The following is a 60,948-nucleotide window of genomic DNA, read 5'->3' as shown; positions in this document are numbered from 1 at the left end:
AATATCTGCAGATTACTTTACTTTTTTTTTCCCCAAGGTTGGATTTTTTTTTCAATTTTTGCAAGGTTGTTTCCACCAATCTCTCCCATCGGGAAACAATGTACAATCTGAGTTATGTCAACACTTCAGTTTTTTACTTGGAACCAGAGGTGACTCCAGGGCACCAATAAGCTGCAACCTTAGAAGGAAGACAGACTTTTCAATGACTGTCCAATAATACGGAAAATCTGATGGTTCAGAACCTGTCCGGTCCCTTTTAGGCTGTATTCATTTATATCTTCAGTTTTAAAGCTGAAGTCTTAAACAGGTAAAGTTTTACTATTATTCTACTTCCACATATGTAGCACATATTTTATATGTACCTGCCTGAAATTGGCTGGGCAAGGAGCTCGGCAAGCTTGAAAGCCCCCAAGGCAAATATTAGGATTTGTTTCAGCTTTGTGGTAGTATGCTTTGGGGTAGTGTGGTGCCACCTGTAGGTCTTTTTTCCTTACTGCAGATTTATGAAAATTAATGTTTAAAGTGTATTTTGTGATAACATCGTGGATGTGTGGTTTGTTTGGCTATTTTCTTGCTGAAGGGTGCAAGTTTACCTTTCAAATGGTGTCTCATTTGTGTGCGTGGGCGCAGTATGAAAGGAGATACAAAGTAATCACTGAAAAAGAGTGTTTTGAAATAATATAGAAGAATTGACATCACTGATTGGGAAATGTAATGAGAATGACTGCTGGAAGAACCAAGTACCCCTTCTTCAACTAGACCCAGGTAAACTACTGTTAATTTTCAATTTCTTTCTCTACTAGGTAATGAGGTCAGCTCACTTAGCGTAGCAGGACAACAGGTTTTGCATGTTCCTATGCTACCTTGAAGTTCAGTAACCAGAGTTCACAATCAAATGTTCTCATGGGAATGTTTGCAATTTGCAATTTTGCAATCATTATATGGATGTGACTATTAGTGTAAGGTACAGAATACAAATAAAATCTCAGTGTTTCTGCCTTTCCATTGTTTGTGCAAGGCCACAACCCACACTGCCTACATATTTATAACAGGCTGGCACTGTACAAATCATTACAACTGCCATCCCCATCACAAAGATGACGATGAATAGATTTCAACTCTCCGTCCTGGGGCTCTTGCTCAGTTTTGTTGCTCTAAGAATATCATCAGCAGGTAAGTTATAAAGAGTACCATAAATGCTAGATCTAGTAGATACCATTTAAAATATAAGTAGTTTGTACACATTAGTACCAACTTTTAAATTGAGTTGAAATACATAACTTGCACTATTTATGCTTCTTTCGAAACCCCAAATCATGCTTTTTCTCACATAAGTGCTACAAAATGTGCCTAAGGATGCAGTATTTCACAAACCATTAGCAAGTCAGAAATTACTGAAAAGGTTAGGGATCAATGGCTTTCCTTCACTGTACTGTCTATGAATGCCAACAGTTAGTTTCATAGTTTTACAACTGAAAGAAGACAAAAGTTAATCAAGTTCAACCTAAAACCTACTATATTGATTCATGGAAAGACAAAAAACCCTATGAGGCAGATGCTATTTGCCCCATATTAGGGGAAAAATTAGTTCCCAACTCCACGTATAGCAATCAGACTAGTTCTCTTGATCAAAATCCAAACACAGAACGTAGTACTCATAACCTGTTCTATTAAGTTTCATAGCAAGGATGCCCCCTTGTTATTGTTTCGGGCCTAGGTATAAAAAGTATATATATATAAAAAAAATTGTAATAACAGCGCCTCTAAGCTACCATTTTTCCAAACTGAAAAGCCATAAGTTTGAGAACTTTTTTTGATATTGCTGTTCACTCATTCCCCTATTAAATTTGGTCGCTCTTCTCTGCATCCACTCTAGTTCGCCTATATCCTTCTGGAGACCTCAATGGAGACTAAAATTGTACAGACTATTCTAAATGTGGTCGATATAGTGACTTATATAGAGGGAAAACTATGTTCTACTGATCTACCAGTAGATTTGTCTTCTGACTAAGCTTGTTCTGTATGAAAATGATATTGAACTTTAACCCTTTTCTGCCATCGTACGGAATAGTACCAGAGGTCTCCTGAAGACTCCTATGGTTGTTGATGCCAGATAGCTGTAAGTGCCACCCTGTGGTCGGCGCTCATGGCAATGCAGTGATTCTACTACATAGGAGTGATCTGAGCTTTGCTCCTGTGTAGCACAGGCGATCAGGCTATGCCAGCTTCTAGCCTCCCATGGAGGCTAATGAAGCATGGCAAAAGTAAAAAAAAATGTTTTAAAAAAATATGAAAAGATTAAAAAAAATGTAACCACCACCCTTTCGCCCCATTCAAAATAAAACAATAAAAAAAACTACACCTATTTGGTATCGCCGAGTTTAGAATTGCCCGATCTAGCAATAAAAAAAAGGATCAACCTGATCGCTAAACGGCATAGCGAGAAAAAAATTAAAAACGCCAGAATTACGCTTTTTGTTGCCACGACATTGCATTAAAATGCAATAAGAATGTATTTGCACCAAAATAGTATCATTAAAAAAGTCAGCTTGGCATGCAAAAAATAAGCCCTCACCCAACTCGAGATCACCAAAAATGGAGAAGCTACGGGTCTCAGAAAATTGCGCAATTTTTTTAAGCAAATTTTGGAATGTTTTTTCTCCACTTAGATAAAAAATAACCTAGACATGTTTGGTGTCTATGAACTCGTAATGACCTGGAGAACCATAATGGCAGATCAGTTTTAGAATTATTGAACCTAGCAAAAAAGCCAAACAAAAAACAAGTGTGGGATTGCACTTTTTTTGCAATTTCACCGCCCTTGGAATTTTTTTTCCTGTTTTCTAATGCACGACATGGTAAAACCAATGGTATCGTTCAAAAGTGCAACTTGTCCCGCAAGAAATAAGCACTCACATGGCCATATTGACAGAAAAATAAAAAAGTTATGGCTCTGGGAAGAAGGGGAGCGAAAAACGCAAAACTGAAAAAAGCTCCGGTGATTAAGTGGTTAAAAAGTAAGTTAAATGTTTCATTTTGCATTTTTATTATGAAGCTCAGTAGTATGTAGATGTTCGTTAATAGAAATTGAATTTAATTTTTTAAATAGACAAACAAATATATTGAGATAGATGGAATTTAGATGGTAATACAATTCAGCTGGTTCTTACCTCCCAATCCCAGAGGTGTTTCTAGGTTTTCTGACACCCGGGGCAAGAATTCAGTTTGACACCCTCTTCCTTCATGCAGTTTGAGGCCGGTTTCACACGTCAGTGGCTCCGGTACGTGTGGTGACAGTTTTCTCACATACCGGAGACCCTGACTCACGTAGACACATTAAAATCAATGTGTCTCTGCGCATGTCAGCGTGTTTTCACGGACCGTGTGTCCGTTTGAAAAACACAGAGACATGTCAGTGTTCGTGGGAGCGCACGGATCACACGGACCCATTAAAGTCAATGGGTCCGTGTAAAACACGTACCGCACACGGATGCTGTCCGTTTGCCATCCGTGTGCCCTGCAGGAGACAGCGCAACAGTAAGCGCTGTCCCCCCAGCTTGTGGTGCTGAAGCCGCCATTCATTTCTTCTCTCCAGCAGCGTTCGCTGGAGAGAAGGAATGAAAAATCATTGTTTTTTTATTTTTTTTGTGGTTAAAATAAAGATCCTTGTCACCACCCCCCTCCCACCCCCTGTGCGCCCGCCCGCTGGAAATAAAATACTCACCCAGCTCCCTCGATGCTTCCTCTCAGCGCCGCAGCTTGTCCTGTATGAGCAGTCACGTGGTGCCGCTCATTACAGTGATGAATATGCGGCTCCGCCCCCTGGATACGCCACTGAGTGGTGCATATGTTTCTGTTAGGCTATGTTCACACGCTGCGGATTTTGCTGTGGATCCGCAGCGTTTCCGCAGCTGCGGGTCCGCAGCAGTTTCCCATGCGTTTACAGTACAATGTAAACCTATGGGAAACGCAATCCGCAGTGCACATGCTGCGGAAAAAAACGCGCGGAAACGCAGCGGTTTACATTCCGCAGCATTGTCAATTCTTTGTGTGGAATCCGCAGCGGTTTTACACCTGCTCCATAATAGAAAACCGCAGGTGTAAAACCGCAGTGGAATCCGCACAAAAATCCGCGGTAAATCCGCAATAAATCCGCAGGAAAAAAGCAGTGCTTTTGCCCTGCGGATTTATCAAATCCGCTGCGGAAAAATCCACAGTGGACCATTCTACGTGTGCACATAGCCTTATACTTTTCCTCTAATTGTTTCACTCCTGGTTTTGGCTTACGAATACTGGTGTAAAATACTGACCAAATACTGCTAGTGTGACGGCAGCCTTAGTGTTCTCTCATGCTGAATTGGCATGAGAAAATAATTACAGATCTGAGCAACCCCATAGTATTACATTGGACTGAGTGCTTTGTGATGTTTTATCACATAGCACTCGGCTGTGTTATATGGTAGTGAGACTACAGCCTAAGGCCGGCGTCACACTCAGCGTAGGGAAATACGGTCCGTATTTTACTTGCATAATACGCAGAAATGTTCCCAAAATAGTGATCCGTATGTCATCCATAGGCAGGGTGTGGCAGCATATTTTGCGCATGTAAACCTCCGTATGTAATCCGTTTGGCATCCGTACAGCGAGATTTTCTCGCCGGCTTGCAAGACAGACATACAATGGATCCATGGGCTCAAATATTCATAAAAACATATATACAGTCTCTCTCTCTCTCTCTCTCTCTCTCTCTCTCTCTCTCTCTCTCTCTCTCTCTCTCTCTCTCTCTCTCTCTATATATATATATATATATATATATATATATATATATATATATTTAATACAGCTCCAGATAGCTTTTCAATTGCTGGCTTTTGCTATCTCCTTCCAAAACCCGACAGGATATGAGACATGGTTTACATACAGTAAACCATTTCATATCCCTTATTTTTTTTACATATTCCTCATTAGTAATGTTACAAGTGTCTGTGTGCAAAATTTTGGGGCTCTAGCTGTTAAAATAAAGGGTTAAATCACGGAAAAAATTGGCGTGTGCTCCCGCGCAATTTTCTCCGCCAGAGTGGGAAAGCCAGTGACTGAGGGCAGATATTAATAGCCTAGGGAGGTACCATGGTTATAGGACCCCCCCTGGCTAAAACTTCTGCCCCCAGCCACCCCAGAAAAGGCACATCTGTAAGATGTGCCTATTTTGGCACTTAGCCTCTATCTTCCCACTCCCGTGTAGCGGTGGGATATGGGGTAATAAAGGGTTAATGTCACCTTGCTATTGTAAGGTGACATTAAGCCAGGTTAATAATGGAGAGGTGTCAATTAAGACACCTATCCATTATTAATCCAATAGTAGTAAAGGGTCAATAAAACACACACACACACACACATTAGGAAAAAAATATTTTAATGAAAGAAAGACACAGGGTGTTGTAATAGTTTATTATACTCTTAATCCAATTGAAGACCCTTGTCACCTGAAGCAGGGCAGATTGTTTTATTTTAACAGCTAGAGTCCCAAAATTTTGCACACAGACACTTGGAACATTTCTAATGAGGAATATGTAAAAAAAAATAAGGGATATGAAATGGTTTACTGTATGTAAACCATGTCTCATATCCTGTCGGGTTTTTGGAAGGAGATAGCAACCGGATTTTCTGCTATCTAGCGCTGTATGAAATATATATATACTGTATATATATATATATATATATATATATATATATATATGTGTGTGTCTCACTGACATACAGTATATATATATATACACCCCTATACTATGTGTAGGCATTTATTTTAGCTATTCTATTTTAACCTGTCAGTGTGATTTTACTGTACACTGCGCTGAATTACCAGCTTTTCTATAGAACACCAGTGCGTATTTCTCGCAAGTCACACTGTTGGTCCGTGTGTAATCCGTATTTTTCTCGCCCCCATTGACTTTCATTGGTGGATTTTTTGCGCAATACACTAACAAACGCAGCATGCTGCGATTTTCTATGGCCGTACAAGACTGTAAAATACAGATGCGTAAAATATGCCAGATAGGAGCTGGGCCATAGAGAATCATTGTACCGTGTGCAATCCGTATTTTCTGCGCCTCTCATACATCCGTAAAACTCGCTAGTGTGACGCCGGCCTAAGGCTGCCATAACACTAGCAGTATTTGGTCAGTATTTTACATCAGCATTTGTAAGCCAAAACCAGGAGTGGAACAATTAGAGGAAAAGTATAATAGAAACACGTCACCACTTCTGTATTTATCACCCACTCCTGGTTTTGGCTGACAAATACTGAGGTAAAAAACTGAGCAAATACTGATAGTGTGACGGCAACCTTAGACTCCCTGAATATTTGCACCGAGAAGTAGTACCTTCCAAATGCCCAATATTCATATATAAATTTATTTAGAGATGTCAATTTGGTTGTTTAAATAATGGCTTACCTATGTTTTTTATTCATTTTTTAATCCGATATGGTACTTGAGTACCAAGCTAAAACCTAAAATGAAAAGTCATAATATCAGAGCGTGGCTAGAGCGGAGTAAATTGGGTTATTCGGTTCTCTGGGAAAGGAAAAGATAAAATACCCAAGAAATGTCATTGTAAATAAACTTCTAAATCTTTTAATTAGCAAATTAGAATAGATTTTTTTCTAGGAAGGAAATCAATATAGAATTAAAATGTCTGCTGTCTTGTTACACTGACAGAAGCCTGTCCTTCAATGTTAGAAAAGCTATCTGTGAGCATATGCAGTAGGTAACTCCACTGCAATGGTATAGAGATACCAATAGCATCTATTGTTATTCAAATTGAAGTGGTGTACAACAATGTTTGCAGCCTCTTCTTACCTACACACCTTTGGTATATCCAGAATGACTTCAGAAAGACAGCGAGGACAGCAATGTGAGCGGCCTCTTCTTAAGGTACCGTCACATTAAGCGACGCTGCAGCGATATAGACAACGATGCCGATAGCTGCAGCGTCGCTGTTTCGTCGTTGTGTGGTCGCTGGAGTGCTGTCACACAGACAGCTCTCCAGCGACCAACGATGCCGAAGTCCCCGGGTAACCAGGGTAAACATCGGGTTACTAAGCGCAGGGCCGCGCTTAGTAACTAGCAACCAATGGGACAGTTCTATACAAATAAAAAAAATACACCACGATACAACATATACATATACAGTTAAAAACAACTCCACTGTATGTTGTATCGTGGTGTATTTTTTTTATTTGTATAGAACTGTCCCATTGGTTGCTAGTTAATTAATGGGTTGGGACTAAGGGTATATAAAGGTGGTTGGATTGTCTTCTCACTATGCTTGATAAAGGTCTTCGGACCGAAACGTTGCAGAAGGTGGAATAAATACGAGAGCTGTTTTTTCACAATTGCTGTGGTGCTGTCCCCTTCTTTATTTGGATTTGGACTGACACACTGGGATGGATCCCCTGGTATGGACGGGCACCCTGCTGTCCATAGAGACGTTGTTCCTTTAGGGTGCAGCTTTACTACTATTTTTCGATAACGCCAAGTGTATGGCCGCCGTCACACATGCGAGTTTTACGGACGTAAGAGCGCAGAAACTACGTCCGTAAAACTCGCATAACATACGGCACAATTATTCTCAATGGGGCTGCTCCTATCAGCCGTATATTACGGATCCGTAATATACGGCTTTCTACGGCCGTACAAAATCGCAGCATGCTGCGTTTGTCAGCGTATTGCGCAAAAAAATCGAAAATCGCCAATGAAAGTCTATGGGGGCGAGAAAAATACGGATTCCACACGGACCTGCAGTGTGACTTGCGAGAAATACGCAGCGGTGTTAGTGAAAAGTCGGTAATTCAATTGCCGGCTTTTCATTTCTCCTGCACAAACCCGACAGGATATGAGACATGGTTTACATATAGTAAACCATCTCATATCCCCATTTTTTTTGCATATTCCACACTACTAATGTTAGTAGTGTGTATGTGCAAAATTTCAGCGCTGTAGCTGCTAAAATAAAGGGTTAAATGGCGGAAAAAATTGGCGTGGGCTCCCGCGCAATTTTCTCCGCCAGAATGGTAAAGCCAGTGACTGAGGGCAGATATTAATAGCCAGGAGAGGGTCCATGGTTATTGGCCCCCCCGTGGCTAAAAACATCTGCCCCCAGCCACCCCAGAAAAGGCACATCTGGAAGATGCGCCTATTCTGGCACTTGGCCACTCTCTTCCCACTCCCTGTAGCGGTGGGATATGGGGTAATGAAGGGTTAATGCCACCTTGCTATTGTAAGGTGACATTAAGCCAGATTAATAATGGAGAGGCGTCAATTATGACACCTATCCATTATTAATCCAATTGTTTGAAAGGGTTAAAAAACACACACACACGATTTAAAAGTATTTTAATGAAATAAACACAGCGGTTGTTTTAATAATTTATTGCTCTCTCAATCCATTTGCAGGCCCTCGCTTGGCAAAATAATAAACGCACAAGATACATACCCTCAGCTGAACTGTCACGTCCCACGAGGTAATCCATCTGAAGGGGTTAATTATTTTACAGGCAGGAGCCCTGCTAATGCAGCTGTGTGCTCGTGCTTGTAATTCCCCGGCGAATGAAGGAAATGTAGGTCATTGACCTACATTTCCTTCAGTCTCGGTGATGCGCCCCCTGGTGGATGTCCTCATATGACCTGGAGCGTGGGAAAAAGTTCCCAGGCTGCAGTTCATGAGAACATCCAGCAGGGGCGCATCACCGCGACTCAATGTAAGTACAGATCCAGCTTTCCTTTCAGCACCCAGGGGATTACAGGCACGAGCGAGTGGTTTATCGCAGCTCATGCCTGTAATATTAGTTAACCCCTTCAGATGGATTACCTCGTGGGACGTGACAGTTCAGCTGAGGGTATGTATCTTGTGCGTTTATTATTTTGCCAAGCGAGGGCCTGCAAATGGATTGAGAGAGCAATAAATTATTAAAACAACCGCTGTGTTTATTTCATTAAAATACTTTTAAATCGTGTGTGTGTGTGTTTTTTAACCCTTTCAAACAATTGGATTAATAATGGATAGGTGTCATAATTGACGCCTCTCCATTATTAATCTGGCTTAATGTCACCTTACAATAGCAAGGTGGCATTAACCCTTCATTACCCCATATCCCACCGCTACAGGGAGTGGGAAGAGAGTGGCCAAGTGCCAGAATAGGCGCATCTTCCAGATGTGCCTTTTCTGGGGTGGCTGGGGGCAGATGTTTTTAGCCACGGGGGGGCCAATAACCATGGACCCTCTCTAGGCTATTAATATCTGCCCTCAGTCACTGGCTTTACCATTCTGGCGGAGAAAATTGCGCGGGAGCCCACGCCAATTTTTTCCGCCATTTAACCCTTTATTTTAGCAGCTACAGCGCTGAAATTTTGCACATACACACTACTAACATTAGTAGTGTGGAATATGCAAAAAAAATGGGGATATGAGATGGTTTACTATATGTAAACCATGTCTCATATCCTGTCGGGTTTGTGCAGGAGAAATGAAAAGCCGGCAATTGAATTACCGGCTGTTCACAGATATCGCGCTGAATGAAATCTAAATACAGAATATATATATATGTGTCTCAATGACATATATATATATATATATATATACTGTATATATGTTTTCCCGAACATTTGAGCACATAAATCCATTAGATGTCGGTTTTGCAAGCCTGCGCGAAAATCTCGCAGTACGGATGCCATACGGATTACATACGGAGGATGCCATGCGCAAAATACGCTGACACACCCTGACTACGGATCAATATTTTGGGAACATTTCTCCGTATTACGGCCGTAGTACGGACGTATAATACGTGGCGTATTGTCTTACGCCAAGTGTGACGCCGGCCTATATCTGCCCGTACACACAATGGCCAAAAACAAAAGAACATGCGATTCTGACATCAATAGACACATAGCATGGATAAAACACTGGATGCACTCATTATTTAAAAACAACTGGATGTACACTTTGAGCCAAACTGGAGTAAATATAATACTGGATATATGTATATACACTAGTGCGCTTACAAAGTATCAAATCATGCATATATAACTAAATACATAATCTCACTGTAGATCTGCAGTTTGCAAGAAAAGAGTTAAGAGACACCAGATAAGAAAAGGTGAGGGGGCATATATGTCTATATCATGGTATACAGTATATAATGGGATGTCAGTGTGGCAAATGCCACAATTGTTTTAAACAGGTAAAGAAGTCTGCAACTCGCACATATATAATGGCACCAGGTACAAAAATAACAATAAAGTGCATGTGTTGTAAACTTAGTATGACCACAATGGGTCACAAGAATTAGGAAGATAAAGAGGTTGTCTCCATCTTTCCAATGGGTGACCTGAGCACTGTGCAGATAATAAGCATAAAGAAGTGCAAGACAAAGACCAAATCACTGATGTCTGATGCAACTAAATATTGCCATAAGCAGTAGTTACCTGTGTGGTCATAGCAGTATAGGCAGACACACGCCCCAAGAAAGACAGGGTGAATAGCAGTGTGAGCATTGATTTCTTACCTCAGCACTCCTGGTATCTTCAGTATTAGATCAGATAGACAGCAGTGTGAGCAGCCTCTTCTTACCTCTGCCTCCATAGTATCTCCAGTATTAGATTATATAGATAGGGTAGACAGAATTGTGAACAGCCTCGGTTTACCTCAGCAACCTAGGTATCTTCAATACTATATCAGAATAGGGTGATGGGTGAAAAGGTATATTTTACCTCATTACTCCTGATATCTCCAGTATTAAATCAGACAGGGCTGACATCAATATGAATGGTCTCTTCTTACTCCAGCAACCCTCATAGCTCCAGTATTAGATCAAAATAGCAGAGTGGACAGCAGGGTGAGTGGCCTCTTCTTACTTCAGCACCTCTGGTATCTCCAGTATTAGATCAGATAGTCATGGTGGACAGCAGTGTGAGCAGCCTCTTCTTACTTCAGCACCTCTGGCATCTCCAGTATTTGATCTGAAAGACAGGTAGGACATCAGTATGATCAACCACTTCTTACCTCAGCACACACGAGTTCTACAGTAGTAGATCAACAGGATGATCAGCAGTGGGAACAGTCTTTTTTTACCTCAACACTCCTGGTATTTCCAATTTTAGATCAGAAAGACAGGGTGAACAGCAGTGTGAGTGGCCTCTTCTTACCTTAAAACCATTGGTATCTCTAGTGTTTGTCCGGAACAACAGGATGAACAGCAGTGTGTGCAGCCTCTTCTTATCTCAGTACCTTTGTTATCGCCAGTATTAGATCTTAATAACAGGAGAGACAACATGTGAGTGGCCTCTTCTCAGTCCATCAATCCTGTTATTGCCAATATTAGATCAGATGGTCAGGGAGGACATCAGTATGAGCAGCTTCTTCTTACATCAACACCCCTGCTATCTCCAGTGTTAGATCAAAACAAAAGGGTGGACAGCAGTGTGAGCAGCTTCTTCTTTCCTCAGCACCCCTGCAATCTCCAGTAGTTGATCAGATTGACCAGGTGGGCAGCAGTGTGAACAGTGTTTTATTACCTTAGCACTCCTGTCATTTCTAGTTTTAGATCAGATAGACAGGGTGGACAGCAGTGTAAGTGACTTTTTCTTATCTCTGCACACCTGGTGTCTCCAGTACTGCATCCAAATATCCACTAGGAGCACATGTTCTCAAACATGGAGCTGCCTACTGCACATGCTCACAGGTGTCAGTCCTAACATTCTAGGGCAGTTTCTGTCATTTTCATTCTGTTGTGATTATCTCGCCAGACAAAACAATTGTGATTTGCTGATTTAAAATATTTAGGAATGTATTTATAATGACATTTTCTTCTTTTTTTTCCTGCTCCCAGAGAATCTCAAGATTTCTCTGAACATCAAAGTTTGTAGAACAAAAACATTGTGATACTTTGTACCATTTTGCAAGGTCAGAATGAATTATTCTGCTGTTTCATATTATGCAAAGTTAAGGATAGTGATATTTTATAAAGCCAGGGCTAGTATCCCCTCAATATAGCATCGTGTACAGTGCTAATTATATGCATTAAATGCACACTGTTGACATATCACACTGAACACTCACCGCTCACACATTAAATGCATTAAACACACACTACTCACATATTAGACACATGCAGCAATCGTGTATCTCATATAGTGGAAGCGTGCATCACATTCGCTGAATCCTAGCAATAGTCTATGACTTTCAAAACTTGAAACTCGCCTTTGAATATATAAAACAAGTAATCTATTCATTTTGTAACTTTGTTTTCAAGAGCATGAAAAGGATGGAGATTGCCCCCCAGAAAGAAACGTTACATCAAAATATATTCCAAATGAATTCTGTCAAAATGATGATGACTGTCCAGGAAACCAAAAATGCTGTGAAGACAACAGCTACAAAATCTGCAAACCCCCCGCTAGTGGTCAGTATGTGTTCACGATACAACAATGAATAGCTTAGATGTACAACATTAATGAAATTTGAAAATTCAGATGTTTTAAATTACACTACACATTTGTATGCAATATTTATGTGCTGTCTAATCTAGATTTAGGTTTGTGAAGACTAGTGATGATTGAGCACTAAAATGCTCTAGTCCACGGTACTCGAATCGAACAGGTCGGATGCTCGGACAGGCCCCTCTCGAGTAATGAGTATAATGAAAGTCAAGAGGGCTGAGGAGGCAGGAAATTCTCTCTCTCATATCAAGCAGTGGGGAGCACGTTCACTCGTCATCACTAGTGAAGACCCATGATTAAAGAAGTTGTCCACTACTTGGACAACTTCTTATACCACTCGCTTGGCCACCATAAAATAATAATGCTTATACTCACCTCCCGTGCTGGTGCCATTCCCGAGAGGTAAGCACTCGGTCTCCCGGGGCTCCCGTGCTGTTGTTGTGACACATGATGCTGGCACACAATTAGCGCTGGCATCACTGGTCTCGCCTCCTGTCGAATTGAGCAGGAAGAGAATCCAAGATCAGCTGCAGTCCGGACTACCTCTTCATGTTCGATTTGTCCGAAGGTGGGGACAGTGACGTAAGCGCTGATTGGGCGCTTGCATCACGTGTCACAATACCACACCAGAGTCCCGGGGAGAGTGAGTGCTGCCACTGCAGGTATGGCTTCAGCATGGGAGGGGAGTATAGGCTTTATCATTTTATGGGGGTCAAACATTTTGATCAAGAAGGGGTTGTCCTATTAGTGAGCAACCCCTTCAAAGTCTTATAGGGGGCCATATCCCATTAAAAAAAGGAATTTTGCAAAAACCTATGCAATATTATATCCAATTAACCAAGCTATAAAACAGCATGATGTGAATGTTAGATGCCAAGAGGCACTTGAGTCTTAGACCTCATTCATACGTCCACGAATTACGTAGTGTTCTTTGTTTTTCACGAATAGAACACATACATTATAGTCTTTGAGGCTGTTCACGTGTCCATATCTTTTTTGTCCGCAAATAATGATGGAGATGGATCGCCCGTTAGGACCCTGGGGTACTCGGGCCGGGTTCGGTGGTCATTAAAGGGGTAGTCACGGTGGCAGTGACCCGGCCCGTGGCCCTGGGCTTCCAAGTTAAAGGGAAAGTCTTTAAAGGGGTTGTTTTGAATAAAGAATGTTTGTGAAGCCACCTGTGGTATTCGGTCAGGGATGACAGACGCTGCTAAAAGGGGTCCACTGGGATGATGGTACTGCAGCAGGGATGGTATGGCTTCCCACAGGTGAAGCTTGATCCCCAGTGTTCCTGGTGTAGTGGGTAAAGATGACAGACGATGTAGTGCAGGAAAGAATTGGAGGACACAAGGTTGCAGTCTCTTTTCCTTTTAATGGTGGTATACAGCCATAGTCCAGGGTGCGGATCACTGGTGATGGTGAGGTCCGGGCACCCTGGAAGCGATTAAGACTCCCTTTAACCAGGTGGGGTTCGAAGCCTTCCTTAGGCTACGTTCACATTTGCGTTGTTGTGTGTTGCGTCGGCGACGCATCGGTGACGCAACGCACAGCGCATGCAAAACGCATGCAAAACGCATTGTTTTGTGACGCATACGTCCTTTTTTTCTTGATTTTGGACGCACAAAAAATGCAACTTGCTGCGTCCTCTGCGCCCTGACGCGTGCGCCGCAGTGACGCATGCGTCACAAAACGCAAGTGCAACGCATGTCCATGCGCCCCCATGTTAAATATAGGGGTGCATGACGCATGCGTCGCCGCAGCGGCGCCCGACGCTGCGTCGCACAACGCTAATGTGACCGTAGCCTTACTGCGCTGTAATGTGCGTCCCTTGCTGCCTGAGGCTTCTCACAAGGTCCTCTCTCTCTTTTTCCTATTACAGTTCCCGCATGGCAGGCAATGCAAGCCTTTTCACAGCTGTCTCTACTGCAGCGACTCTGGGCTCTATATGTTGCTGTGCCTTCAGGTGTAGTTGTGAACAGGCAACTTTAAATCTCCTGCCCTCTGGTTTCTGCTGTGGGGCATACAGTCCCACACAGCCTCGGACTCCCAGTGTCCGATTCCTGCGCTTCAGCGTGGAGGGAGCTCAGTTGCAGCTCCCCTCCAGCTCCTCACTTCTCCTGTGCTCCTTCTCCCTCACACTTTCCTACAGACTGCACTAACTCCTCCTCCAAGCCAGAACATATATAGGGAAGTTCCCTCTGAAACCGGGTCTAGAGCTCCCCCTTCTGGCCTGGAGTCAGAACATGTTGCATGTATGTGTTACCTGTTAAAGGGATCCTCCTCGCTTCCAGGCATGGCATCACCCTCCCCGAACGGAAGGCAATACCACTGTGGTACCCAGACTCCTGAGATGCCACAGAGACATGTCCATAGTTGATCCAAGTCACCTATAAAAGTTACCCATACAAGTCAATAGGTCAATGAAAATCTGGCACAGCACACAAATGGCATCAGTGTACAATAGTGATGAGCGAATATACTCGTTACTCGAGATTTCTCGAGCAGGCTCGGGGGTCCTCCGAGTATTTTTTTTAGTGCTCGGAGATTTAGTTTTTCTTGTCGCAGCTGAATGATTTACATCTGTTAGCCAGCATAAGTACATGTGGGGACCAGGCAACCCCCACATGTACTTGTGTTTGTGCAAGTAACTAGCATATTCGCTCATCACTAGTGTATAATCCATGTGCTGTCCAAGATTATTTTTTTCATTCATTTGAAAAAAAAATTCTAATTAAACACTGATGGCAAAACTGACATAGTGACCAAACAATGATGAACCTCATATCCAAAACACTGATGAAACTCAAACTGGATTTGGCATATGTGAAAAACTATTTTTTTTCTTAAAATGTATGCTAGCACAAAATGTGATTGTTAACAAGTAAGAACATGGATAAATACAGTGCTCAGCATAAATGAGTACACCCCTTTGAAAAATAAGATTTTAATAAATATCTCACTGAACACAAGAACGATTTTCAAAATTTTGATAAGATTGGGTTTCATAGAAACTATTTTAACCTATAACATGAAAGTAAGGCTAATAAATTAACTTTTACAAAAAAATCTTCAGTTTCACTCAAATTGGTTGATGCAAAAGTGAATATGGAACGCCCGCCAGGGCCGTGGGGTACTCGGGTCTGGTACTTAAAAGGATGTGTCACGCTGGCGGTGACCCGGTCCGTGGCCCTGGGCACCCAAGTAAAAGATACGGTCTTTAAAGGGGTTTGAATAAAGTTTGTAAAATAGGAAATGTTCATTATGCCACCTGTGGTACTCGGTCAGGGTGACCGACGCTGCTTAAAGGAGTCCTCTCGGGGGTGATAGTACTACAGCAAAGATGGTATCGCTTCCCACAGGTGAACCTAGGTCCCCAGGGCTACCGATGTGTTTGGCAAGGATGGTGTGGTGCTGAAAGTAAACAGAGGACACGGGGTTGAAGCCTCTTTACCTAGTTTACTGATCTAGACAGTCACAGCCCATGGTACCATAAACAGGTGTTGGTGTGGTCTGGTCGGCCTGGAGGCAATGATAGATCCCTCTCCCAGGTGAGGTTTGTAAGCCTTCCTTTTCGTGCTATTATGCGAGGTCCTTGCTGCCTGCAGCTCCCTTACAAGGTCCTCTCTCTCCTGTCCTGGAACAGTACCCATATGGTGGGCAATGCAAGGCTTTTTACTGGGTATCTATCACGACCCGGGCTCTGTGTACTGCTGCACCTTCGGATGTGGGTGCAGACAGACTACTTAAAGTCTTCTGCCCTCCGGTACTGCTGTGGGACGTGAAGTACTACACAGCCTCGGGCTCCCGGTGCCCGGTTCCTGCACTTCAGCTCAGAGGGTGCCCAATCACAGTTCCCCTCCGAACTCCTTTGTTCTCCTTTGCTTCTCCCCTCTGACACTTGCTATCAATGCTACCCGTCTGGTTCTCTTCTGTCCCGGAGCTACAGCTCCACACGTGGCTGCATGGCCCCACTCACTGCTCACACTCCTCTCTCCTCCAACGTCTGCTACAATCTGCCTAACTCCTTCTGTAAGACAGAATATATCTATATCTGGGGGAAGTTCCCCCAAAACCGGGTTCAGAGCTCCCCCTTCTGGCCTGGAATCAGAATGTGTTGCATGTAGGTGTACTACCTGTTAAAGGGAATCCTCCTTACCTTCAGGCATGACATCACCCTCCCAAAAGGAAGGCAACATCACTGTAACAACAGGTTACCTGGGGTGTTACACTCCCGAACTGGGAAAAGAAAAACAACAATAACAGGTCAAGAATAATGCAAACATTTTTGGATATTCATATCAACAGGTTAAACAGGTATTAAACTTCTGCTTCCCTTTATGGGAGGTTCTTGGCTTGAACGTTACATAACAAATTTACAAAAAGTGCAAACAAATGAAAAATGCAAACATTTTAACATAGGGTGTCCTTGTGCACCAATAACAGCAATGATGCGGGGGACCCGTCATATACCCCAACATAGGCTATGGGCGGGCTACAAGGCATAACATCCAGACCTGGTCTTCAGCCACGCCAGACAGTTTTTCTTTGGGTCTTTAAACAACTAGGGTTCCACACACGCCACCGGTGCGTTGTAAAACCAATAAGGGGCACCTAAAGAGGTGCCAACTATATACAGGGAAAAGTTTTCAGGTATTCACCGTTCATTACCCTACTGTCCTGTTAACTTCAATAAACATTAATAAACATAATCAACATTTTTAAACCAGGTAACTCTGTATCCCCATTTACTTATTTCTTTTTCCAAGGTAGATCCTGGTGTCCACTGCTTCCTGACTGGGGAAGTTCTTTTGCAAATGTCACAACTAGTAACTCAACTGAAAACAGTCCAGCAACTGGGGTTTGTGTATCCTGGGTATGCACCCTACTCTCAATGGCTACACTGGTATTGGCACGCTCTTCTGTGCACCTTTTTACGTGCAGGGCATATTATCCACTTTCACCATTGTGCCGGGTAAAGGTTATTTTATCTCCTGGGTATATGTCATGGTCAGGGTGTCCCTTTAAGAGGTGTGACTCCACGTCTCTGCGGTTGACAAACAGTTCTGTAGTTTCTCCATGTTCTCTAATAAACCCCCATCCTCTATCCAGGTTAAAGGTGACCACAGTTCCTTTTCTTATTGGCTCTCTATCCACGGGTTTAGTTTTGCGGGACCGGGCTTTAGCCAGTATTTTTACATTCCTCCATTGCTTCCCATTTAGCTCTGCTCTCTTTATCCTCTGCGACAAGTTTTAAGATCTGCTGCCGGCAGTATTCCTCGTTTTCTACCATCTCTACGCGGTTAGCTGCTGCTTGGGCCTCTTCTGGGAACCCCATAAGGTCTGACTTCGGGTGTCTCCAGTATATGGCTTCTTCTTGCCTGCATGCTCTTAGGGGCAAGGGTTCAGGTACCAGCGGGTCTGTAAGTATACTCCCCAGGTCTGTCATGCGGTCCCAGGTTACGGTTGTAACTACCTGATCAGGCGTTACGGTTGGCGGGGATTCTAAGAGTCCCACCAGGGTTTCCTCAGCTACCAAGGCAGTTTGCATACCTGTCTCTCTGGTGCTGGTGTCCTTCTCCGCCTCCGCTGGGGCAGGTGCGCTGGTTGCAGGGCCTATTGCTGCAATGTCGTTGTCTCCTCCAGCAGCGTCTCTCTTTCCGGCTCCGCTGGGGCTAAGGGTGTGGGCTCCAGGTCTTTCATCGGCGCCGCCATCTTCTTCAGCAGTGCCTCTCTTTCCGGCTCTGCTGGGGCTGAGAACTCTGGTGGTAAGGTTTGTTGCTTGACAGTTTTCACTCTTTTGATCAGGGTCTCTTTCCATGCGGTCACCGCTGCCATCTGGGTCCGCAGGAGTTGTCGGGTCAGCTCCTCCTTCTCTGCACGAGAAGCTCAGGATACAAGGTTGTCATCTGGTCCGTCGTTTCTCCTGGCTGACCGAGGACATCCACTCCTTTGTCAGCAGGTTCCTGTGGCTCTCCACTGCTGTCCACCATTGCATCCACTGGGTAGCGTGCAGCCATGCTGTGGCCACGCGTTTCCGTGTCTTCTTCCTTCTCTTCCTTTCGTGGGTGCTCTGCTCCACTTTCCCACTGGCCATCTTCGGGGGGCGGATCCGTCCTCCTGACGGACATGTTTTGTGTGCATCAAAGTCTCTGTAGTGGGTGGGTCCAGATTTCCCTCCCATCCATGGGTTCCACCATGACAGCACATCTTCTCCATCCTTTATCCGCCTAGTGGTGCAACATTGGCGGCCATTAAACATTTCAATACAGTTCATGGCTCACAGGACCCACTTCAATGGGTCGGTCCATCCTGTTCGTGACGCCAAGTTGGAACGCCCGTCAGGGCCGTGGGGCACTCGGTACCGGTGGTAGTTAATGGGATGTGTCACGGTGGCGGTGATCCGGTCTGTGGGCACCCAAGTAAAAGAGACGGTCTTTATAGGGGTTTGAATAAAGTTTGTAAAATAGAAAATGTTTATTACGGCACTGATGCTGCTTAAAGGGGTCCTCTGGGGGGTGATAGTACTGCAGCAAGGATGGTATTGCTTCCCACCGGTGAACCTAGGTCCCCAGGGCTCCCAGTGTGTGTTGCAAGGGTGGTGTGGTGCTGAAAATAAACGGAGGACACGGGATTGCAGTCTCTTTACCTGGTTTACTGATGTAGACAGCCACAGTCCATGGTACCAGCAACAGGTGTTGGTGTGGTCCGGTCGGCCTGGAGGCAATGATGGATCCCTCTCCCAGGTGAGGTTTGTAAGCCTTCCTTCTCGCACTTTTATGCGAGGTCCTTGCTGCCTGCGGATCCCTTACAGGGTCCTCTCACTCCTATCCTGGGACAGTACCCATATGGTGGGCAATGTGAGCCTTTTTACAGTGTCTCTTTCACGACCCAAGCTGTGTGTACTGCTGCACCTTTGGGTGGGGGTGCGGACAGACTACATAAAGTCTTCTGCCCTCCGGTACTGCTGTGGGATGTGAAGTACTACACAGCCTCGGGCTCCCAGTGCCCGGTTCCTGCACTTCGTGTGAAAAAAAGAGAAAAGGAGACATGCATATACGCAGGGATCAACATGTAAAGTCACAAAATTTTATTAATGTCCGTAAACCACACGCTACAACAATTAAAACCATTTAAAACCACAAAAATGTACATATTGCACCCAAAACAATGGAGGGAAGAAAGAAAGCATGGGTTCGGGTCACCACCTGAGACCTCTCAGTCACATATCCCAAATCATTATGTTCGAAGTAGAATGCCGGTAGTCATTACCGAGAACCGTCCATTTACACTGGGAAAAAAGTTTGAAGCCTTTAGTTCCAGACACCAGATACTTGGTACCCAATATAAATATAATCTATGTTCAGTGTACCAAAGGGCAGCCAAAGACTACCCCTGGTATCTTAAATAGACAACAAGTAAACCTTAATGCCTTAGCAATAAAGATATCTGGCAAATAAAGATTAATTAGCAGGCAGATTAACCATTTTCCTCAACATTCATTCAGAATACCCGATGGACATGCTCCCATGGTATAAAAAAGACAAAAGAAAAAGAAAAGAAAAAGATACAGGGAAGGGATGTGGAATCTATAAGCACCCACAAAAACAAGATATTATTAAAACTTAACTCATTTATTATTAACTTCATTTGCATATAATTATCACGAGAGACATATTACGCAATTTGACATTTAGTTATATAATAACGAGGTTGCACGAATTCAAGTTGGCATCATGGACGTCAACTAGGACCACCCTTTTATATTGGGTACCAATCGGCTTGTCAAGACTCAAGTGAGTGTGCACCCACTATTTGTCAAGGCCTATTCTTATTACAGTTCCATATCCACAAAAATATCCAATCCCTCCAAATTAGCAACACATATGAGAGACCGATGTAAAGTATAATAGAAATGCATTGACACTTATTATTATTATTGCCTGATTAAATATTCAGATCCAATAATTGTCAAAATATATCATCTCATACAGACGTTGATTGTCTTATACATTGTTGATAACTTCAAATACCCATTAAATACACTGTTCCAAACAAAGGGGAGGGTATATGTTTCCAAATGGTCAAATGTGACCACTTTTTTATATTGGGTACCAATCAACTTCCCAAATAATCAATCAAGTCAAAACCTAGGCAACCTAACTCAAAACAAATTATTGTTAGTAGTTCAGAGATACATGATCCATACCCCATAAATTAAACAATACCCATGGCCAGGGCCGTATTTGCCACTAGGCACTCGAGGGCACGTGCCTAGGGCGGCGACATTGCGGGGGGCGGCACCTAAGCAAGGGGTTTTTTTTTTGTTTTTTTTTAAAGTCCCAGGTCACAAACGTGATCGACCGCCCCGCCCCCCCACCTCCCGCCTCCCACCCCCCGCCTCCGAGTCCCAGCCGCCCTCCTTGGAGACGATACTCACCCTGCTCCAGCGATGCCTGGTCTCAGCGTCTGTAGCGCGTCCTGAGTGAGCGGTCAGGTGGTACCATCATTAAAGGTCATGAATATGCGCATATTCATGACCTTTAATGAGCGGTACCACCTGACCGCTCACTCAGGAAGATGGCGCTGCGGGCGGCGGGACAGAGCCAGAGGGATCATGTCAGCATATGGGGGGCGAATTATGAGCCATCAGCCATGCATATGGGGGGGGGGGGAATTATGAGCCATCAGCCATGCATATGGGGGGGGAATTATGAGCCATCAGCCATGCATATGGGGGGGGGAATTATGAGCCATCAGCCATGCATATGGGGGGGGAAATTATGAGCCATCAGCCATGCATATGGGGGGGGGAATTATGAGCCGTGCATACGGGGGAATATATGAGCCATCAGCCATGCATACAGGGGGGGGGGAATTATGAGCCATGCATACGGGGAATATGAGCCATCAGCCATGCATACGGGGGGGAATTACGAGCCATGCATGATACGGGGGGAATATATGAGCCATCAGCCATGCATACGGGGGGGGGGAATTATGAGCCATGCATAAGGGGGAATATGAGCCATCGGCCATGCATATGGGGGGGGAATTATGAGCCATGCATACGGGGAATATGAGCCATCAGCCATGCATACGGGGGGGGAATTACGAGCCATGCATGATACGGGGGGAATATACAGGTCCTTCTCAAAAAATTAGCATATAGTGTAAAATTTCATTATTTACCATAATGTAATGATTACAATTAAACTTTCATATATTATAGATTCATTATCCACCAACTGAAATTTGTCAGGTCTTTTATTGTTTTAATACTGATGATTTTGGCATACAACTCCTGATAACCCAAAAAACCTGTCTCAATAAATTAGCATATCAAGAAAAGGTTCTCTAAACGACCTATTACCCTAATCTTCTGAATCAACTAATTAACTCTAAACACATGCTAAAGATACCTGAGGCTTTTAAAAACTCCCTGCCTGGTTCATTACTCAAAACCCCCATCATGGGTAAGACTAGCGACCTGACAGATGTCAAGAAGGCCATCATTGACACCCTCAAGCAAGAGGGTAAGACCCAGAAAGAAATTTCTCAACAAATAGGCTGTTCCCAGAGTGCTGTATCAAGGCACCTCAATGGTAAGTCTGTTAGAAGGAAACAATGTGGCAGAAAACGCTGTACAACGAGAAGAGGTGACCGGACCCTGAGGAAGATTGTGGAGAAGGACCGATTCCAGACCTTGGGGAACCTGAGGAAGCAGTGGACTGAGTCTGGTGTGGAAACATCCAAAGCCACCGTGCACAGGAGCGTGCAGGAAATGGGCTACAGGTGCCGCATTCCCCAGGTAAAGCCACTTTTGAACCATAAACAGCGGCAGAAGCGCCTGACCTGGGCTACAGAGAAGCAGCACTGGACTGTTGCTAAGTGGTCCCAAGTACTTTTTTCTGATGAAAGCAAATTTTGCATGTCATTCGGAAATCAAGGTGCCAGAGTCTGGAGGAAGACTGGGGAGAAGGAAATGCCAAAATGCCTGAAGTCCAGTGTCAAATACCCACAGTCAGTGATGGTGTGGGGTGCCATGTCAGCTGCTGGTGTTGGTCCACTGTGTTTCATCAAGGGCAGGGTCAATGCAGCTAGCTATCAGGAGATTTTGGAGCACTTCATGCTTCCATCGGCTGAAATGCTTTATGGAGATGAAGATTTCATTTTTCAGCACGACCTGGCACCTGCTCACAGTGCCAAAACCACTGGTAAATGGTTTACTGACCATGGTATTACTGTGCTCAATTGGCCTGCCAACTCTCCTGACCTGAACCCCATAGAGAATCTGTGGGATATTGTGAAGAGAAAGTTGAGAGACGCAAGACCCAACACTCTGGATGAGCTTAAGGCCGCTATTGAAGCATCCTGGGCCTCCATAACATCTCAGCAGTGTCACAGGCTGATTGCCTCCATGCCACGCCGCATTGAAGCAGTCATTTCTGCCAAAGGATTCCCGACCAAGTATTGAGTGCATAACTGAACATTATTATTTGATGGTTTTTTTGTTTGTTATTAAAAAACACTTTTATTTGATTGGACGGGTGAAATATGCTAATTTATTGAGACAGGTTTTTTGGGTTATCAGGAGTTGTATGCCAAAATCATCAGTATTAAAACAATAAAAGACCTGACAAATTTCAGTTGGTGGATAATGAATCTATAATATATGAAAGTTTAATTGTAATCATTACATTATGGTAAATAATGAAGTTTTACACTATATGCTAATTTTTTGAGAAGGACCTGTATGAGCCATCAGCCATGCATACGGGGAGGGGAATTATGAGCCATGCATAAGGGGGAATATGAGCCATCGGCCATGCATATGGGGGGGGAATTATGAGCCATGCATATGGGGGAATATGAGCCATCAGCTATGTATATGGGGGGAATATGAGCCATCAGCCATGCATACAGGGGGGGGGGGATTATGAGCCATGCATACAGGGGGGGAATTATGGGCCATGCATACAGGAGGAGGGGGGGATATGAGCCATGCATATGGGATGGGAGGGAGATGAGCTATGCATACAAGATGGGAGGGGGGCATTATACAGTATTGAGCATCATGTGGGGTCATTATACAGTATGGAGCATCATGTGTGGCCATTATACAGTATTGAGCATCATGTGTGGCCCTTATACAGTATGGAGCATCATGTGTGGCCATTATAAAGTATGGAGCATCATGTGTGGCCATTATACAGTATTGATCATCATGTGGGGTCATTATACAGTATTGAGCATCATGTGTGGCCATTATACAGTATTGAGCATCATGTGTGGCCATTATACAGTATGGAGCACTGCGTAGCTATATTTTTTGGGGTTTTAATAGCACTTCTGATCACACTGTTTCATTTACAAATTGTATATGAAACAGTGTGATCAGAAGTGCTAAATGGGTGTGGTTGGGACGTGGATACGGGTGTGATTAGTTGTGAAATGGGTGTGGTCAGAGGCGTGGCCTAAACTTTGCCGCGGCGCACGGCACAACCTTTAGACCTTTTTCCCTTCTTCAAAAGTTGGGAGGTATGGTACCGCATTTCCCAGATCACAGCAAGTACCACAAATCCCATAGGGAATGAATGAAACCAAACGCAGTGTTGCCGTAAGTGATCCGTTACACAGCAGATGCAGAAAAACTGCCCGATCTGCTGCAAAAGGCGACTTTCACATCAGCGATTCTTGCCAAAAGTCTATGCAGATAGTGTCATACTCACCAATGGGGGAGGCAGCACTAAAAGTGCCTAGGGCAGCAGGTACTCTAAATACGGCCCTGCCCATGGCGAGGTTTAAGATGTCCAAAAACCACCAAGTATAGTAGATACTGGTGTCACAATTAAGAATTACAGTGATTTCAAATAAAGTCTCAAATCTAGTCCAGAAACGAAAGGAGGGAGAAGGAGAGAGAAAGGAGGAGGAATAACTTCCAAGGCATCGGTTAAAGTTACTTGTAGTAGCCTGAGAACAGGAGTTCTTCATTCAATCCAACAGGTGCAAGACTTCGTAGCTCATATATCCATTTGGATTCACACCTCAATAATTGGTTTGTGACATTGCCACCCCTGATATTGACTTTAATGCATTCCAGTCCCATGTTTCTCAGACCCCTAGTGCTACTTTTATGCATCTCCAAAAAATGTGCCGCCACTGAAGTTATTGTGTTTCCTTTTGCCCGATCCTGCTTTGCTGTTGAAATGTTGGAAATGTGTTGTTGACTTCTCCTCCTTAACTCTTGAGTTGTTTGGCCCACATATAATTTTGAGCAGTCACAAATAATCGCATAGACAAGATTCCTTGACCTGCAATTAAAATAAAATTTTGATTTTATCGGAAAAGGTACTGTAGCGATAGAAACACAGTCCCATGCGATCATAAACTGATAAACATTACAACCCCCATAGGGGTAAGTACCAAGGATCTTATTGCCAGCCTTCAGTTTCACCTTTGGACGTTGATAATGGCTATGGCACTTCAGCTCAGAGGCTGCCCAATCACAGTTCCCCTCCAAACTCCTTTGTTCTCCTTTGCTTCTCCTTTCTGACACTTGCTATCAATGCAACCCGTCTGGTTCTCTTCTGTCCTGGAGCTACAGCACCACACGTGGCTGCATGGCCCCACTCTCTGCTCACACTTCTCTCTCCTCCAACATCTGCTACAATCTGCCTAACTCCTCCTCCAAGCCAAAATATATCTGGGGGAAGCTCCCCTGAAACCGGGTTCAGAGCTCCCCCTTCTGGCCTGGAATCAGAATGTGTTACATGTAGGTGTACTACCTGTTAAAGGGAATCCTCCTTGCCTCCAGGCATGACATCACCCTCCCGAAAGGAAGGCAACATCACTTTAACAACCGGTTACCTGGGGTGTTACAAATACACCCCACATCAAAACTACTACATCTAATATTTTGTATGACCTCCATGATTTTTAAGAACAACACCAAGTCTTCTAGGCATGTAATGAACAAGTTGGTGACATATTTCAACATCTTTTTCCATTCAGAACGACCACTTTAAGATCCTGGATGCTGGATAGAGATTCATGTTCAACTAATCTCTTCAGAATTCCCCATAGGTATTTCAGTTGGGTTTAGATCAGGAGATATACTTGGATACTGAATTACTTTTAATCTTCCTTGGCTAATGGCAGTGATCTTCCTTGTTGATTTTCTTCAACCCTTATCATCAGGAGGCGCTTCTGTTTAGGTCATTAGCTGTCTGCTGAACACCTGTTTAATGAATATTTTGACTTACCTGCGGTTGAATTCTTGCAAATTTGTTAGACTCACTAAGTGAGGTGGATCCTCCAAGTCCAAGGTCTGGGTGGGTACACGGACCACGGGCGTCAGGGCAGCAGATAGGAGGGGCATACCAGATATGGATAGCCAAGAAACAGAGGAACTACATGCAGCCTGAGGATGTCAGGAATCCACAGGCAGACAGTAATGTCAGGAAAACAAAGGCAAATTGAGGATTTAAGTAAACCACAGGCAGGTGGTGTAAACCGTGGGCCTCTCGAAGTATGTCAGGAAACTGCATACATTTAGAGGATACAAGGAAACCGCAAGTAGGCATAGAATTTCAAGAAACCGTAGTCAGGAGGCGGACATCAGGAAACCGCAGGCAGGCGGAGGACTTCAGGAAACCATAGGCAGTCTTAGATTGTCAAGAAACCGCAGGCATGTGTAGGACCTCAGGAAACCGCAGGCAGAGGCTGTCAGGAAACCGCAGGCAGTCGGAGGCTGTCAGGAAACCGCAGGCAGTCGGAGAACGTCAGGAAACCATAGGCAGGCAGTGAATGTCAAGAAACCGCAGGTAGGCGTAGAAAATCAAGAAACCGCAGGCGGAAGTTGCAGGCTGATGTAGAATGTCAGGAAACTGCAGGCAGGCTGTACAGGTGTGTAGCAAGCCAATGTCCACTAACACAGAAGTCTTATTGCAATTGCAATACCAAGACACAAGGGTGTGTCTCGTCTCAGTAAGCCTTATAGATCTGGGCTGATGCTAACATTGGAGAACGCTGGGCCATCTACAATGCCTGATGTGGAGCACCACAGAGTTTGGCAGATTGGGGTGAGGGGAGCAAAGCACGGATCCGGAACAAGTGCGTAACATAATTAGAATTTTATAGTCTAAAATGTAGCTTGTTACTAAGACTTTCATTGGAGTGTACTCATTTTTGCAACATGGTTTTGAATATTTTTTGGGTGTGTAAAGTAGCAAATCTTGTTTGCATTTAAAGGCCCACTTTTGTGGGAGTATTTTATAATATAATATCCCATACAAAATGGTACTTCTGGTGGAAGCTAAAGGTTTTTTAATAATTTTTGTGTGTGTACTCATTAATGCGGAGCACTGTATATCTAAGGCTGGTTTCACACTTGCGTTTTGATCTGCAGCGTTTTTGCCCAAAAAAACGCATGCATTTTTTTTTTGCCTATGTTTAACATTAAAAACGCATGCGTTTTTTTGTGCATGCAATTTGCCGCGTTTGTCAATGCATGCATTTTTTATCTGCTTGCGTTTGATTGCAGAAATGCAACATGTAGTAATTTCTAGAGGCGTTTTTTTGCCACAAAACAACGCATGCGTTTTTTTGCGGCAAAAAAACGTATTGCTGTCTATGTAAACACATGCGTTTTTAAGCACATGCGTTTGTTTGCGTTAAAAACGCATGCGTTTTTGTAGAAAAAAACAAGAATACACACTGCTAAGCCACCCCCCACCATCAAGGTGATAAAGGGATCCAAACCCTAACCCTACCCCTAACCCTACCCCTAACCCCACCCCTAACCCTAGGGATCCTAACCCTAACCCTACCCCTAACCCTACCCTTAACCCCACCCCTAACCCTAGGGATCCTAACCCTACCCCTAACCCTAACCCCACCCCTAACCCTAGGGATCCAAACCCTACCCCTAACCCTACCCCTAACCCCACCCCTAACCCTAGGGATCCTAACCCTAACCCTAACCCTACCCCTGCAGATCGAAGCGCAAGTGTGAAACCAGCCTAAGAAATACCTGAGATTTTTTAAGAAAAGGAAGTTCACCTTAAGACTCAATTTTACAGTTTATTTTGATAATAAATTGACAAACTCGTATCTTGCAATAATTCTTTGCATGATCCTGAATTAGACTTCAGCGCTGCATTTTAATTCTCCATGCTTCATTAGATCTCCCAGGATTTTATAGGGAACCTGTCACATGGAAAACTGCTATTAACCTGCAGATATGGGGTTAATCTGCAGGTTAGTAACGTTCTGAACATGCCTAGTGCAGCGCCCCAGAGTCCTGGTTGTTGCAGTACTGTGGCTCCGCCGCTAAGGGGGGCTATGGTACGTCTGATGGCACTGAAGGAGTTCATCTGACCAGGTATCACATACACCAATACATTTCACAGTCGGGCCTCCAGGGGGAGCTAAGGGTGCTATTTATTAGGCCACTCCTCACCGTGTGGGTAAACTGGGGGTCAGGCAGGAAGTTAGATCAGAAAGCTGACTGGGTTGGAACCAGGCAACACCTTGTGGCAGAGGGTGTTGTGGGGGAAGATTCGGTAGGGTCCCTGTCAGGTTTGGGACCCTGACAGAGGCCTGGCAACGAGGAAGAACGTCACGGGACCGTGCCTGCTCAGCATAGCGGCGGTGCCCTAAGAAAGGATAAGAAGCGAGATTTATTGTGCTGAGTGAGAAAACGAGATCAAAGCAACAAGGAGAATACCAGTAGGAGTCGTGCTGTAAGACCGAGGCAACATCCTACTGAGGCGCACAACCGGCGGCCGGAACGACGAGGAAGTATTTCTATATATAGCTCCAGGCAATACTTCAAACCAACGGCAGGACAGTCAGTCACAGGCGGGCTGTCTCACCTAAATCACCTACGCAGACATAGGGGGCAACCTGTGGAGAGGGGCGACTCTAGGGTCCCGGAAGAGCTCCGAGCCTACCCGTCATACGGGTGCGTCCCAACCATAACACCTGGGAGGGACGGAAGATTAGCAGAAGATCATCTAATCGAGTTGTTGTGAGGGAACACGAGAAACAGACACAACAGTTGTGGGGACTATCCCGTAAGCTCAGCAGGGCAGGACCACAACACATATCGCTAGCAGGAAGGCACAGATTTCCACCTGCAAAGAGAACTCTGGAGGTGCCATCGGACCGGCCGGACTTGCGCAGCCTGGTGAACCGTATTCCGGACTGAGGACCCAGAGACCTTCAGTAAAGAGGTAAAGAGACTGCAACCTGGTGTCCTCGTTATTTACTGCGACCGGCACTACACCGCACCACTACCACCATCTACATCTATCACTGTACACCCCTCAGCAGGGTCACGGACCGGGTCTAGCCACCATGACAACCCCAGAGCAGAGACTCAGAGGCCCGGTACCGGGTACCCCTCGGCCCTGCGGCGGTGGGGGCGCTACACCTAGCATCGGCACTTAGATCTTTATTCCTCCTGGCAGCATTCTGGCTTCAGTTATTGCTTGCGGAGGTGGCACAGGTTCAGTCTCCACTCAGTGTATAGAGAGCAGCAGCTGTAACCGCGCTTCCAGCACTGACTGACAGCAGCTTAGCATTAGGGCTGGCTGTCAGTCAGTGTCAGCGGTGTGGTTACAGTCGCCGCTCTCTATACACTGAGCGGTGACTGAACCGGTGCCGCCCCGTAACTGAAACCGAAATTATACAGGGAGGAATAAAGTTAATTTCCTCCAGGCAGTGGGGGTCTAAGTGTGCGCACTGGGCAGGTTCAGAACGCTTTTAACCTGGAGATTAACTCTATATCTGCAGGCTAATAGCATTTTTTTTAAGTGACCAGTTCACTCTAATCTGGAAAGTTCAAAACTGTAAATTGAGCTCTGGGCTGCAATACAAGCTAGAACTTTGGATCAGTACAAAGCAATATAAATGAAACAACATATTACATGGAACCAGTGAAAAAAATGAATTACCTGCAGCCATAGTGTTAATCTGCAGGTAAATCCCATTTTAAATATATGTACTGTAGCTTTCTAGTTAGAAGTTCAGCTGCAGGGACAAAATATTGTTATATCCTCACTTCCAAAGAAATGAAGGTGGTTCGCAGCACTCCAATATTGGACAATTACAAACGGCACACAGATTAACCCCATATCTGCCACATGTACCGTCAAACAAGATCCAAATAGTCCACTTAGAAAAAAATTCAATAAAAGGAAGGGACTACGACCAATTCAGGTGAAAAAAAACTTCAAGATTCCATATATTCTGCCATAGAAGCAAAGTTTTGATCAGCCATAGGTCTTTTTCAAGCCTTCATTTAATGCTTGAAAAAGACCTATTTTTGATCGCTTGCAGTATTAGGCTAGATCACATTCTAGCGTTCTACTCTGAGCACTTACGTCAAGGTTTCTGTATAAATCTCACAAAAATGTGATTCAGACTAAACATCCAACAGAACCACCCACCAAGAGGCAGATTAAGACACTTTGATCTCCATTTGGGGTCTGATCTGGTGCTATCCATCTTTTTAGGCGTTCACAGAACTGTGGTCGCCACCACTGGTGCACTAAAAAGACGCCTAAAATGATGGGACACCACAGGAACAATGACCAGATGGAGTCCAAAGTGACTCAATGTGCCTTGTAAGTGAATGGGTTCAGTCAGGGGTTTCATTTTTAGGAATTTACACAAAAACCCTGAGGTAAGCGCTCAACGGAGAGCACAGGATAAATGTGAGACGACTTTATTCTTTGGGTCGGTACAATTACAGCAATACCGATTTATATATTTTGTTTTGTTTTGCTGCTATCACAAAGTAAAAATGCCTTTTTATAAAAATAGTTTTTTCGTCATCATATTCTGAGACTTTTAACTGTTTTATTTTTTGGCAAACAGAGCTGTATGAAGGGTTATTTTTTGCATGATAAGTTAGAGATTTTTTGGTACCATTTTGGGGAACATAATGTTTTATGATCTCTTTTATTCACATTTGTTGGACGCAGAATGAGCAAAACCCTGCAATTCAATAATTTCCTGTACTTATTTTTTATTTTTTTGCACGGTTCACTATGCAGTAAAAGTGATAAGACCAATTTATTCTTCAGGTCAGTACAGTTACAGCAATGCCAGGTTTATATTTTTTAATGCTTTGCCACTTTTAAACTCTAAAAACGATATTTTACAAAAATTGATTTGCTTTTGCATCATCATCACATCTTGAAAGCTGCAACTTTTTTTTTCTTTTTTTTTTGCTGAATGAGCCATATTAGGGCTCCTTTTTGAGGGACGATTTGTTATTTCATTTTTACCAATTTTTTTAAAAAATATGTCCTTTGACCACTTTTTAAAAAATGTTTTGTTTATCAGTATGATGAAAAAGTGACATTTTTGGCATATTATTCTTTACTGTGTTCTCCGCACAGAATAAATAACATACTAGTTTTACAGAACAGGTCATTCTGGATGCAGTGATATCAGTTATGTGCATGTTTTTTATTTATTTTTGCGATTTTTGTACTTTTTTTGGTGTTTTTTTTTACTTTTTTTTTTTACTCATGTAAAAACTTATGTACCGTAGTTTTTTTTACTTTTTCACTTAGTCTGACTGTGGGACATGTATATTTTTTACTTTGCTCGTTGGTCTCATGCACTGTGGTACTCGTATACTGCTGTCATGTACAGCTGTCACCTGTGGGATTTATGCACACGCGGGGTGCTATTCACTTATTTCTGACCGCCGGTTTAAAACTGCGATCCGGAATAAGGTCCCTTAAAAAAGCTAAGGTTTAACATAATTATCCATCTACAGTATATAGAAGTAAAATAGTAAATGGGGATCATACCCCTTTAGGCCGGTTTCACACGTCAGTGGCTCCGGTACGTGAGGTGACAGTTTCCTCACGTACCAGAGACACTGACACACGTAGACCCATAAAAATCAATGCATCTGTGCAGATGTCATTGATTTTTTGCGGACCGTGTCTCCGTGTGCCAAACACGGAGACATGTCAGTGTTCGTGGGAGCGCACGTTTTACACGGACCCAATAGAGTCAATGGGTCCGCGTAAAACACGGACCTCACACGGACATTCTCCGTCTGGGGTCCGTGTGCGTGCAGGAGACAGCGCTACAGTAAGCGCTGTCCCCCCCACATGGTGCTGAAGCCGGTATTCATATCTTCCCTGTAGCAGCGTTTGCTATAGAGAAAATATGAAGAATAGTGTTAAAAATAAAGATTTAGGTGTCCGCCGCCCCCCCACCCCCTGTGCGCCCCCCCGCTGGTCAGAAAATACTTACCCGCTCCCTCGCTCCTTCCTGGTCTGGCCGCGGCTTACTGTATGCGGTCACGTGGGGCCGATCATTTACAATCATGAATAGTCGGCTCCGCCCCTATGGGAGGTGGAGCCACATATTCATGACTGTAAATGATCGGGCCCACGTGACCGCATACACTAGAAGCCGCGGCCAGACCAGGAAGGAGCGACAGCCGACGGGGGACCCGGGTAAGTATTTTCTGACCAGCGGGGGGGCGCACAGGGGGTGGGGGGGCGGCGGACACATAGATCTTTATTTTAAACACTATAATTCATATTTTCTCTGCAGCAAACGCTACTGCAGAGAGGATATGAATCGCGGCTTCAGCATGATGCAGAGTGGGTACCACACGCTCCGTGTGGTACCCACTCGCCATACGGGCGGCACACGTGTGCCGCAGGTATGGCCTCCGTGAGTTCCCAGGCACACGGACACGGATAACTCCGGTACCGATTTATTCCGGTACCGGAATTATCTGGACGTGTGGGACAGCCCTTAACAAGTTGATAAAGTAGGAGTTCTTCTGGATTAATTTTTACTTGACTTTTTTGTACATATGCCCTTTGGGGCAAAAACTGTGCTCTTTTTCTTTATTACTCCATTTTGATCAATTAGTTTAACTACATATGAGGTTTTGTTTGTGTGGTTTTTTTTTGCAAAATGTAATTTAATTAGTATATTTTCACTATTTCTATACAGATAGGTGTGGTCCATGCCCTGCAAGTTCCACCAGTTCTGCCCAACGTAATGATATGTGCACTTCTGACAGTGAGTGTGCTACTGGAGTTAAGTGTTGCTTTAGTAGCTCTGGATTTAACTGTCTGCCCTCGATAGCAGGTAAGTTATTATATCTATATACACCATATTTTAGTTTTCATTTCATATACTGTTATGATTAGACTCGGACTGCCCACAGGGGAATTGGTGAATCTCCCGGTAGGCCGCTGTGCTGGAGTGGGTCCCTTACCCCAATATATGAGCAGTGGATGGCACGATATAATAATTCACTTTGTACAGACAAAGGCAGTATGTCATCACTCATTTAACAAACTACCCAGTGTATTATTATATAGGAGCACAGGTAAATTTATGAATGAGGGTAATGTAATATTTGCATGCAGCTAAACAATGGACCACCAGAGTCACTGTTACCGGTGGGTACTCTTCACCCCAGTCTGACACTGGTCATTATTTTTTCTTTTTGATCATTGCTCACTCAGTAGTGGCTGTTTTATATGGGATATATGTGCCCATGGCTATAAATACAGGGGGGCAATATACGCAGCTGACAAGTGTTGGAGTAAGTTGTTTTTAATGCAAATTGGTAGCATTAGATCCTCGTACTAGAGAAAGTGCCCATACATTTTAAAACACCATCTCAACTGCAACTATTAGTTCATTGTATCATTGCATCATTGCATTATTGTAATTTTTCTTTCTAATGTTGATTCTGATTTTTAGCTGTTTTATTTTTTAAGAGAAAAAAGGTTTCTGTCAAATGGAAAAATTGGCACAGTGTATAGTGGCACAGCGCGATTTTTGTGTTAATGACGCTGGGTGTCCGGAGGCTGAAAAGTGTTGCCCATATGGTTGTGCAAAAAGATGCCAGAAGCCTTCAGACGGTAAATATTGCTAAATTTTCATTATTAAGGCTAATAGGTTTAATGAAAACCTGCTTTTCAACGGCAACTAACATTTTCATAATTTGAAAACATTTGCAACAAGTATAATCTCACAGGGTTTTAATTAGGAAAATGACAATTACCTCTCTCATTTGGTCAGTTGGTAGATGAACCAACCAGGGTAGATAGTTTGCTGGATCTGATCCTGATCTACATGTCCGGGAGCATTTGGGATGCAGCAACCGTAATATGTTAAGTTTCAATGTATTACAAAGGGGAAATGCAAAAACCTGGAACTTTAGGAAAGCTGATTTCATCAAATTAAGGGAAGAGCTTAATCGTTGAGACTGGGACCATGTCATGGTAACTGGTGACACTGAACATAAATGGGGCATGTTTAACCCCTTTATCCCATATGATGTACTATCCCGTTGAGGTGACCTGGGATTTAATTCCCAGTGACGGGATAGTACGTCATAGTCGATCGGCCACACTCACGGGGGGAGCGCGGCAAATCACGACCGGGTGTCAGCTGACTATCGCAGCTGACATCCGGCACTATGTGCCAGGAGCGGTCACGGACCGCTCCAGGCACATTAGCCCCCGGCACACTGCAATCAAAGATGATCGCAGAGTTCCGGCGGCATAGGAAAGCATCGCACAGGGAGGGAGCTCCCTGCGTGCTTCCCTGAGACCCTCGGAGCAACGCGATGTGATCGCGTTGCTCCGAGAGTCTCCTACGTCCTTGGTTTCCAAGCGCCTGCTCAGAGCAGGTGCCGGGAAGCCTCCCTGCAGTGCCTGTGTGATCGCTGATCTGACACAGTGCATTGCAAAGTGTCAGATCAGCGATCTGTCACTATAATGTGATGCCCCCCCCAGGGCAATGTAAAAAAGTTAAAAAAAATAATATTTACATGTGTAAAGAAAATAAAAAATTCCTAAATAAAGAAAAAAATATATATATATTGTTCCAATAAATATATTTCTCTATCTAAATAAAAAAAGACAATAAAAGTACACATATTTAGTATCACAACGTCCGTAACGACCCGACATATAAAACTGTCCCACTAGTTAACCCCTTCAGTGAACACCATAAAAAAAAAATCGAGGCAAAAAATGACGCTTTATTATCATACCGCCGAACAAAAAGTGGAATAACACGCGATCAAAAAGACGGATATAAATAGCCATGGTACCGCTGAAAACGTCATCTTGTCCTGCAAAAAACGAGCTACCATACAGCATCATCAGCGAAAAAATAAAAAGTTATAGTCCTCAGAATAAAGCGATGCAAAAATAATTATTTTTTAATATAAAATAGTTTTTATCGTATTATAGCGCCAAAACATAAAAAATGATTATAAATGAGGTATCAGTGTAATTGTACTGACCCAAAGAATGAAACTGCTTTATCAGTTTTACCAAACGTGGAATGGTATAAGCGCCCCCCCCAAAGAAATTCATGAATAGCTGTTTTTTGTTCATTCTACCTCACAAAAATCGGAATAAAAAGCGATCAAAAAATGTCACGTGCTCGAAAATGGTACCAGTAAAAACGTCAACTCGTCCCACAAAAAACAAGACCACACATGACTCTGTGGACCAAAATATGGAAAAATTATAGCTCTCAAAATGTGGAGACGCAAAAACTATTTTTTGCAATAAAAAGCGTCTTTTAGTGTGTGACACCTGCCAATCATAAAAATCCGCTAAAAAACCCGCTATAAAAGTAAATCAAACCCCTCTTCATCACCCCCTTAGTTAGGGAAAAATAATAAAATTTTTAAAAATGTATTTATTTCCTTTTTCCCATTAGGGTTAGGGTTGGGGCTAAAGTTAGGGTTAGGGACTAAAGTTAGAGTTAGGGCTACAGTTAGGGTTGTGGTTAGGGTTAGGGTTGTGGCTAGGGTTGGGGCTTAAATTAGGGTTAGGTGTTGTGAAATTGGATTTTGGGCTCCCCCGGTGGCCACTGGTGGAATTGAACTGGTGTGCATCATCCCCTCTGTTCACCTGTTTCCATCAGGATGTGGGAGTCGCTATTTAGCCTTGCTCCTCTGTCACTTCCATGCCGGTCAACATTGTAATCAGAAGCCTTTCTGTGCATGTTCCTGCTGCTAGACAACTCCCAGCTAAGTTGGACTTTAGTCCTCGTTTGTTTTTGCATTTTGTTCCAGTTCACAGCTGTAGTTTCGTTTCTGTGTCTGGAAAGCTCTTGTGATCTGAAATTGCCACTCTGATGTTATGAGTTAATATTAGAGTCTTAAAGTAATTTCAGGATGGTGTTTTGATAGGGTTTTCAGCTGACCATGAAAGTGCCCTTTCTGTCTTCTGCTATCTAGTAAGCGGACCTCAATTTTGCTAAACCTATTTTCATACTACGTTTGTCATTTTCATCTAAAATCACCGCCAATATATGTGGGGGCCTCTGTCTGCCTTTCGGGGAAATTTCTCTAGAGGTGAGCCAGGACTATATTTTCCTCTGCCAGGATTAGTTAGTCCTCCGGCCGGCGCTGGGCGTCTAGGGATAAAACGCAGGCAACGCTACCCGGCTACTGTTAGTTGTGCGGCAGGTTTAGTTCATGGTCAGTTTAGTTTCCATCCTTCCAAGAGCTAGTTCTTATGTTTGCTGGGCTATGTTCTCTTGCCATTGAGAACCATAACAGTTTGACCGGCCACAAAAGGGTTAAATTAATTGACAGAGAAAGGAGAGAAAAGAGAAGTCTGCTGAAGATTTTTTTTTTTTTTTTCCCTTCAGTTCTGAGTGTGCTTGTAATTGAATCTCTTGCAAGTCTGCCTATATTGCAGCCTTTCTCTCTCTCTCTCCTTCTAATCCTGGAATGGCTCTGTGTTCACCTGTTTAAAATGGATATTCAGAGTTTAGCTGCAGGTTTGAATAATCTCACCACGAAAGTTCAAAATTTACAAGATTTTGTTGTTCATGTTCCTATATCTGAACCTAGAATTCCTTTGCCTGAATTTTTCTCGGGGAATAGATCTTGCTTTCAAAATTTCAAAAATAATTGCAAGTTGTTTTTGTCCCTGAGATCTCGCTCTGCTGGAGATCCTGCTCAGCAGGTCAGGATTGTGATTTCCTTGCTCCGGGGCGACCCTCAGGATTGGGCTTTTGCATTGGCTCCAGGGGATCCTGCGTTGCTCAATGTGGATGCGTTTTTTCTGGCCTTGGGGTTGCTTTATGAGGAACCTCAGTTAGAGCTTCAGGCGGAAAAGGCCTTGATGTCCCTATCTCAGGGGCAAGACGAAGCTGAAATATACTGCCAGAAATTCCGTAAATGGGCTGTGCTTACTCAGTGGAATGAGTGCGCCCTGGCGGCGAATTTCAGAGAGGGTCTCTCTGATGCCATTAAGGATGTTATGGTGGGGTTCCCTGTGCCTGCGGGTCTGAATGAGTCCATGACAATGGCTATCCAGATCGATAGGCGTCTGCGGGAGCGCAAACCTGTGCACCATTTGGCGGTGTCTACTGAGAAGACGCCAGAGAATATGCAATGTGATAGAATTCTGTCCAGAAGTGAACGGCAGAATTTTAGACGAAAAAATGGGTTGTGCTTCTATTGCGGTGATTCAACTCATGTTATATCAGCATGCTCTAAGCGTACTAAGAAGCTTGATAAGTCTGTTTCAATTGGCACTTTACAGTCTAAGTTTATTCTATCTGTGACCCTGATTTGTTCTTTATCATCTATTACCGCGGATGCCTATGTCGACTCTGGCGCCGCTTTGAGTCTTATGGATTGGTCCTTTGCCAAACGCTGTGGGTATGATTTGGAGCCTCTTGAAACTCCTATACCCCTGAAGGGGATTGACTCCACCCCATTGGCTAGCAATAAACCACAATACTGGACACAAGTAACTATGCGGATTAATCCGGATCATCAGGAGATTATTCGCTTTCTTGTGCTGTATAACCTACATGATGTGTTGGTGCTTGGATTGCCATGGCTGCAATCTCATAACCCAGTCCTTGACTGGAAAGCTATGTCTGTGTTAAGCTGGGGATGTAAGGGGACGCATGGGGACGTACCTGTGGTTTCCATTTCATCATCTATTCCCTCTGAGATTCCTGAATTCTTGACTGAATATCGTGACGTTTTTGAAGAACCTAAGCTTGGTTCATTACCTCCGCACCGGGAGTGCGATTGTGCCATAGATTTGATTCCGGGTAGTAAATACCCTAAGGGTCGTTTATTTAATCTGTCTGTGCCTGAACATGCTGCTGTGCGAGAATATATAAAGGAGTCCTTGGAAAAGGGACATATTCGTCCTTCGTCATCTCCCTTAGGAGCCGGTTTTTTCTTTGTGGCTAAGAAAGATGGCTCTTTGAGGCCGTGTATTGATTATCGGCTTTTGAATAAAATCACGGTTAAATATCAATATCCGTTGCCACTGCTGACTGATTTGTTTGCTCGCATAAAGGGGGCCAAGTGGTTCTCTAAGATAGATCTCCGTGGGGCGTATAATTTGGTGCGAATTAAGCAGGGGGATGAGTGGAAAACCGCATTTAATACGCCCGAGGGCCACTTTGAGTATTTGGTGATGCCTTTTGGTCTTTCAAATGCCCCTTCAGTCTTTCAGTCCTTTATGCATGACATTTTCCGTGATTATTTGGATAAATTTATGATTGTGTATCTGGATGATATTTTGATTTTTTCGGATGACTGGGACTCTCATGTCCAGCAGGTCAGGAGGGTTTTTCAGGTTTTGCGGTCTAATTCCTTGTGTGTGAAGGGTTCTAAGTGCGTTTTTGGGGTTCAAAAGATTTCCTTTTTGGGATATATTTTTTCCCCCTCTTCCATCGAGATGGATCCTGTCAAGGTTCAGGCTATTTGTGATTGGACGCAACCCTCTTCTCTTAAGAGTCTTCAGAAATTTTTGGGCTTTGCTAACTTTTATCGTCGATTTATTGCTGGTTTTTCTGATGTTGTTAAACCATTGACTGATTTGACTAAGAAGGGTGCTGATGTTGCTGATTGGTCCCCTGCTGCTGTGGAGGCCTTTCGGGAGCTTAAGCGCCGCTTTTCTTCCGCCCCTGTGTTGCGTCAGCCTGATGTTGCTCTTCCTTTTCAGGTTGAGGTCGACGCTTCTGAAATCGGAGCTGGGGCGGTTTTGTCGCAGAGAAGTTCCGATTGCTCCGTGATGAGACCTTGTGCTTTTTTCTCGCGTAAATTTTCGCCCGCCGAGCGGAATTATGATGTTGGGAATCGGGAGCTTTTGGCCATGAAATGGGCTTTTGAGGAGTGGCGTCATTGGCTTGAGGGGGCTAGACATCAGGTGGTGGTATTGACTGACCACAAAAATCTAATTTATCTTGAGTCCGCCAGACGCCTGAATCCTAGACAGGCGCGCTGGTCGTTGTTTTTCTCTCGGTTTAATTTTGTGGTGTCCTACCTGCCGGGTTCTAAGAATGTTAAGGCGGATGCCCTTTCTAGGAGTTTTGAGCCTGACTCCCCTGGTAATTCTGAACCTACAGGTATCCTTAAGGATGGAGTGATATTGTCTGCCGTTTCTCCAGACCTGCGGCGGGCCTTGCAGGAGTTTCAGGCGGATAGACCTGATCGTTGCCCACCTGGTAGACTGTTTGTTCCTGATGATTGGACCAGTAAAGTCATTTCTGAGGTTCATTCTTCTGCGTTGGCAGGTCATCCTGGAATCTTTGGTACCAGGGATTTGGTGGCAAGGTCCTTCTGGTGGCCTTCCCTGTCTCGAGATGTGCGAGGCTTCGTGCAGTCTTGTGACGTTTGTGCTCGGGCCAAGCCTTGTTGTTCTCGGGCTAGTGGATTGTTGTTGCCCTTGCCTATCCCGAAGAGGCCCTGGACGCACATCTCGATGGATTTTATTTCGGATCTTCCTGTTTCTCAGAAGATGTCTGTCATCTGGGTGGTGTGTGACCGTTTCTCTAAGATGGTCCATTTGGTTCCCCTGCCTAAGTTGCCTTCTTCTTCCGAGTTGGTTCCTCTGTTTTTTCAAAATGTGGTCCGTTTGCATGGTGTTCCGGAGAATATCGTTTCTGACAGAGGAACCCAATTCGTGTCTAGATTTTGGCGAGCATTCTGTGCTAGGATGGGCATAGATTTGTCTTTCTCGTCTGCTTTCCATCCTCAGACTAATGGCCAGACCGAGCGGACGAATCAGACCTTGGAGACATATTTGAGGTGTTTTGTGTCTGCAGATCAGGATGATTGGGTTGCTTTTTTGCCTTTAGCGGAGTTTGCCCTCAATAATCGGGCCAGCTCTGCCACCTTGGTGTCTCCTTTTTTCTGTAATTCGGGGTTTCATCCTCGATTTTCTTCTGGTCAGGTGGAATCTTCGGATTGTCCTGGAGTGGATGCTGTGGTGGAGAGGTTGCATCAGATTTGGGGGCAGGTAGTGGACAATTTGAAGTTGTCCCAGGAGAAGACTCAGCTTTTTGCCAACCGCCGGCGTCGGGTTGGTCCTCGGCTTTGTGTTGGGGACTTGGTGTGGTTGTCTTCTCGTTTTGTCCCTATGAGGGTTTCTTCTCCTAAGTTTAAGCCTCGGTTCATCGGCCCGTACAAGATATTGGAGATTCTTAACCCTGTGTCCTTCCGTTTGGACCTCCCTGCATCTTTTTCTATTCATAATGTTTTTCATCGGTCATTATTGCGCAGGTATGAGGTACCGGTTGTGCCTTCCGTTGAGCCTCCTGCTCCGGTGTTGGTTGAGGGCGAGTTGGAGTACGTTGTGGAAAAAATCTTGGACTCCCGTGTTTCCAGACGGAAACTCCAGTATCTGGTCAAATGGAAGGGATACGGTCAGGAGGATAATTCTTGGGTGACTGCCTCTGATGTTCATGCCTCCGATCTGGTCCGTGCCTTTCATAGGGCTCATCCTGATCGCCCTGGTGGTTCTGGTGAGGGTTCGGTGCCCCCTCCTTGAGGGGGGGGTACTGTTGTGAAATTGGATTTTGGGCTCCCCCGGTGGCCACTGGTGGAATTGAACTGGTGTGCATCATCCCCTCTGTTCACCTGTTTCCATCAGGATGTGGGAGTCGCTATTTAGCCTTGCTCCTCTGTCACTTCCATGCCGGTCAACATTGTAATCAGAAGCCTTTCTGTGCATGTTCCTGCTGCTAGACAACTCCCAGCTAAGTTGGACTTTAGTCCTCGTTTGTTTTTGCATTTTGTTCCAGTTCACAGCTGTAGTTTCGTTTCTGTGTCTGGAAAGCTCTTGTGATCTGAAATTGCTACTCTGATGTTATGAGTTAATATTAGAGTCTTAAAGTAATTTCAGGATGGTGTTTTGATAGGGTTTTCAGCTGACCATGAAAGTGCCCTTTCTGTCTTCTGCTATCTAGTAAGCGGACCTCAATTTTGCTAAACCTATTTTCATACTACGTTTGTCATTTTCATCTAAAATCACCGCCAATATATGTGGGGGCCTCTGTCTGCCTTTCGGGGAAATTTCTCTAGAGGTGAGCCAGGACTATATTTTCCTCTGCCAGGATTAGTTAGTCCTCCGGCCGGCGCTGGGCGTCTAGGGATAAAACGCAGGCAACGCTACCCGGCTACTGTTAGTTGTGCGGCAGGTTTAGTTCATGGTCAGTTTAGTTTCCATCCTTCCAAGAGCTAGTTCTTATGTTTGCTGGGCTATGTTCTCTTGCCATTGAGAACCATAACAGTTAGGGTTGTGGTTAGGGTTGGGGCTAAAATTAGGGTTAGGGCTACAGTTAGGGTTGGGGTTAGGGTTAGGGTTGGTGTTAGGGTTGGGGCTAAAGTTAGGGTTAGGGTTGTGGCTAAAGTTAGGGTTAGGGTTGGGGCTAAAGTTAGGGTTTGGATTATGTTTACAGTTTGGATTAGGGCTGGGATTAGGGTTAGGGGTGTGGTTAGGGTTGTGGTTGGGATTAGGGTTAAGGGTGTGTTTGGGTTAGGGTTTCAGTTAGAATTAGGGAGTTTCCACTGTTTAGGCACATCAGGGGCTCTCCAAACGCGACATGGCGTCCGATCTCAATTCCAGCCAATTCTGCGTTGAAAAAGTAAAACAGTGCTTCTTCCCTTCCAAGCTCTCCCCTGCGCCCAAACAGGGGTTTACCCCAACATATAGGGTATTAGCGTACTCAGGACAAAGTGGACAACAACTTTTGGGGTTCAATTTCTCCTGTTACCCTTGGGAAAATACAAAACTGGGGGCTAAAAAATAATTTTTGTGGAAAAAAAAAGAATTTTTATTTTCATGGCTCTGCGTTTTAAACTGTAGTGAAACACTTGGAGGTTCAAAGTTTTCACAACATATCTAGATAAGTTCCTCAGGGGGTCTTCTTTCCAAAATGGTGTCACTTGAGGGGGGTTTCAATGTTTAAGCACATCAGGGGCTCTCCAAACGCGACATGGCGTCCCATCTCAATTCCAGTCAATTTTGCATTGAAAAGTCAAATGGCGCTCCTTCCCTTCTGAGCTCTGCCATGCGCCCAAACAGTGGTTTACCCCCACATATGGGATATCAGTGTACTCAGGAAAAATTTTACAACAACTTTTGGGGTCCAATTTCTCCTGTTACCCTTCGTAAAATAAAGCAAATTGGAGCTGAAGTAAATTTTTTGTGAAAAAAAAGTTAAATGTTCATTTTTTTTTAAATATTCCAAAAAGTCCTGTGAAACACCTGACCGGTTAATAAACTTCTTGAATGTGGTTTTGAGCACCTTGAGATGTGCAGTTTTCAGAATGGTGTCACACTTGGGTATTTCCTATCATATAGACCCCTCAAAGTAACTTCAAATGTGGTGTGGTCCCTAAAAAAAATGGTGTTGTAAAAATGAGAAATTGCTGGTCAACTTTTAACCCTTATAACTCCCGAACAAAATTAATTTTGGTTCCAAAATTGTGCTGATGTAAAGTAGACATATGGGAAATGTTACTTATTAAGTATTTTGTGTGACATTTCTCTGTTATTTAAGGGCATAAAAATTCAAAGTTGGAAAATTGCAAAATTTTCAAAATTTTTGCCAAATTTTCATTTTTTTCACAAATAAACGCAGGTAATATCAAAGAAATTTTACCACTATCATGAAGTACAATATGTCACGAGAAAACAGTGTCATAATCATCAGGATCCGTTGAAGCATTCCAGAGTTATAACCTCATAGAGGGACAATGGTCAGAATTGTAAAAATTGGCCCGGTCATTAACATGCAAACCACTCTTGAGGGTTAAAGGGTTAAGGATAAACTACTAGAATGCTGTAAAAAAAAACTTATACCCACTAGTCATAATATGTCCAGAATAAAAAGAAACATTTATGGATAAATAAGACAGTACAAAGTTTAATAAGACAAAAACAAAGGACATTCAGAATCCTGAAGGCTGAGAATACAGAAATAGCATTTCAGGAGTATAAAGATCTAAGTAAGAAATGTAAAAAGAAATCAAGCTAGCAAAGTTATCTACAGAGAAACGAATTGCCAACGACATTAAATCTCTAAATTTTTTATAAATACATGAATGCCAAAAAGAAAAAAAAAATGATGTCATCAGCCCCTTAAAAGAAGATAATAACAAGATCATTATAGAAGACATATAAAAGGAGATTTTAAACAGGCACTTTTCATCCATGTTCATCAATGAACTAACTGATACAGGGATCTTTCATCAAGGCAAAAAACAAAGTTCACCACCTGATAAAACTAGTTTGACATAAGAAGAAGTGTGCCTGCGCAAATTATTCATTGACAAATCCCCAGCTAGATAGCATTCATCCTTGGATATTGAGGGAGTTGAGCTGAGTAATTGACAGACCGATGTATCTCATCTTATTAGACACTCTTGTAACGGGTGTTGCCACAGGATTGGAGGATGGTTGATGTGGTACCGATATTTAAGAACGGTAGTAGGTGGATCCAGGCAATTACCGTCCAGTACGTCTGACATCAGTAGTGTGCATAGTTTTGGAGGGCATTAGAGGAGATGACCTGCAGAGATATATTGCAGAGAATAATATAATAAAAGACAGCCAGCACGGATTCATAAAAGATAAGTTGTGTCAAACCAACAAGTTGGGTTTCTATGGAAAGCTAAGTGCAAATCTGGATGTTGGTAGTGTAGCTGATGTGATTTATCTGGACTTTGCAAAGGTAGTTCATACAGTTCCACATAAAAGCCTTGTGAAAAAATAAGAAAGAACAGTCAGCTCACCATGTTGTAGGAATACAGATGAGAAGTCCCTCGCAGATGGCCTGGAGCAATGCAAAATCTTCAGCATTCAATATGAAAGGGATTAGAAATCCAGCGAGGCATATATGATAAAATCCAGAAAAAACATTATGATCAAAAAGGAATCTAATTAAAAAACAAAGATGGAGTCATAATATGCAAGGTAGAACATATATATACAGACAGAATCAAGATCACATGGTATATGTCGACCAATGCAGATGGAGGTAGTAAAACAGCACACCTGAGACAGATGGCCTAACCATCAGTGACCATGTTAAGTAAATGCATCAACAAAGCCATGTATGTGACAAAATTTCAGACATTGATATAAAAACAACTACACAAAAACCGAATGAGAGAAAACGTAGTGCCGTATAATGTTCTAAAAAAACATGTGCATGTGGGAATCCAGGGAAGGAAAAAAAAACCAACTCTTTTCCCTTTTCCTGCACGGACATGCCTAAATGACATCACCGCAGGTCACTGAAGCTGCACTCTGACTCTTAACCCAGTGTCTCCTGGATGCCAGGCTGAGCAGTCGCATCATGCCACCGTTCAGCAAAAGCATCCAGATGAAGCAGAGATAGATAACAGTGTAGGACAAATGGATTATCGTTAGACTGGTGAGGAATATGGTGTTTATTTTATTTTTAATTTTACACTAATAGGTAAAAGAGGATGGAGAGTGTTTATTTAAAATAAAGGAGTCTGTGTCTTTCTTTCAAGGACTTTGTTCTGGCTGTGTATTTTTTTTACAATATACCTATGGGGTTAGTAATGGAGTGTCTTATAGACTCCTCTCCATTACTAGCCCCAGGGCTTGATGTCAGCTGACAGTACAAAGCTGAAATCAACTCCAACTCTATTACCCAACTTGCCACCGTGTAATGCAGGTGCCTGGATGCAACGTACAGAGATCATGAGGCAGAAAGAGACAGGGGTTGATATATTGGTATTTTTATACAACAATGAAATAAATATGCAATTTAACAATACAGAGGATTATAACAGGTTATGAACAAGCTAGAAAGTCTCTCAGTAATTAACGTTAGTGGAGCGCCAAGTCTTGGGAGTCACCACGTGAGTTCTCACTTGAAGCTCTGGCTCTAGCAGGGATCACTGGGTTTTCCCGCTAGGCCGCAAGTCTCTTCTTGATGTAGTTTATTAAAGCCAATTGAGCCTCCCACACATCAACCGGCCCCCTCCCAACCTGCAATCCTGATCCCAGCCAGCCCCGGTACCGTAGGTGATAGCTGGAAGTGACGGCCCTTCTCACTGGCACTGTTCCTCCTCTGTCGCAGGCATGCCTTCCTGTCGCAGTCGTTAATGGCACATCTTGCATCAATATTCCAGAGAGCTCATGTTTTCTGGTTACAAGCGCACCAGGGCAAGTAGGAAGTGCCAGGCTAAGCGCCAGATTTGGCGCATTTATTCATGCACAATTTCGGTTGAGGGCTGATATTATTAGTCTAGTAGGGGGGACAATATAAATGACCCCTTCCCTGGCTATTAACATCAGCCCACAGATGTCTGCTTAGTCTTTACTGGTTAGAATTTATAGGGGTACCCCACGTCATTTTTTTCTGGGGTTCCCATGTAAACTAACCAATAAAGGCTGAGTAAATAGGTGTGAGCTGTTATTAATAGTCTGGGAACATTTAGGGCTAATGGCTCCTTTCTCAGATTATTAATATCATCCCCCAGTGATCAGCTTTCTCTCTTGCTCGCCCCATATGGGCTATTAAATCACCATTTACATTTTTCTAAAGAGGAGTGCTCTTGTCATTTTTTACATCATATTGAGGGTTGGTCTATGCCTTGAAGACTTGGCACCCGCACAGAGGTGTATCTAGATTTTCTGGCACCGGGAGCAAGAATTCAGTTTGGTGGCCTCCCTCCCAAGCACATATGCGATTTGCACACTTAGTCATGTACCGACGAGTTGCTCTCCCTAATGCTCTCAATGTTCAGTGAAAAACTGAGAGAAGCAGGAAGAGAAGCTCGGTGCCACAGGACCATAAGTATGAAAATCGCAAATGAGTGAAGAATCCATGTGATGAGTACTGGAACCTGCAGAGCTGAATCCTGACATTGCAGGCTTCTGAATTCTCACAACAAATGCAATGCACACTTTTAGGCTGTGTGCACACGTTCAGGATTTTTCGCTATTAAAATGCGATAAAACCACGAAAAAAATGCATACATTAAGCATCCTATTATTAGAATGCAATCCGCAATTTTTGTGCACATGCTGCGTTTTTTTCCGCTGTGGAATCGCATTCTGGAAAAAAAGCAGCATGTTTATTCTTTGTGCGGAATCGCGGGGATTCTGCACACATAGGAATGCATTGATCCGCTTACTTTCCGCATGGGGCTATGCCCACAATGCGGGAAGTAAGCGGATTATGTGCGGTTGGTACCCAGGATGGAGGAGAGGAGACCATATACCTGTAAAAAAAAGAATTAAAATAAAAAATCTGATGATTCTCACCTTCAGGCAGCCCCGGCAGCCTTCCCTCTCCTTATGATGTTTCCGTTCCCAGGGATGCTTTGCGGCAATGACCTGTGATGATGTAGTGGTCTCGCATGATGCTACGTCATCTGGGGTCATTGCCACGAGGCATTACTGGGAACGGAAGCTGCTGGGAGCATCGCGAGGAGCGGGAAAGCTGCGGGGGACACCGGAAGGTGAGAATATCATGATTTTTTATTTTTTTTATTATTTTTAACATTAGATCTTTTTATTATTGATGCTGCATAGGCAGCATCAATGTAAAAAGTTGTTCACACTTGTTAAACACTATGTTTGGCAAATGTGACCAACCTGTCAATCAGTTTTAATAATAATAATAATAATAATAATTTTATTTATATAGCGCCAACATATTCCGCAGCGCTTTACAAATTATAGAGGGGACTTGTCCAGACAATAGACATTACAGCATAACAGAAATCACAGTTCAAAATAGATACCAGGAGGAACGAGGGCCCTGCTCGCAAGCTTACAAACGTACAAAGGTGGATGGTAGCAATTGCTTTAGTTATTTGGACCAGCCAGTGTAAGGCTCGGGTGTTCATGTAAAGCTGCATGAACCGGTTAACTGCCTAAGTATGTAACAGTACAGACACAGAGGGCTATTAACTGCATAAAGTGTATGAGAACATGATACGAGGAACCTGATTATGGGTTGTTTTTTTGTTTGTTTTTTTTATGATAGGCCACACAGGGATCGTTAGGTTATTGCGTTGAGGCGGTAGGCCAATCTGAACAAATGAGTTTTTAGGGCACGCTTAAAACTGTGGGGATTGGGGATTAATCGTATTAACCTAGGTAGTGCATTCCAAAGAGTCGGCGCAGCACGTGTAAAGTCTTGGAGACGGGAGTGGGAGGTTCTGATTATTGAGGATGCTAACCTGAGGTCATTAGCAGAGCGGAGGACACGGGTAGGGTGGTAGACTGAGACCAGAGAGGAGATGTAGGGTGGTGCTGAGCCATGGAGTGCTTTGTGGATGAGGGTAGTAGTTTTGTACTGGATTCTGGAGTGGATGGGTAGCCAGTGTAATGACTGGCAGAAGGTAGAGGCATCGGTGTAACGGTTGGTGAGGAATATGATCCTGGCTTCAGCATTCAGGACAGATTGGAGCGGGGAGAGTTTGGTAAGACGGAGGCCGATTAGTAGAGAGTTACAATAGTCCAGACGGGAATGAATAAGTGAAACAGTAAGAGTTTTTGCAGAGTCGAAAGTAAGAAAAGGGTGAATTCTAGAAATGTTTTTGAGATGCAGATAAGAAGAGCGAGCCAGTGATCAGATGTGGGGGGTGAATGAAAGCTCGGAATCAAGGATGACCCCAAGGCAGCGGGCATGTTGCTTTGGAGTAATGGTGGAACCGCACACAGAGATGGCAATGTCAGGCAAAGGTAGGTTAGTAGAGGTAGTCCATGAGCCGGGCCAGATATCGGTACCACCCGGAGTGACTAATTTTCTTTGGTATTTTTAGGTAGATGCATGTCTGTAGTTTATTTTTTGATATGATAGCCCTTACATATACGTAGCTTATTAACCCCTTCAGCCCTAGGCCTATTTGTACCCAAGTGCCTAAGCCAATCTGACCTGTGCCACTTCATGGGCTAATAACTTTGGAACGCTTTCACCTATCCAAGCCATTCTGAGATTGTTTTCTCGTGACATATTGTACTTCACGTCAGTGCTAAATGGGAGTCAATATATTTTACCTTTCTATATAAAAAAATGCTAAATATTCGGAAATTTTGGAAAAATCGGCAATTTTTTAACTTTGAAATTCTCTGCTTTTTACAAAAATACTGATACCCCCCATAATAGTTATTAATTTACACTCCCCACATGTTTACTTCATATTGGCATCATTTTGAAAATGAAACCTTATTGTTTTACGACGTAATAGGGCTTATAGTTTTATGCGCAATTTTTCACATTTACAGCAAAACCCACTTTTCAAAGGACCAAGTCACTTCTGAAGTCACTTTAAGGGGCTTACATAACAGAAACCACCCATAAATTACCCCATTTTGCAAACTACACCCCTCAAGCTGTTCAAAACTCATTTTTAAAAACTGTTAACCCTTTAGGTGTTCCACAGGAATTTTAGCAGAATGAAGGCGAAATTTCAAAATTTCATTTTTTTTCCAGATATTACATTGTAATCCAATTTTACCTGCAACCTAGCAAGGGTTAACGGCAAACCCAAACTTGGTTACCCTAATTCTGCAGTTTATAGAAACACCCCACATGTACTCGTAAACTAAAGTATGGGCACACAGCACAGCTCAACACGGAAGGAGCGCTATGTGGTTTTTGGGTGGCGGATTCACTGGAAGAAATCTAGGGGGCCATGTCACATTTGAAGGCTGCCTGAGGTACCCCCACAGTGGAAACCCCAAAAAGTGACCCTATTTTGGAAACTACACCCCCAAGGAATCTTTTAGGGGGTATAGTGACCACTTTGACCCAACCAGTGTTTCACAGTAGTTGGAAACACTTGGTTGAGAAAATGGAAAAAGTGCATTTTTTACATGAAGGTGTCATTTTAGGCTCATTTTTTTATTTTTAAGAGGTGTACCAGCAAAAAATGCACCCCACTATTTGTTCACCAATCTCTCCCGAACACAACAACACCCGATATGTTGTCGTACACTGCAGTATTGGGGAACGGCAGGCCTCGGAAGGGAAGGAGCGCCAAATGACTTTTGGAGTGCAAATTTTACTGGAAGAAATCTAGGGGGCTATGTCACATTTGAAGACACCCTGAGGTGCCCCAACACACGCACACACACTGACACATAACCTATTACTATGCCACAATGTCTCGGCTGCCCATAGAACACCCAGAGGTCCATGAATACTTCATGCAAGGTGGCTTTTCGGTCCAGATCGGTAGCAAGAATCCTTTTGGACGAATTCCTGTGGACCAGACCATTGAAGAGACAATCAACAAAGACACCCAGACACCAGGGGGCACAAAAGGCTTCAGCCTCAAAGTTGGAGCTGTTTCCAGGTTCTACCTGACATCAGAGTACCGCAGTATGTACTTGAGGCAGCTGAGGGCCCTGGTAGGCCAACAATATACTGACTTCAGCCATTCAGACCTACAGGTGTCTAGGATTAGAAGAGATGAAGCCGATGTCCAATCTTTCGTTCAACTGCTGGAGACAGGTTGGGTGAACCCCTTCAACAAAGAGCATAATGGTGAACTTATCAGTTTGTCAACAGCGACTGTAGCACCACCAGATGTAGCCAAAGACCTTCAAGGGGCATACAGTATAGGAGAGGATGCATATCAAACATTCAAGGATGAGCGTTTGGGTACCGATAAGCCAACTACATTGTTTCATGACAAGATGACGAAGAACAAACTTAAAACGTTCTCTAACATCCAAATGAAGACACGCAGACAAGGTCTTGGCAAGGAGGTAATTTTGAAGGCTGACAGAAACCTATTTGGCCAGATGATACTTGTAGCTGAGAACAGAAAGCTACAAATGAGTGATGTCTTGACTCATCCCCTGGGTCCATTGCCATGGGCACTTGCCAATGGTGATGGGTCTATCCGCAAGACCAACAAGGCTGCCCTCGCAAGGGAGTTGGAGAGGAATGCTCGTCCTGCAGAAGTGATCCCCGAGCCCTCTGCAACCATCATTGATGGGATGAGCCTGGTTCAGAAACTGAAGGGAAACAATGCAACATTTGGCCAGCTAGCAGGCACAGCAATGAGTCGCGCTATCCATGAGGGTGCTAAGAGCAAGCGCATTGATATTGTCTTTGACGTCTACAAGGAGACATCCATCAAAGATACAGAAAGAGTCAACAGATATGAAGGCACAGGGATCCATTTCAAGAACATTCAACATGGGCACAACATCCAGCAGTGGAAAAAGCTTCTAAGTAGTTCCTCCAACAAGGCAAGTCTCATAAAGTTTCTGGTAGAAGAATGGAAGGCGAAACACCACAGGGAGAAGCTTGAGGAGAAGGAGCTGTATGTCACATGTGAGCAGCTCTGCTTTAAGATCACCAAAGAACAGTGGGAAGAGGCTGCTGACCTTAAGTCAAATCAAGAAGAAGCAGACACACGCCTCCTTCTCCATGCTCTTCATGCAGCAGAATCTGGTTACAAGTCGGTCATCATCACTTCGGAGGATACTGATGTCATGGTCCTGTGTCTGGGCATGTGCCACAAAATCCCATCCCACCTGTTCCAGAAATGCGGTACACAGAACCGGACAAGATTCCTGGATATCACCACTCTGAGCCGAACATTGGGAGGCAGCGTATGTGATTCATTGATTGGTATGCATGCATTTACAGGCTGTGACACCGTCAGTGCATTCGCTGGCCGTGGGAAGATGACGACACTCAAGCAGTTGAAGATGAACAAGACATACCAGGATGCCTTTCAGGAAGTTGGTCGTTCATGGGAAGTGTCTACCGAACTTTTTGAGAAGTTACAGGAAATCACCTGCCACATGTACCTGCCAACTACCCAAACAACTGAGGTAAACAGGCTCCGTTATCAGCTGTTCTGTGCCAGACGTGGAGTGGTAGAGTCAAGTCAACTCCCTCCTTGCCAGGACTGCCTTTTCATGCATGCACTGCGTGCAAACTACCAGGCTGCGATCTGGAGGAGAAGTCTGCAGAGCCAGCCATGGGTTGCAAACCCAACAGACTGCGGTTGGATGATAGATAACGACGGAAAGCTTGTTGTCAAGTGGATGCAAGGGGCACCAGCACCAGAAGCTATTATACAGCTACTGTCCTGCAAGTGTGTGCGGTCATGTGAACTTCCTCAGTGTACTTGCCTCAGCAATGGCCTGAAGTGCACAGACATGTGCAGATTACAGACATGCCAGAACAAGGGTACTGAAGACGAGCCAGTAGAACAACAGTCAGATTCAGAGTCCGATGTTGAAGATATTATGGAGTAACATATATATATATATATATATATATATATATATATATATATATATATATATATATATATATATGCACATGACATGTTCAGTGTGTATTTACATAACTTGGATTAAATTTTGTTACAAATACTACATCTAGTCACTCCGGGTGGTACCGATATCGTCATATTTGGTTCTTGGCTCATGCTAAAATTCCTGTGGAACACCTAAAGGGTTAACAGTTTTTAAAAATGAGTTTTGAACAGCTTGAGGGGTGTAGTTTGCAAAATGGGGTAATTTATGGGTGGTTTCTGTTATGTAAGCCCCTTAAAGTGACTTCAGAAGTGACTTGGTCCTTTGAAAAGTGGGTTTTGCTGTAAATGTGAAAAATTGCGCATAAAACTATAAGCCCTATTACGTCGTAAAACAATAAGGTTTCATTTTCAAAATGATGCCAATATGAAGTAAACATGTGGGGAGTGTAAATTAATAACTATTATGGGGGGTATCAGTATTTTTGTAAAAAGCAGAGAATTTCAAAGTTAAAAAATTGCCGATTTTTCCAAAATTTCCGAATATTTAGCATTTTTTTATATAGAAAGGTAAAATATATTGACTCCCATTTAGCACTGACGTGAAGTACAATATGTCACGAGAAAACAATCTCAGAATGGCTTGGATAGGTGAAAGCGTTCCAAAGTTATTAGCCCATGAAGTGGCACAGGTCAGATTGGCTTAGGCACTTGGGTACAAATAGGCCTAGGGCTGAAGGGGTTAATAAGCTACGTATATGTAAGGGCTATCATATCAAAAAATAAACTACAGACATGCATCTACCTAAAAATACCAAAGAGAATTAGTCACTCCGCTTGGTACCGATATCGTCAAATTTGGTTCTTGGCTCATGGACTAAGGGAGAGAACACGAGGAGTTCAGTTTTTGACAGGTTCAGTTTCAGATAGAGGGAGGACATGATGTTAGAGACAGCGGTAAGACAATCACTGGTGTTTTCTAAAAAGGTCGGCGTGATAACAGGAGAAGAGGTGTATAATTGGGTGTCGTCAGCATAGAGATGGTACTGGAAACCAAATCTACTTATTGTTTGTCCAATAGGGGCAGTATACAAAGAGAAGAGGAGGGGGCCTAGGACTGATCCTTGTGGAACCCCCACAGTAAGGGGAAGGTGAGAGGAGGAGGAACCAGCAAAACATACAGTGAAGGATCGGTCAGAGAGATAGGAGGAGAACCAGGAGAGAACGGTGTCCTTGAGGCCGATGGAGCAGAGCATATTGAGCTGATGATCCACAGTATCGCATGCTGTGGAGAGATCCAAGAGAATTAGCATGGAGTAGTGACCATTAGATTTAGCTGTTAGTAGGTCATTAGAGACTTTAGTGAGGGCAGTTTCAGTAGAGTGTAAAGAGCGGAAGCCAGATTGAAGAGGGTCGAGAAGAGAGTTATCTGAGAGATGGCAGGTAAGACGGGAGTGGACCAGGCGTTCGAGGAGTTTAGAGATGAAGGGAAGATTAGAGACAGTTTTCCAAGTGATGCTACGGATCGCTTGGAAAACCCTAGCATTCTGCAAGCTAATTACGCTTGTAAAACACTAGTGTTTAGCGTGAAAACGCATGGCAATTCCGCATGTGTTTTACCCACGGCACAGTTGCGGAATTGCAGCTGAAATTTCCGCGGCAAGTACGGAGGTGTGCGCATAGCCTTAGGATTCTCCCTTGCTTGTGGCAAGAGTGGATGGTAATGTTGGCACAAGCATGTGATTTGTATACTTCTGGCCACATTCCGACTAGACATGACCGGCCTCACTCAGTTCATTTTCATTGAGTGAGGCCACACATGTCTAGTCAGCACATGACTGCATGTATGTAAATCGCCGGTACGAAAGAATTCTAACAGTGTGCAGTGAGCACTGCGAGAATTCGGAAGTCTTCAGTCACATAGAATGACTGCAGATTCAGCACAACCCTAGACAACCCCTTTAAAGCTCCTAACATAAATAAAAACATGATATTTACATCCAGGTAAAACCTTATAGATTACGTTGTCTCTGGAGTCGTTCTTTTCTTCATCTCGTCCAGATTCCATGATGAGTTTTCTCATCCACAGCCTGTCTCTGCAGACTTCCATCTTCTCTGGTCTTCTGCTGCAAATCTCCATATAATGCCCTTAAAGATAGCAGTATTATTATCATGCTCCTGAATAAAAATATCTGCCCTACGCTGAGCCCCTGAATAAATAATTGCCCCTCAAACACAGATATCTTCTATATCAACCAGAGAGCAAAAACAAGCTAACAATAGGCAGAATAGTATGATCTAACCTATCTTAAGATCTCTCTGCACCGTATGGGAGTAGCTAGTACGTACATATAGGACAAGACAGACAGATGTGACCCCTGACTCAGGGTGCCGGCTGGTTCACCGGAGAGAACTGCAGAGAACCTATCCCAATTTGATCGACTTTTTACACCTTAAAACTTACTCTTGAGTCATAAGCTAGACATGTAACAGAACATGTAACAGAGATAGCAGCACAGAAAATTGACCAATCCAATATACCTTTTAAGTATCACTAGGATATTCTACAGTTTTTTGCCAAACAATATGGGCTGGTCGTGTAGAAAGACTTGACTATAACATACCCAAAGTTCGGCTGCAGATTGTGAGACAAGTGGAGACACAGAGAAAGTTTGTAATAAACTAATGGTTATTACCTTCCCGGGATGGTCTGTGTGTTCTTTGATCTCAAGTCTGCGGTTTCCGGGCTTCAGATATTGGTAGTCTTCCTTTTTGACCAGCCGACCCAGGGACGCCAAAATGCTAGGTTGGCTTGCAAGTCATCAGGGATATTGGATGGTTGCCAGATATGAGGATGCTCGAGCAGTGATGGGACAGATACAGAATGATCTGTTTCCAAAGCCATAAACTTTATTGGATCACATCTGCCCTTATACTCTTTTTGAGTGGGCGTATACATTCTGGTCATGCGCACATCAGCTGTTATTACAAATGAGATCATCATTAATTGATCAGGTGATTTTCCATTAGAAGTGAACTGTGAACAGGTGTTCAATATCGTTAGGTCCCAAAATCAATGTAATTAGCATCACCTTAATACAGTTTATAACCCGTTATCTGGCTAATGGGTATCACCACCCGTCATTAGCTTCCTCATATCAATATAACTTTTAGGCGTAGTCATGTCAGCAGTTCTAATGAAAGGTCAGAATGACATCGGAAAGCTAGACATGTCTGAACATGGCTTGTTACAACTAGAAATATATATATGAATTAAGGGATATGATAAGGTGGTCCCTGATAGCCCTATCAATACCATATGAGAATATATTATATAGAAATAGAGGATGTCCCCAGAAGTTCCATAGGATATGTGAGAGATGGTGTGACTCGCCCTTAATGGACTTATCCCCTCATACCATGACTTCGTCAATCTCATGTTATGAGCCCTGATGTGTGTACCTTTAAACACATGGAATGTGATTCATGATAAACATAGACTTCTAATATGGCCCGAATTGGTACATCTTCTGAATTTTGATAAGGAACCAGCTATTTAGTTGAAAGTGCAATGTTTCATAACGGAAATTGTCCTAATATATTATGTTGCAATTTGTGTGTTCGCTTTTCTTTATTTGCTTATTATTGACAGTGTGATGTTACGTCCATGTTTTTGTATTGAATGGATAAAGGTAAATTTTTGAATCACTCTGACCTTATACTTTGATATTATATGTTTGTAACTTTTTATTCTGTGGAACCATTCAATAAAAAGAGTAAAAAAAAAAAAAAAGAAATATCCCAAAGCTGTCTTTTTTGTAGCTGTTGATGACTTTTTTTTTTTTTAAGAGAGATCCGGTATATGCCCATCTGAGTCAGAAGTCACAGCAACTGAAACAGATTTGTGTGTTACTGACTATGACTGTGAATATCCTAAAAAGTGCTGCGATACAGCGTTGGGAAAGTATTGTACAAATCCATCGAACGGTATGTCCTAAACTCAATATACTTACATAGAAAACCTGATTGATGTTCAAATAGAAGAATAGTTTAAAGCTAGCCTCTCAGCAGGATTTTGGTAAGTAAACTGCAGACACTGTCAGGTTGGCAGTGTTATACTGATTAAAATGATACCTAGGGTGAAGAATGCCATCTTGTGGTTCTTGTATAATAGTGTTAGAAGTTCTTGTATAATAGTGTTAGATGTTTTCAGTTAATGAGATACTTGTGCCGCGGGGCAGGACTGTAGGCAGAGTCTTATCTTCCTGCTCTAAGCCAGAGAAACCAAGAAGAGACCTGCCAACAGGCCGCCCGAAAACACAAACAGTCTGTCTCTACGATGTGAAAAATATATCAATGCCCTGTGCAAGTGCCCTAGAAAACAGTGCCCACATTTTGCTCCCTAGAAAGTAATAATGTCCCCTGTGTGCCACTTTGACAGTCAAAATATCCTAAGTGCCCTTATAACAATAAGTGCTCACTTAAAGGGAACCTGTCAGCAGGATTGTGCACAGTAACCTACACACGGTGTCAGGTCGGCGCCGTTATACTGATTAAAATGATACCTTGGTTGATGAAATCCGTTTTGTGGTTGTTCTTTAATCTTTATTTTCAGTTTTGAGAGCTCTGACTAGATATTCATAATACAGACTGCTGACTGGTCTCTGATCCCTCAGTGATCTGCCCCCTACTTTGCATAATGAATATCTGTACATACTGAAAAAAAAACCCCTTCTACAGGCAGATGCCGGCCATGGCACATGCGCTGCAGCAGAATCGCATGTTTAGTGTCCCAATAATAAAAGTGGTTTATGTTATTCAGATAGAAAAAAAGAAAAAATCATAGCTGCCACTGTGCATGCGCCAGTGGCGCCATCTTGCTGAAGAAAAAAAAATTCCTCATGCGAAAGGGCGCCGCCCGCACCTGCACAGTAGCAGCTCTCGAAGATAGCCGAGAGCTGCTACTGGATAGGCGGGTGGATGCCATTTTAAAATTGATTTTTTAAAGGCCTCTTTAGTAGTAGCCCCAACGCTATTATGGCCTCCTTAGTAGTATCTCCCAGTCTAATATAGCCCCCTTAGTAGTATGCCTAGGTTTATTATGGTTCCCTTAGTAGTAGCCCACACTCTATTATGGCCCCCTTAGTAGTAGCCCCCACACTATTATGGCCCCCTTAGTAGTAGCCCCCACACTATTATGGCCCTCTTAGTGTTATTCCCCAGTCTATTATGGCTCCCTTAGTAGTATCCCTCAGTGTATTATGGCCTGCTTAGTAGTATCCACCACACTATTATAGCCCCCTTAGTAGTAGCCCCCACACTATTATGGCCCCCTTAGTATTAACCCCCACACTATTATGGCCCCCTTGGTAGTATTCCCCACTCTATTATGGCCTCCTTAGTAGTAGCCCTCACATTATTATGTCCCCCAGTCTATTATGGCTCCCTCAGCAGTAGCCCCTAGTCAGTTATGGCCCCTTTAGTGGTAGCCCAACACTATTATGGCCCCCTTAGTAGTAGCCCCCACACTATTATGACCCCTTTAGTAGTATCCTCCACACTATTAATGCCCCCTTAGTAGTAGCCCCCACACTATTATGACCCCCTTGGTAGTATCCTGCACTCTATTATGGCCTCCTTAGTAGTAGCCCTCACACTATTATGTCCCCCAGTCTATTATGGCTCCCTTAGTAGTAGCCCCCACTCAATTATGGCCCCATTAGTAGTAGCCCAATACTATTATGGCCGCCTTAGTAATAGCCCCCACACTATTATGGCCCCCCTTAGTAGTATTCCCACTTTATTATGGCCTTCTTAGTAGTAGCCCTCACACTATTATGTCCCCCCAGTCTATTGTGGCTCCCTTAGTAGTAGCCCCCATACATAAAGACATAAGCACACAATGTTAAATTAAAAAAAAAACAATCAAACATCATATACTCTACTATACATATATTCTAACGTCCAGTGCATGGCGAGGTGCGATGACGTCATCGCGTTGCTCCGCCCTGAACCTATCGTTCTGTAGACCTCAGGGCTAATACGACTTGTGGCCTACTGAGCGGAGAGTTGCAGTGCAGGGAGACTATCTCTCCCTGCTCTGTCGCAAAGTTTAAAGGGGTATTCCCATCTCCCAAGATCCTATCCCAATATGTAGTAGGTGTAATAATAACTCCAGTTAGAAATGTAGTATAGTTCCTCTGATTCGCTATGTTTCTTCTCAAGTGCAGGCAATGCAGGACCTTAGGTATCCATGATTATGACCACTATCAACTAGCTGACTAAGGCCCCCTTCACATGTCCGTTTTTTAAGGACCGCAAATACAGACACACGCACACCCATTGTATTCAATAGTGGTGTGCTCATGTCTGATTTTTCACATGTACCGTGTGTGGAAAAAAACACAGACATGTATTTTTTTGTGTAGCACGGACAAAATGCGTGCGACATATGTGCCCATGGATGACACATGCATAACACATGGCACCTGGGAAAAAGTGGTACAGTTCATGCTGATTCCACACGGATGGCACACAGACACGGGCCACAGATCTCACCAGTACTGCTTTTTACAGTACAGAAATCACCAGGAAGTGTGAAGGAGGCCTAACTGTCACTGTCACCTAAAGGTTTTGTAATGCACTGCACGAGGAAAGAGACATAGCGAATCTGAAGAACTATACTACATTTATAATTGCTAATACTATTATTACAGCTACTACATATTGGGATTGGTTGGCTCTTCAGAGCGTGGGGCCCAGGGTGACTGCCCTCACTGCCCTCCCGGTAGCTACCCTACTGGGACTGAGCCACAATACCAACTACAATGCATTGAGAAGAACAGACCCTTTAATGCTGGAAAACCTCTTTACTTTACTTTTGTTAGTATTTTTAAATGTACAAATGTGGCTTTTTCCTCCTTGAAAGTATAGTGATTTTCCACCCAAAATGGCTTTGTGTGGAATTTTTTAGCAGGTCTGTAACGGAGCTGAGGTCCAATACAATGGGCCAATATGGTTTAGCTATGTAGAGTTTACAACAAGCCCTGAATTTAGAGGCATCATTCAATTTTTGACTAAAACTTTCTGCACATGCTCCTGGATATTTTCCAATTCTATCTGCTTATAATCCATTATAACTGCAATTGATTGTTATACAGTTTTGAAAAAATGAATTATTGGAAATATTTTACTAATGAAAATGGAAGCATTACTTTTCATTACAAAAGTTTGGGGGGACACTGTCACTTATGACTCCGGCACGTGGAGCTTTCAACCTGACTTCCATATTAAAGGCCGGGTTTTTTATTGCATTTGAGCCCTTTTTAGTTTATCTTTTGTTGATTTTGCCTATTATTCATTTGCTCCATATACTTTCCTTTTTAATTTGCACCTTTTTTTTAAACTCTATTTTATGTGTTCACCTTTTTTTCTTCTTTTTTTTTCTGTTTGCCACTATGGAAGAGGATTAAGGCTTCCGGAGGTTTTTCGCTGATTTATCAATTGCAATTTTTTAAGAAGTTGCTAAATTTTTGCGCAACTGTTATTTCATATACGTGTGCATTTTTCTTGCACAAATTCTGCAGCATTTACTGGAGCATACAAATTCTGCACTAAAGTTGCTACATAAGTGAATAAAATAATAATAAAAGTTGAAAAAAAAGGTTAAAGACAAAAATAAAGAGCCGAAATTAACATGTGCCATTATGATTCATTTTTCACAAAGAAAGTTAACAAATATTACAATAAAAAAAAAAAGAAAAGTGACTTTAAGGCTGGAGACATGCTAGCGATTTAAAAATCGGTCCGATTTTGATGCAGGAGAGTCGGACGAGTGTAATGCAATTGTCATGTGAGTGTCATGCATTGTTTGTGCGAGTACAATCGGATTTTTCACACCTAGCACCTGATCTACGTCTGAATGCAGTGCGATTTCTATCAGACTGCAATGCGATTTTAACAAGAGCATTTACATAGAGAAATTCTTTAAGTCAACTACACATCATTTTAAAATGAAATATCCATAAAATATATATATATATATGTATACTGTATATATACCTATTCTATGTGTATATATGTAACCTATCTTTTATATACTAACCTGTCAGTGTGATTTTACAGTAGCCGCATATGAAATGCCAGCTTTTCAAAGGACACCGATACGTAAAAAATCGCACAGCACTTGCATGGTGTGAGTGCTGTGCGATTTTTTTTTTTTTTTTCTCGCACCCATTGACTTCTATTGCGGGATGCGATCCGTTTTCTGATTACATTTGCAGCATGCTGTGATTTTTTTCCAGCCCAATTGTGATCCGATCCGAGCTGGGAAAAAACCGCAGATGAGCACACAATCATAGATTAACATTGGTCCGAATTAAATCCGATTTTTTTTTTATCGGATTGAATTCGTCCGATTTCATCGTAAGTGGGCATGAGCCCAAAAGAAGGCTATCATTTTTTATTGTGTTATCTGACAGCAGTATGATGTTGAGACAGAGCTTCTGATTTGCTTGGTTAAGCCATTAGGATAGAATTATAGTTTTCTCTGCTGTAGATCTAGCAGTGCTCAGAATGTTGTAACCCCACTCACAACACTGATTAGCAGCTTTTTGTTTACATTGTATAGTGACAGAGCGGCTTATCAGTGGTTGGACTAGGAGGCATGAGGCCAATTGTCCTGTGGTGATAATCTCCTGCTGATAAAACACCTAGACTTATTTAGGCAAATGTTTTGTATTACTATTTGGACACTGAATGATTTCATTATCTGCCATTGTGAGGTCGCCTTAGATGTCAAATAGGTACAATGGCAAGTTTATTTCGCAGAACATTCCTTGGAAAAAAAAAAAAAGGTTTCTGATCCTTTTTTTGCTTTTTTTTCTTCCCTCCAGGATTCAAGTAAGGAGTGGACAAAGAACAGAGAATATGTCTTATTTCCAGACTAATAAACCACACTATTTCCTGTTGTGCGTATTAATTGTTTAATATATAACTGTATTATTAGAAGTATAAAGGAGATGTTTGGTTTTCAAAAATCCTAGGGAATTCTAGATTATTTGGGACCTCCATCAATTAAAGAGGTTACAAAATCCTCTCACTTTGGGTGACCCAGTATGTCCTTGCATTACACGGACATACAACTAATTATACCATGTGATTATATTATGTCTGACAATTAGGGGTCCTATCAAAGCAAATTTCTCAGGTGACACTACAGGCAAAACTTGATTTTGCAAAGCAGACAAGTGAAAAAAATGATGGTCCTTCATGATGTAGTAAGTTCTGTACACTATCAGACAAAAAACGAACAATGTTTCACATTTTCCACTGTACTGCCTGTCAGCAGGTACCTGCAGATATCCTTGTTCACCCACATAATTGAAAGAATAACATTCTTGGAAACTTCTGTTAGTCTGACTTGAAAAACTTTTTCTGCCTTGTGGTTTTTTTGAAAAACAAAGCAAAAAACCCACATAAAATAAAGAAAATAAATCATTTTATTGTTCACATATGTGTGACGTTTTTGTGAGGCTTTCTTTATTAACAATACATTTATTCATTTACAAAGATCTGATACAAATTATCCCCCAATATATTTAGATGATATTTTCCCACCAGCCTGGACACTTTATAGAGAGACTGAGCACAGCAATAAAGGGACACTGCAGTACTGCAAACTTCTCACTAGAGGGCATCACGACCTTGTTACTAAGAATGGAATTTTCCCTAACAAAATATTCCTAATCGATTATAGTATGGCAAGAATTTTAAATCCATGTTTTAATCAGTTTAAGGGCTCATGCAGACATCAGTTTTTTGCTGACGAATGCTGTTTTTCATAGATAGCACAGGAACCTATAACAGTGAATGGGGCTGTTC

At 43.2% G+C, this 60,948-nt stretch overlaps 1 protein-coding gene across 1 annotated transcript; it reads left to right on the top strand.

The window, feature by feature from the left end:
- The first annotated feature begins 1,022 nt into the window (after window positions 1-1,022).
- LOC143765217 (uncharacterized) lies at window positions 1,023-60,579 on the top strand. Its single transcript, XM_077251663.1, has 6 exons — window positions 1,023-1,173; window positions 12,311-12,460; window positions 32,499-32,636; window positions 33,278-33,421; window positions 54,916-55,053; window positions 59,961-60,579. Exons 1-6 carry the CDS (start codon window positions 1,098-1,100, stop codon window positions 59,969-59,971), a joined length of 657 nt encoding a protein of 218 aa, XP_077107778.1. The 5' UTR covers window positions 1,023-1,097; the 3' UTR covers window positions 59,972-60,579.
- Window positions 60,580-60,948: the final 369 nt, after the last annotated feature.

The sequence above is a fragment of the Ranitomeya variabilis genome, chromosome 4, assembly GCF_051348905.1.
Source record: "Ranitomeya variabilis isolate aRanVar5 chromosome 4, aRanVar5.hap1, whole genome shotgun sequence".
Lineage (NCBI taxonomy): Eukaryota > Metazoa > Chordata > Amphibia > Anura > Dendrobatidae > Ranitomeya > Ranitomeya variabilis.
Note: the sequence above shows the minus strand (reverse complement) of the source record. Positions and strands in the feature narration are given on the sequence as shown.

What these genes read in the sequence shown, in the direction of transcription:
- LOC143765217 (XM_077251663.1), top strand. Translation starts at nt 1,098, where the DNA reads ATGACGATGAATAGATTTCAACTCTCCGTCCTGGGGCTCTTGCTCAGT. An exon ending in CTGCAAACCCCCCGCTAGTG is followed by an intron (nt 12,461 to 32,498) that starts GTCAGTATGTGT and finishes ATTTCTATACAG; the next exon opens with ATAGGTGTGGTCCATGCCCT. An exon ending in ATGCCAGAAGCCTTCAGACG is followed by an intron (nt 33,422 to 54,915) that starts GTAAATATTGCT and finishes TTTTTTTTTAAG; the next exon opens with AGAGATCCGGTATATGCCCA.